General features: G+C 38.5%; 1 protein-coding gene and 3 non-coding genes across 4 annotated transcripts; 3 read left to right on the forward strand and 1 right to left on the reverse strand.

The window, feature by feature from the left end:
• The first annotated feature begins 27,266 nt into the window (after positions 1 to 27,266).
• Positions 27,267 to 27,370, forward strand: LOC148555787 (small nucleolar RNA R71). Its single transcript, XR_015887830.1, has one exon. It is a non-coding gene; the product is annotated as a small nucleolar RNA R71 (small nucleolar RNA).
• A 4,227-nt stretch (positions 27,371 to 31,597) lies between these two features.
• LOC148555788 (small nucleolar RNA R71) lies at positions 31,598 to 31,705 on the reverse strand. Its single transcript, XR_015887887.1, has one exon. It is a non-coding gene; the product is annotated as a small nucleolar RNA R71 (small nucleolar RNA).
• A 15,027-nt stretch (positions 31,706 to 46,732) lies between these two features.
• Positions 46,733 to 48,368, forward strand: LOC107646933 (expansin-A32-like). Its single transcript, XM_016351076.3, has 3 exons — positions 46,733 to 46,793; positions 47,187 to 47,517; positions 48,059 to 48,368. Exons 1-3 carry the CDS (start codon positions 46,748 to 46,750, stop codon positions 48,366 to 48,368), a joined length of 687 nt encoding a protein of 228 aa, XP_016206562.2. The 5' UTR covers positions 46,733 to 46,747.
• An 11,571-nt stretch (positions 48,369 to 59,939) lies between these two features.
• On the forward strand, positions 59,940 to 60,047 carry LOC148555789 (small nucleolar RNA R71). The gene has a single exon (XR_015887648.1). It is a non-coding gene; the product is annotated as a small nucleolar RNA R71 (small nucleolar RNA).
• The last annotated feature ends 12,042 nt before the right edge of the window (positions 60,048 to 72,089 follow it).

A 72,089-nucleotide genomic window follows, 5' to 3' on the forward strand; every position in this document is an offset into this window, starting at 1 on the left:
GTGTAGTGGTGGTGTTGCTGATGCGGCGGTGATGGGTGGTTGGCGCAGCGGTGGGTGGCTGTTCGGTGACGGGGGGTTAGGGGTTGGGGTTAATGATGTAGAGGGGGGTAAGGAGGAAGGGGGCGAGGGTGGTGATGTTGTGGTGGTGGTCGGTGGTGGGAGGTGGTGGTCGGAGGTGGTCCGCGGTGGGGGGAGGGCAATGGCGGAGGGGAGAGAAGAGAAGGGAAGAGAAGGAGGGGAGAAGGAAGAGAGGCGGGGTGGGCGTTGCGGTAGGCCGGGTGGTTGGGGGTGGTGCGGCGGTCGGAGGTGGTTGGCGGTGGTGATGGTTGCAGAGGAGGGACTTGCAGAGAAGGGAAGGAGAAGGGGGGGTATGGGGGGCGCGATGGGGTCTAGGGTTCGTGTGACTTCGGGTTGGTGGATTTAAATCCATGCGAACGCGTGAGGAACGTGATCGCATGACTAGGGTAAAATGGGGTTGACGCGGTCATGTGATTGACGCGACAGCGCGGGTTGGGTAAAAGATGGATGACGCGGAGGCATGAGGCACGTGACCACGTTGTTGGAAATTGTGCTAAACGCACAGTTCCAGCGTCGTTTCAGCGCAACTCTCTGTTTCCATTTAGGGGGGACATGATATCCACGTGACGCGGACGCGTCGCTTACGCTTTCGTGTGGGATGAGTGTTTTGCAAGTGATGCATTTGCGTCAGGGACGCGAACGTGTAGGCCGTTTTGTGCTAAATGCACACTAGCCGCACGATTCCAGCCCAGATTTCTGGGCATTGGATTTTTACGCCGATCGCCAGATCACGCGTTCGCGTGAGTGACGCGGATGCGTGGGAGGTAGTTTTCGCAACTGACGCGAATGCGTTAGCAACGTGATCGCATGGAACAATCTATGCCAAAGGCACGCCTCCAGCCACGCTTTCGCGTGACTTTCTGTTCACTTTCCTTTACTTCTTAATACACTTGTGACGCGGACGCGTCAGCGACGCTTACGCATCGCGTGCATTTTTTTTATGCAATTATGCAGTATGCAATGCTAATGCAAATGCTACGAATAATATCTAGGTTCAATAAAAATAATATAATATAAAAATAGACAACACGAAATAAAAATTGAAAAAGAAACGACCATACCATGGTGGGTTGTCTCCCACCTAGCACTTTTAGTTAAAGTCCTTAAGTTGGACATTGGATGAACTTCCTGTTATGGTGGCTTATGCTTAAATTCATCCAGAAATCTCCACCAATGTTTGGAATGCCAACAGCCTCCGGGTCCCAAACTAGGCATGTAAAGCTTCTGAGCAACTTCAAACAGATTCTCAGACTCCCGGGGTGACGAATGTCAGAATATTTTCCAGGATCCCAAACTTTGTTTTTAAATCCGCCTTTGTCTTGATCTATATTTTTCCATCCGGGCGGTTTAGAAATTAGATTCTCACCAAGATGACCAAACGTTTTCTGAGACCCATTCAATTGAACATGATACCAATCCGTGCACTTCGAATTGAAGCATGGAACCTTATTGAATCTTGTACACCAGCTCTCAGTACGAGCCATTTCCCTCTTACTCTTAAAGCCGCAGAGAGCTCTAAGCTGGCCATCTGTTTCAAGCAAACCATATTCAAGTGGAAAAGTAAAGATAAAGGTTAAGGATTGTACCCACTTGAAGCTTGTATTAGGTGGTAATGGCCTTGGGATAGGTGTTTCCAATGGTTCCGTAAGCTCTACTCCTTTGTATTCTTCTGTAAATTCCTCCACTTCCTTACAAAATTCTTCAACTGCAACTACGTCCTGATCAAAGTCTTTTATATCTTCCTCGTCGCTCAAGTCATACGTTAGAGGTTGAGAGAAATCTACCTCGACGTCATCTTCGTATTCACTTGGATAAGGTCCTTAAGGCTCATGGAGTTCAGTTGCGGATGCAAGTTCGTGACTGGGAGAGCTTGATTTATGATCATCTCTACCCATGGAATCAACTTATTGGTCTGTTATGTCCAATTTCTCACAGGGTATATGCTTCGGAGGTTGTGCATTATCCCCCCTGTCATCAAATTCGAACTCCTCGGCGGAATCCTTTACAGTTCTCGATTCCCATGGAGGTTCAGCATCTTCTAAATCTTCAACCACTTCTTCTTCTACAACTATCATGGCTTCCTCCACTTGTTCCAATATAAAGCCATGCTCCTCATTGTCCACCGAAGTTTCTAGTGTATCCTTTATGCTACACTCTTCTTTTGATTCTCCACATGTAACAATGGGAGTACTTTGAGTACTCAGATGTCGGGAGGCTATTATATTTACTACCTCGGTTAAGGCAGTAGTGAGTTCCAATACGCACCTTTGCATCTTCGCTTGCTCTTGAAGAAGAACACGAAGTCTGTCGTCCATAGGGAAGAGGGTTCAAAACAAGAATGTAGTGGTTCTTGGGAGTAATTGTATTAGGATTGTGGTGGATAAGGGTCATACGGTGGTGAATGGTAAAAAGAAACCTGTGAGTGTAGTGGTTCAAAGCTACGTTGAGAGGGTGGTCTATAAGCACAGGGTGGGGCTTGTTGGTAAATATAAGGGGGTCCACCATATCTATCAGCTTGGTATACATTGTAGAGTGGTCCTTGTCCATGATATCTTGGAGGGTGTTGTTGCATAAAGGGTTGATCAGGGCCTCTTGGCTCCATCCATCTTTGGTTGCTTAGACCTTGATGCATATTCCTGTTATAGTTTCCACTCCTTTCAACAAATTTAGAGCCAAACTCAAAGCGAGAGGGGTGAGAATTCATAGTAGCTAATAGAAATAAAAGAGAAAAATAAAAACAAATAAACAAGTAAAAGAAAAATATTTACAATAACCAATAATAAGGCACACGTTTGCAATTCCCCGACAACGGCGCCATTTTGAAGAGCAGAAGATTGACAGTTTAGAATTCAGAATAAATTTTCGTTGCAAGTATAGTTTCTAAACCAAGCAATCATCCTTTCTTACAAACGTTTTGGTTGTCACAAGTAACAAACCCCTTAAAAATTGATAACCGAAGTATTCAAACCTCGGGTCGTCTTCTCAAGGAACTGCAGGGAGGTATGTTCTTATTGTTGGTTATGAGTTTTGTAAATTGGGGGTTTTGAAATTAAGGAACAAGTAATTTAAATGACAAGTAAAATAAATAAATAACTTATAAAATAAACTCTTGGCAAGGTATGAAAATTCAGAAGTCCTATCCTCGTTATTCTTATGTGAATTGAGTTTAACCCCACTTAGTTAACCTTTACGAAAGCAAGGGAAAGTCAAGTGGACTAATTAGTTAGATTTCCCAAGTCCTAGCCAACTCCTAAGGAAAGACTAGAGTTAGTGGAATTCCAGTCAATTAGAAGAATTAATTAACAATCACGATAAGTTTAATAACTCAAGAGCCTCCAGTTAATCAATTAAAGCCAAGAATACAAAAAAAAGGCTAAATAAGAATCATAAATCTGAAATACCTCAATTGCATTAATAAGAGAAAATCAATCTAAACATAAACAATTCATAAGCCAATTTGGCAACATAAGTAATTAAAGAAAAGCATTGAAGTGTCTGAAAGTAAAAGAGAAATATAAAGTAAAAGGAATATTGAACCTGATAGAGAGTTGAAATAATAAAGTTGAAATAATAAGAAATCTTAATTCCCTTAAGAGGAATCCTAATCCTAAAACCTAAGAGAGAGGAGAGAACCTCTCTCTCTAAAAACTACATCTAAATTATCAAAAGTATTTAATCGAAATCATGTCGATGAATGGATGCATTCCCTCTTTTTATAACCTCTAATCTATGTTTTCTAGACTTGGATCTGGGCCAAAAAAGGGTTTCAGAAATTGCTGGGGGCATTTTCCTTATCACGCGTCATCTGGGAGTTTTCCTTATCACGCGTTCGCTTCGGTCACGCGTACGCGTCATTTGCGCTCTGCTCAAGGCATGCATCCGCGTCAGTCACGCGTTCGCGTCGCTGCCTTTTCGCGCTGGGCACACGACCGCTTCGTCCATGCGTTCGTGTCGCTGCCCTTTTCTTCACAACTCCATTTTTGTGCTTTCCTGCCGTTTTTGTATGTTTCCTTTCCATCCTTTAAGTCGTTCCTGCCATATAAAGCCTGAAAGCACTCAACACACAAATCACGGCATCGAATGGTAATAAAGGATGATTAATTTTAATATTTCTAAAGCATAGGAAACATGTTTTTCACATATATCACTCAATAAGGAAGGGAAAGTAAAACCATGCAAATTACATGAATAAGTGGGTGAAGGATTGAATAAATCACTTAAATTGAGGACAAAATACATCACAAAATATGGGTTTATCAGAAGTTTTAGTTAATTCTTCTTGGATCCAAGTTATAATTCTTGTTTTGATTTAGTTCTTCCTTTTAATTTCTTGTTATTACATCTCTATTCTTCTAGTTTTACTTGTCATTTCCTTTATTTTGCCATTTTTATGTTTATGAACAATTGTTGGATCTTAATTTTCTTTAATGCAATTTTATGTTTCCATGTTCTTTTATGTTGATCTTGCTTACTATTATTGATTTCCTGCTATTGATAGTTATGGGTTTCCTTTAATTCTTGCATTTTGTTATGTTTACTTTTCTTGCATTCTAGGTGTTTGATAAAATGTTTCCTATAGTTTTTGAGTAGTTCTCTTTGCTCTTGGCCTAGGCTAAGGGAATTGAGTGACCTTGAGTCATTGGGTCTCATTGAATTGGTGGTTTGAGAACCCTTGGTGATCAATTTGATACTCATTGATGCCAACCCACTACTAATCTAATTAGTAGGTAGGTTGGGACTTATGGGTTGATGTGATTAAACCTATTTGACGTACTTCAAGCCTAGGAGTAGATATTATGTACTTAAGGCTTTGGAAGTAGACTTAATAGGTTGGCCTCTCATAATTATATATGTATGGTTTGTAGACAAGGATGGTGATCTCAATTACCTAAGTCTAGCCAAGAGTTCTTTCCCATCTATTTTATTAGTTCTTGTTATTTTACTTTCTTGCCATTTATTTTCTTGCCCAATTATCAATCAAACCCCCCTTGCTCTTCATAGCCAATAATTAAACACTTCATTGCAATTTCTTGTGAGACGACCCGGAGTCTAAATACTTCGGTTAATTTTCATTTGGGGTTTGTTAATTGTGACACAACCAAATTTTTGATTGGGAGGATTGTTTGTTGGTGTAGAACTATACTTGCAATGAGATTTCAATTGTGAAATTCTATACCAACACGACAATTTTCCTTAAATCAAATGCCAACCTTACATTTTCCAGGACTGAAATCTAAGCATTTCCCTCGAACCATTGTAAGCCAATTCTTTGGGTCCAGGTTCACACTTTGATCATGGCTCTTGGTGATCCATGCATTGGCATAGAACTCTTGAACCATTAAGATCCCGACTTGTTGGATGGGGTTGGTGAGAATTTCCCAACCGCTTCTTCTAATCTCATGTCAGATCTTTAGATATTCACCCTTTTTGTGCTTGAAAGGGACCTCAGGGATCACCTTCTTCTTGGCCACAACTTCATAGAAGTGGTCTTGATGCACGCTTGAGATGAATCTATCCATCTCCCATGATTCGGAGGTGGAAGCAATTGCCTTCCCTTTTCTCTTTCTAGAGATTTCTCCGGCCTTAGGTGCCATAAATGGTTATGGAAAAACAAAAAGCAACGCTTTTACCACACCAAACTTAGAAGGTTTGCTCGTCCTCGAGAAAAAGAAGAAAGAAGAGAGTAGAAGAAGAAGAATTAGAGGAGATGTAGGGTAGTGGAGTTTTCGGCCAAGGGGGAGAAGTAGTGTTTGTGATATGTGGAAATAAAGGATTAAAGATTGGTTTATATAGGAGTGGAGAGAGGGGTAGGGTTCGGCCATGTATGGGTGAGTTTGGGACGGAAAGTGGTTTGAATTTGAATGGTAAGGTAGGTGGGGTTTTATGATGGATGGATGTGGATTGGTGAAAAGATTATGGAGAAGAGTGTAGCATTTGATAGGTGAGGGGTTCTTGGGGAAAACGTATTGAGGTGATTGGTTTGAAGAAGAGAGAGAGAGATGAGGTAGGTGGGGATCATGTGGGGTCCACAGATCCTGAGGTGTCAAGGATTTCTCATCCCTGCACCATGTTGGCGTGTAAACGCCCCTTGATTGCCAATCCTGGCATTAAATGCCAGGTTGCTGCCCATTTCTGGCATTTAACGCCAGATTATCTTCCCTTTCTGGCGTTTAAACGCCAGCTTTTCTCCCTTTTCTGGCGTTAAACGCCAGCTCTGTGTCTCTTTCTGCGTTAAACACCAGTCTAGTGCATTTTTCTGGCGTTTAAACGCCAGTAAGCTTCTCTTCCAGGGTGTGCTATTTTTAATACTGTTTTTCATTCTATTTTTAATTTTTCAGTTGTTTTTGTGGCTTCACATGATCATCAACCTACAGATAACATAAAATAACAATGGAAAATAAATAGATACAATTAAATAAAATTGGGTTGCCTCCCAACAAGCGCTTCTTTAATGTCAATAGCTTGGCAGTGGGCTCACATGGAGCCTCACAGATACTCAGAGCATGATGATGGCCTTCCAACACCAAACTTAGAGTTTGAATGTGGGGGCTCTATTTGACTCTGCATTGAGAGAAGCTTTTCATGCTTCCTCTCCATGGTTACAAAGGGAGATCCTTGAGCTTTAAACACAAGGGAGTCCTTATTCACGTGAAGGATCAATTCTCCTCTGTCAACATCAATCACAGCTTTTGCTGTTGCTAGGAAGGGTCTGCCAAGGATGATGGATTCATCTATACACTTCCCAGTGTCTAGGATTATGAAATCAGCAGGGATGTAGTGGCCTTCAACCTTTACCAAGACATCCTCTACAAGTCCATAAGCCTGTTTCCTTGAATTGAATGCCATCTCTAGTGAGATTCTTGTAGCTTGTACCTCAAGGATCCCTAGCTTCTCCATCATAGAGAGTGGCATGAGGTTTATACTTGACCCTAGGTCACACAGAGCCTTCTCAAAGGTCATGGTGCCTATGGTACAATGTATTGAGAACTTTCCAGGATCCTGTTTCTTCTGAGGTAATGTCTTCCTAGTCAAGTTATTCAGTTCTTTAGTGAGCAAGGGGGGTGATGAATGTAAATATTCTTATGCTGGTTAGAAACTAGTGATGAATCCGATCGTGAGTATAGTCTAACCAACACACGAATACCGCATCAAACAATTCTAAAATCTATGACCGAGAGTATTGATCCCGGGTCATTCTCCCTAGGAACTGCTTTAGAATGTGCATCATTGATTAGGAAAGCTTTTATGGTTTTGAGAATTGGTGCAAGAATTCAAACTAGTAAGGCAATCAACAATTAATTGGAATAAAAGCCTTGGCCAAGGGTAAGCATTGGAAGTTCCATCATTATAGTTTCCTTCAATTTTGATAAGAGTTGATTGTTGCTTCACTTAGTTAACCCCCTAACAATAGAGGAAAGTCAACTGAGATTAACTAACTTGAGTCACAAGTCCTAGTCTCACCCTAGGGAAGTCTAGCTTTAGTGCACTCCAAGTCAATTAGCAATTCTCAATTCATAATATTCAATTGATATCAACTACTCAAGTGTCTTCAATAACTCAACCCCTAAGCCAAGTAAGAGAAATATACTCCATAGCTAAGGTTGTCATTAGCACAAACAATTGGTAGGCAATTATAGAAAACATGATGTAATTGAGAGAAGAGAATTGAATCAAAGCTATCTAATCCAAACAATCATCAACAATCAAATAATTGAATGAAACCTCAATTCATTAATCCAAATTCAAAGTAACAAAATGAACCAAATCTAGATCTAAGGAATTGAATCAAAAGAACATCAATTAGGAGTAGAAGAAGAGTAGATCTACACTTGTAGCAAAACAAAAACTCAATTATCAATAGATCTCACCAAGAATTCCAAGGAAACTTGCAATGGAGGATGAAAACCTAGAGAGAATGGAAAGAGAGAAGGGATGATCATGAATGGAAAGAGAGATGATGAGGTAGGTGGGGATCCTGTGGGGTCCACAGATCCTGAGATGATCTTGTGGGGTCCACAGATCCTGAGGTGTCAAGGCATTTACATCCCTGTACCAATTTAGGCATGTAAAATGCCCTTGCACACAACTCTGGGCGTTCAGTGCCAGGTTGGTGCCCATTTTGGGCGTTCAACGCCCCTTTGCTGCCATTTCTGGCGTTGAACGCCAGAACCATGCTTGTTCTGGGCGTTCAGCGCCAGGATGCTCCCATTCTGGGCGTTCAGCGCCAGAACTATGCTCTGTTCTGGCGTTTGAACGCCAGACAGATGCTCCTCCAGGGTGTGATTTTTCTTCTGCTGTTTTTGATTCCGTTTTCAATTTTTATATTTATTTTATGACTCCTCATGATCATGAACCTATAAAGACACATAACTAAGAAAAATATAGTTAGATAAATAAACATTGGGTTGCCTCCCAACAAGCGCTTCTTTAATGTCAATAGCTTGACAGTGAGCTCTCATGGAGCCTTACAGATGTGCAGAGCTTTGTTGAGACTCTCCAACACCAAACTTAGAGTTTGGATATGGGAGTTCAACACCAAACTTAGAATTTGGCTGTGGCCTCCCAACACCAAACTTAGAATTTGACTGTGGAGGCTCTGGTTGACTCTGCTTGGAGGGAAGCTTTTTCTGCTTCCTCTCCATGGTTGTAGAGGGAGATCCTTGAGTTTTGAATACAAGGGAGTTCTCATTCCATTGAAGGACTATTTCACCTCTGTCAACATCAATCACAGCCCTTGCTGTGGCCAGGAAAGGTCTTCCTAGGATGATGGATTCATCCTCTTCCTTTCCAGTATCCAGGACTATGAAATCAGTAGGTATGTAAAGGCCCTCAACCTTTACTAATACAGCTTCTACTTGTCCATAAGCCTGTCTTCTTGAGCTGTCTGCCATCTCTAGTGAGATTTTAGCAGCTTGCACCCCATAGATTCCCAGTTTCTCTATTACAGAGAGGGGCATGAGGTTTATTCCTGAACCAAGGTCACACAGAGCCCTAAAGATCATGGTGCCTATGGTACAGGTTATTATGAACTTTCCAGGATCCTGTCTCTTCTGAGGCAATGTCAGTTGATCCAGATCACTTAGTTCATTGATGAACAAAGGAGGTTCAACTTCCCAAGCATCAATGCCAAACAATTTGGCATTCAGCTTCATGATTGCACCAAGAAACTTGGCAGTTTGCTCTTCAGTGACATCCTCATTCTCTTCAGAAGAGGAATACTCATCAGAGCTCATGAAGGGCATAAGGAGGTTCAATGGAATCTCTATGGTCTCTAGATGAGCCTCAGAGTCCTTTGGTTCCTGATGACAAGTCATCTTAGCCTATTTTAACTAGCCTTTTTCTTTTGTTTTCAATTGAATTATGCACTTTCTTGAGCCATAAGCAAGCCAATTGGGTAGATTTTCATGTTTCCTTTGATTTAATCAACCATGTATGAATTCATGCTATTTCATGAGGTTTTGTGCTATATTTGTTGCATATTATGAAAGAATGAATATCTCATGATTTTGAGCATAGCTTTGATGAGTTTGGTTGATTAATGATAGGTGAAGAAAGCTTGGAGAAAGGTTGAAGCAAAGAGGAATGGCTAGGAGTGAAGAGAGAACAATGGAATAAGTGAAATTGAACCAGGAAGCAAGAAGTTAGCCCCAACGTTAGCCCCCTAACTTGGAGGCTAACGTTGGAACTTGAAATTTCCTCCCTGACCATCCCACGTTTGCGCCAACGTTAGCCCCCTAACTTGGAGGCTAACGTTGGCACATGAATTACAAAGGGGGAAGGGCCAACGTTTGCGCCAACGTTAGCCCCCTAACTTGGAGGCTAACGTTGGCGCCACACACCACAAGGCATACAAGGGGTATACTTCCAACAAGAATAACTTGAGCTACAGAGCTCCAAATGAGGTGATTCAAGAAGCATTGGAAAGTAGGAATCAAGAGCTTTCCAAGCATATATGGCACTGCATGGTGGACACTAAAATTTAGGGAGAAAACTGCCCCGCAATGTGCATAAATGAACATGGTGGCAACATGCAGTGAGGCCACTTGACCTCTGCACCTTTGATGGAGTATAACTCGAGTTGTAGAGCTCTAAATAATGTGCTCCCAACGGCATTGGAAAGTAGACATCCAGGGATTTCCAACAATGTATAATAGTATGGGGTGGACAATACATTTGAGCCTCCAGAACTGGGGTTTTCGCCAACGTTTGAGGGCTAACGTTACCTCAAACGCTGCACACCAAAGCCAGCGACCATGCCCTCTTCAAATGATCATAAACTTGAGTTGTAGATGTCCAATTGAAGTGATTCCAAGTGGGTTAGAAAGCTGACATTCAGAGCTTTCCAACCATATATGATAGTCTATATTGGGCATAAAATTGGCAACGTGACAAGAGGACAAAGTTAGCCCCATAAATGTGCATAAGGGAGGCCAACGTTAGGGTCAAAGTTAGACCCCTAACGTTGGCACCAACGTCCAAACCAGAAAAATGTGCCAACTGATATGAAAAGTTGGAGCCAAAGTTAGACCCCTAACTTTGGCTCAAACGTTAGGTCCAACTATGGCTAATTTCAAAATCGGTTCAATTGGTTCAATTCGGTTCCTCTTCAAACCCCAAGAGCAATCAACCAAGGCCTTTATCAACCCAATTCCATCAAGAGCAAGGGCCCAAATGATCATCACTCAAAGGCACAAGAATTAGATAAAATAGGAATTTCATTTAATTGTAATTTGTTTTTAATTTCATTTTCATTTTGTAGAAATGCCTATAAATAAGCATCTGTTTCATATTTGTAAAGGAGGCTGGCTCCACTAGGGAGCATTAGGATTTGAGAGCTCTCTCTTAGTTTTCAATTTCGTTTTGAATCTTGGGTTGAGAATTGAAGAAATTCTGTTTCAATCTCACCTTGAGAATTTTCTTGTTTACTTTCTCTGCACAATTGAATTTCCATTCCTGTTTACTACTTCACCTTCTCTTGGCTTCTGCAATTTACTTTTCTTTAATTTCTCTTGCAATTGTTCTTGTTGGATCTAGGAAGGCATTGAGATCTAGACTTGGTTATCTAGTCTCTTGGGTCCTGAGATCTTAATTCCAATTTTACATTCTCTGTTTATTGCTTTTCATGTTTATTTACATTTCTGTTTTGGTTCCGAATCAATCAAATCCATCTTTTATTTCTCTGCTTGTTGCAATTTAACTTTTCCTTGTTTAATTTCTGCAAATCCAATTCCCAATTCCCTTTACATTTGATGCAATTTATATTTCTTGTCATTTAAGATTCTTGCAATTTACATTTCTTGCTCTTTAAGTTACTTGCCAATTTACATTCTGCAACTTTAAATTCATTGTCATTTACTTTCTGATGGTTACAATTTCACACAATTCACATCAATGTTAACTTGACTAAACTAATCACCCACTAAAGTTGCTTGATCCATCAATCCCTGTGGGATCGACCTCACTCCCGTGAGTTATTATTACTTGATGCGACCCGGTGCACTTGGCGGTTAGATTTGTGTGTTTTGGGAGAAATTTATTTTTCACCAAAATACTCATCAAGTTTTTGGCGCCGTTGCCGGGGATTGATTAGATCAACAATGATTATGTGGGTGAGAAGTCTAGATCAAGCATTTTCTTTATTTTTGTTCTCTGTTCTAAGTTGAAACCAAGGTGTTTGAGTTATTGCCTCACTAAGAAATTCTCATCTCTGATATGAGTAATTTCAATTTTCATTGATGTTTGCAAAATACAAATGGAGTTCAACTCATCATTTGGTCAAACAAAATTTTATGGGATATCACCCACCATCACCAATCTCTAATGATGGCTGGGGATATCACCAAGAAACTTCAAATTCCGGGCACTCCAATTCATGGAGCTATGCTTCAGAACCACAAGATGAGAAAGAAAATCATATGGGATATTTCCCTCCACCACAAAATGATGCAAGTCATGATTCTAATGGTGGCTGGGAAGGGAATTCTAGTGCTCCATATGATATTCATCCAGAGATATCATCACTTGACCATACTTCAACCGAAAGCCCCTTTTCAAAACTCACCACCCACACAAACTCCCATGAACCACTCATGGGTTTCAGAATTTGAGTCTAAGTTCAACAGAATGGCGGAGGAATATCAACAATCCCGGAGGGAACTAGAAATCCTTTCTCAGGAGACAGATAAGCAATTGGAGGACACAGATAAACGCTTAGAACTACTAAGCAAGGAAAATGAAGACCAATTGATGGATGTGAAGGATAAAGTGGAAGAGCAAGATAAGGAGGCCACTGCATCAAGTGAACTTTCAATGAAGAATGAGGTGGTTGAACCTGAAACTGCACTTGAGATGACAAGAGAACATGAAAACTCACAACTCTCACAAACCTCCCTGGACCAAAATGCCTCAACATCTGAATCCATGATTGAAAGGTATGACGAGGAGATGAAGAAATGTTGGGAAGATCGACAAACCTCCCCCATGATAGAGCGAATGAAACAAATGTTGGGTGTAAAAGAGGAAGTGGAGGAGCAAGAAAGTGAAGAAGTCATTCCAAACTCAAGTGAGGCAGAGAAGTACATAAAGGAGGAGTTCATGGAACCACCAATACAAAAGGCTCTGGATGAATACAAAACTCCAACAATCACACAACCACCAAAACATGGATTCAAAGAAGTGAAGGCAATTGACAAAAGCACCGAAAAGAGGATTGTGACCAAACTACCAAGGACAACATTCAAGAGAAGGTCAACCACAAGCAATCCAACCCCTGGACCAATAGCAAGCAAGCTCAATCAAGCCATGTACAAATGAAAGCTTGCTGAGGAGAGACCAAGACAAGGGGTAATAGCTGAATCTTCTCCTCCTTTGAAGTCATTTCTCTTAACAAATTGGAAGAAGAGGAAGAAAGTAAAGAACAGGTAGACAGTAGGTACAATTCTTCTCCTTGCTTTGTTTAAATTTCAATAAATTGGCATATGATTACATTCTAAGTTTGGTGTTGCCCTGCAACAAACTGTTTTCCATCTTCATGGATGATTGCATCAATTTTACATGAAAGTGACACACCAAGATTCTAAGTTTGGTGTGCCACCTATTTTTCTATGCAATTCAATCCAGCAACATCACTTGTCTGCATAATCATATTGCCTTTTACAGTGTTATTTTTCTTCTTAGTTGGATAATTTTTGTTTTCCCTTTGTTTCATTTATTTACTTGTTTTTAATGCTTTCCTTCATTAACTGTTTTTGTTAATACATCACCAAGACATCCTTATTCATAACAGACTCTTCATTTGGTGATTGTATTTAACATATAACAGTTTCTTTTGTTTAGTTTTAGTTTAAATAAATTGACATAGGATTGCATTCTAAGTTTGGTGTTGCTATGCAACACAGTTTGCTTCAAATCTTTACTGGATACTTGCATTAATTCCAAGTGAAAGTGTCACACTAAGTTTGGTGTGCCACTTATCTTTTATGCAAAGTATTATGCTCACCTTCTTAAGCTTGCAATCACAATGTCTCTGTCTCTTGTGCCTTGATTATTATCTTTAATTTTGCTTGCTTGAAACACATGTACTACTAACATTCCTTGTGAAAGACATTCATGATCCATCTTAGCCCCATAGCCACGGTTCTAATAGTTGCTTGAGGATGAGCAAGCATTCTGAGTTTGGTATGGGAAGGAGGAGAATGGGAGGAAAATGACAGCAATAGAGAAGATGAACTACAAGGTTGTAAAGTTCCTTTTCCTCTCATTTGTTTCAAGCACTATGAACTGCATGATTGTCTTTACCTTCTCTGTATGCATGTGTGTATGAAAAGGCATAGTTTGATTTTTAATTTGCAACATGGTGCTGTGTCATTATGAATACCAACTTGAGTTTTGTGAATTCCAAAGCAGTAAAGCATCATGATCATAAACAAACAAGGAACTAAAGAAGAGTTTAGCATGTGCATACAAGTATTGGAAAGCTAGTATGATTAATTGTTGCTCAATTGCATTGGATTTTATTTAATTGAAGTTTTCATCTAGTACATTTTGTGAAATCTTTTAAAATCATGAAAACCTTGAAGAAGCAAATGCAAAATAAAGCAAGAAAAGAAAAAGGGAAAGAATGAGAAAGCTGAAGGCTCTGAGTACCAATGGCAATTTATTTGCTAAGTACTTGTGGTGTTTATGTATCAAGCCAAATGCTTGAAAACAAAACACTTAGAAGTCAAGGCTAGGCTCAAAGTGCAAAAGCACTCCCTCAAAGCTCAAGGCTCTGAGCATCAATGATTAGAGAGTTAAGAAAAGAAAAGAAAAATGAGCTTAATGAAGTCCTCTAATCAAATGCTTGTGGTGCTTATGTATCAAGTGGTAATACTTGAAAACAAAGCATTTAGAAGTCGTAGCTTTGTTATCAACTCATGGGGCAAAGCACCCAAAAGGAGAAGCTAAATAAAAAAATCAAAAGCTTGTTTCAAGGAAGAAATATAAAAGAAAGATTTCATAATATGAGCTAGATGGAAGCATCAATCATTTACATTTCTTTTGTGATTGTAGCATGCTTAGAAAAGTAGCTTACCATGAACATTGAGTTGCTATTCTTCTTACCTTGGATTGTCAATCTTTATTGCATGATTCTTTTCTTGCTTGGGGACAAGCAAGCTTTAAGTTTGGTGTTGTGATGACAAGTCATCTTAGCCTATTTTAACTAGCCTTTTTCTTTTGTTTTCAATTGAATTATGCACTTTCTTGAGCCATAAGCAAGCCAATTGGGTAGATTTTCATGTTTCCTTTGATTTAATCAACCATGTATGAATTCATGCTATTTCATGAGGTTTTGTGCTATATTTGTTGCATATTATGAAAGAATGAATATCTCATGATTTTGAGCATAGCTTTGATGAGTTTGGTTGATTAATGATAGGTGAAGAAAGCTTGGAGAAAGGTTGAAGCAAAGAGGAATGGCTAGGAGTGAAGAGAGAACAATGGAATAAGTGAAATTGAACCAGGAAGCAAGAAGTTAGCCCCAACGTTAGCCCCCTAACTTGGAGGCTAACGTTGGAACTTGAAATTTCCTCCCTGGCCATCCCACGTTTGCGCCAACGTTAGCCCCCTAACTTGGAGGCTAACGTTGGCACATGAATTACAAAGGGGGAAGGGCCAACGTTTGCGCCAACGTTAGCCCCCTAACTTGGAGGCTAACGTTGGCGCCACACACCACAAGGCATACAAGGGGTATACTTCCAACAAGAATAACATGAGCTACAGAGCTCCAAATGAGGTGATTCAAGAAGCATTGGAAAGTAGGAATCAAGAGCTTTCCAAGCATATATGGCACTAACGCCCTGCAATCGCGAGTTAGGAGCTCGTCACAGTCATTCAATCATTGAATCCTACTCGGAATACCACAGACAAGGTTTAGACCTTCCGGATTCTCTTGAATGCCGCCATCATTCTAGCTTACGCCACGAAGATTCCGGTTAGGAGATCTAAGAGATACTCATTCTAGCTTATTTCATGTAGAACAGAAGTGTTTGTCAGGCACGCATTCATAAGGGAGAAGGATGATGAGCGTCACACATAATCATCACCTTCATCACGTTCTTAGGTGCGAATGGATATCTTAGAAGCGAAATAAGAAGAATTGAATAGAAAACAGTAGTACTTTGCATTAATCTTTGAGGAACAGCAGAGCTCCACACCTTAATCTATGGAGTGTAGAAACTCTACCGTTAAAAATACATAAGTGAAGGTCCAGGCATGGCCGAGATGGCCAGCCCCCTAAAACGTGATCAAAGGATCATAAGGTAATCCAAAGATGCCTAATACAATAGTAAGAGGTCCTATTTATAATAAACTAGCTACTAGGGTTTACATGAGTAAGTATTTGATGTATAAATCCACTTCCGGGGCCCACATGGTGTGTGTTTGGGCTGAGCTTAAGTGTTGCACGTGCAGAGGCCATTTGTGGAGTTGAACGCCAGTTTTTGTGCCAGTTTGGGCGTTCAACTCTGGTTTTGGATCCTTTTCTGGCGCTGGACGCCAGATTTGGGTAGAAAGCTGGCGTTGAACGCCAGTTTACGTTATCAATTCATGGCCAAAGTATGGACTATTATATATTGCTGGAAAGCCCTGGATGTCTACTTTCCAACGCAATTGGAAGCGCGCCAGTTTGAGTTCTGTAGCTCCAGAAAATCCACTTTGAGTGCAGGGAGGTCAGAATCCAACAGCATCAGCAGTCCTTTTTCAACCTCTGAATCTGATTTCTGCTCAAGTCCCTCAATTTCAGCCAGAAAATACCTGAAATCACAGAAAAACACACAAACTCATAGTAAAGTCCAGAAATGTGAATTTAACACAAAATCTATTAAAAACATCCCTAAAAGTAACTAGATCCTACTAAAAACATACTAAAAACAATGTCAAAAAGCGTATAAATTATCCGCTCATCAGGCATTCATTCAGAAGACAAAAAGCATTGCCACCACATATAAATAATTAGAATTTTCCTTATTAAAAACTCGAAAAAATATTGCCTCCTTATTCTAAAAATCTGCTATTTTATTCGTGTTTGATGATGATGAGAAAAATAAATTATAGCTTAATTGGAGATAAAATCAAAATAGAGATACTAATTACTACTACTCATATATAACTTCTAAGGTAAATTTCTAATAAGAACAATTATCACAGAGTTAAGGCTAAGATTAGAACTCAACAACCTTGGATTTGGGAGGTGGATGCCTCTTTAGTCTGTGGAGTGCTTGGCCCTTCAAGAGATAGCTTCTGGCGCTTCAGTTCCTTCAGTTCACGCCCTTGCTCTTCTTGTTCTCTAAGCAATTTGCAGAGCATGCTGTTTTGATTTTGCTGCTCTTTGTTTAGTTGATCCACAGCTTCTTGCAACTTGGTGACAGATGTTTCTAGGCGCTCCTAGTATTCAATTTGAGGGATTTCTGGGAGGAACTCCTGTGCTCTCCTCTTGATGGGGTCGTCCTGCACTTGTTGTCCTTCCATAGACTTTTTGGTGATTGGTTGCTCAACTGGGATGTACTCATCTACTCCCATTTTTATCCCAGCATCTTTACATAACAGAGAGACCAAGCTTGGATAAGCCAATCTGGCATCTTTGGAGTTCTTGTTTGCAATTTTGTAAAGCTCACAAGCAATTAGCTGATGAACTTCCACTTCTTTTTCCAGCATAATGCAATGAATCATCACTGCTCTTCTGATGGTGACCTCAGAGCGGTTGCTAGTGGGCAGTATAGAGCGCCCAATGAAGTCCAGCTAGCCTCTGGCGACTGGTTTGAGATCTCCTCTTTTGAGTTGGTTTGGGGCACCCTTTGTGTTGGTTGTCCATTTGTCTCTTGGGAGACATATGTCCTCTAGGATTTTGTCCAAACTCAGGTTTGATCTCATCATTCTCCTATTAAAGGAGTTTGGGTCATCTTGCGGTTGAGGCAGCTTGAAGATCTCCCTTAATTTGTCAGGGTGGGTGTGAACAATCTTCCCTTCTGACCAGAGTTCTATAGTCATAGAATGCGGTTCCCGCTATTCTCTGCCTATCCGTCTACAATAAATTTGCATAGAATTCTTGAACCATGTTTCTTTCCACCTTTGTTTCAGGATTAGCTAGGACTTCCCAGCTCCTGTTTCAAATTTTCTCTTGTATCTTTGAATATTCGTCTTCTTTCAGATCGAATTTAACTTCCGGGATCACTAACCTTAGACCCATTATTTTGTAGTAATGGTCTGAATGTTCTTTGGTTAAGATCTTCCCTTGATTCCAAAGTGGTTTTGGAATATTCTCTTTCTTGCCTCTTGAGTTGGTTTGTTTTCTTTTAGGTGCCATGATCTTAGTGGGTATTGGCTTAGTGATCACGGATAAACACACCAAACTTAGAGGTTTGCTTGTCCTCAAGCAAAAGAAAAAAAAGGAGAGGGATAGAGGGAGAGCCAAGTTCGAATTTTGGAGGAGAGGGGGAGAGACCAAACTAACATTTAAAGGGAGGGGGTGGGTTTCGAAAATTTTGAAGAAGATATGATAAAAGATATGATTTGTAAAAGATAAGTATGATAGGAAAATGATGCACTTTAAAATTTAAAAGATATAAATAATATGAAAGATATTTGAAAAAGATAGCTTTGTTTTGAAAAAGATGTTGTGAAGATTTGAAAAAGATATTGAGGAGTTGAAAAGATTTTAGAAGGAAAAGAGATAGATTTGTTTTGAAAAAGATTTGAAAAGAATTTGAAGAGGATTTAAAAAAAGGTTTATGTTTAGAATTAACATACATTTGATATCTTTTGAAAAAGGATTTGAAAAATTAGGATTTGTAATATGTTTATGCAAGAAATCATGAATTGAAACATGAAAATTGAAAAAAATTTGAAGTGAAAACAAAATTGCCTACGCCCCACAATCCTGGTGTTAAACGCCCAACTACTGCATGTTTTGGGCGTTTAACACCCAACTGGTGCTTGGTATGGGCGTTTAACGCCCAGTTGTTGCTTCTAGCTGGCGTTAAACGCCAGAAACTCCTTTGTCACTGGGCTTTTTTCTGAATGCCCAGGATGCTGTAAATCTGGCGTTAAAGGCCCAGAAGCTGCTTCTTTCTGGCGTTTAACGCCCAGATGGCTCAGTAAATGCTCCTTTTGGGCGTTTAACGCCCAAAACAGCTCTTACTGGCTTTTTCGCACCAGTGAGCTTCATTTTGCTGTTTTGTGCTCTGAATCCTTTTGTACCCATGTGAACTTATGCAATTCATTCTTTACCTTGAAGATTATTAATATTGAAATTAAAAATAAATAAAATGAAGAATAGAATAAAATAAAATAACAGAAAGAGTTTTGCTAATGGCTGGGTTGCCTCCCAGCAAGCGCTTCTTTATTGTCTTTAGCTGGACCTTGCTGAGCTTTTTAATCTAGCCTCAGCCTTGAGCATTCTTGCTCAACATTGCCTTCAACATAATGCTTGATTCTCTGTCCATTAACAATGAACTTCTTATTAGAATCAATGTCTTGAAGCTCCATATAGCCATATAGTGACACACTTGTAATCACATATGGTCCCCTCCACCGGGATTTCAGTTTCCTGGGGAATAGCCTGAGCCTAGAGTTAAACAGCAGAACCTTCTGTCCTGGTTTAAAGACTCTAGATGACAGCTTTCAGTCATGCCATCTTTTCACTTTCTCTTTGTAAAGCTTGGCATTTTCGAAAGCAGTGAGTTTGAATTCCTCTAGCTCATTCAGCTGGAGCAATCTTTTTTCTCCAGCAAATTTGGCATCAAAGTTTTGGAATCTGGTTGCCCAGTAGGCTTTGTACTCCAGTTCCTTGGGCAGATGACAGGCGTTACCATACACAAGCTGGTATGGAGAGGTCCCTATAGGAGTCTTGAATGCTGTTCTGTACGCCCACAGAGCATCATCCAAGCTTCTTGCCTAATCCTTTCTACGGGTACTTACAGTCTGTTCCAGGATTCTTTTTAGTTCTCTGTTAGAGACTTCAGCTTGCCCATTTGTCTGTGGATGATATGGAGTTGCCACCTTGTGGCTAATTCCATACCGGACCATGGCAGAGTAAAGCTGTTTGTTGCAGAAGTGGGTGCCCCCATCACTGATTAGTACTCTAGGGACACTAAACCTGCTGAAGATATGTTTCTGGAGGAACTTCAGCACTGTCTTAGTATCATTAGTGGGTGTGGCAACGGCCTCTACCCATTTGGATACATAGTCGACTGCCACCAGAATATAAGTGTTTGAGTTTGATGGAGGGAAAGGCCCCACGAAGTCAATACCCCATACATCAAACAACTCAATCTCCAAGATTCCTTGTTGAGGCATGGCGTAACCATGAGGCAGATTACTAGCTCTCTGGCAACTGTCACAGTTACGTACAAACTCTCGGAAATCCCTATAGATGGTAGGCCAGTAGAAACCATATTGGAGAACCTTGGTGGCTGTTCGCTCACCTCCGAAATGGCCTCCATATTGTGATCCATGGCAATACCATAAGATCTTCTGTGCTTCTTCTCTAGGTACACACCTACGGATTATTCCATCTGCATATCTCTTAAAGAGATAGGATTCATCCCACAAGTAGTACTTTGCATCAGTAATTAATTTTTTCTTTTGTTGCCTGTTGTATTCCTTGGGTATGAACCTTGTAGCTTTATAGTTTGCAATGTTTGCAAACCATGGTATTTCCTGAATGGCGAACAAATGCTCATCCGGAAAGGACTCAGAGATCTCAATAGAGGGAAAGAACGCCCCTTGTACTGGTTCTATCCGGGACAGATGATCAGCCACTTGGTTTTCTGTCCCTTTTCTGTCTCTTATTTCTATATCAAAATCTTGCAGAAGCAACACCAATCTTATGAGCCAGGGTTTTGAATCCTGTTTTTTAAGTAGATATTTAAGAGCAGCATAGTCAGTGTACACAATCACTTTTGATCCTACTAAGTATGATCTAAATTTGTCAATGGCATAAACCACTGCAAGCAATTCTTTTTTTGTGGTTGTGTAATTTTTCTGGGCGTTATTTAAAACACGGCTAGCATAATAAATGACATGCAGAAGCTTGTCGTGCCTCTGCCCCAATACTACACCAATGGCATGATCACTGGCATCACACATTAATTCAAATGGTAATATCCAGTCTGGTGCAGAAATAACTAGTGCTGTGACCAGCTTAGCTTTCAGAGTTTCAAACACCTGCAGACACTCTGTGTCAAACACAAATGGCGTGTCAGCAGCTAGTAGATTGCTTAGAGCTTTTGCGATTTTTGAAAAATCTTTTATAAACCTCCTATAGAATTCTGCATGCCCCAGAAAGTTTCTGATTGCCTTAACAAATTGTAAATCACACTTTTTATAACACGTACCACTAACCAGCAAGTGCACTGGGTCGTCCAAGTAATACCTTACGTGAGTAAGGGTCGATCCCACGGAGATTGTCGGCTTGAAGCAAGCTATGGTTATTTTGTAATTCTTAGTGAGGAAATATCATAAAATAGGGTCTTGAAAGGAAACTTATTACTTTAACCAAGCAAAACATACATGCAAACAATTATTATCATGCAATCTATCCTATCTAACAAAAGAAAAACTATAAATGTTGGTGTTAAGAGAGAGAAGTTACCTCCGAAAGTCAAGGACTAACCTCCCCATACTTAAGGCTTGGCACGGTCCTCCGTGCCATCAGTAAGGAGCAAGGGAGGGCTGGAAGCGTCGCCTCTAGTGTCTGGTTTGCCTTGGCTGCCTGTGCTACTGGATAAAGGGGAGTCTGGGGTGTCCTTTGGTTCTGGAGGTGGGTGTGTACCAAGTATGAGTTCCTTTAGGTAGTCATATCGGCGCTTGTTACGGTGCTCCATTTGCTCCATTCGTCGGTCTTTCCAGTCGAGCCTCTTAAGGATCTGAAGGAACATCTGATGGGTAGATGGTGCTTGTGGTGTAGAAGGTGGTGGAGTGGAGAAGGGAGGAGGATCCAAAGATGGATCTGCAGGTCGGCTTGCAGAGGGAACTGGCGGCCTGATGTACTTTCTGTTCGGGACATACTGGTCAGCTCTAGGGATCATGACCTTCGTGTCACCTGCCCAAGAGGACACACCTACTACAGAGACTAAATCTGAAACCAAGGCGGGAAAAGGCAGGTTACCCGCTATCTGTACGTGTCCCATGGCAGCCTAGATGTGTCGGTGCAGGTTGAGGGGTTGCTCTGTCAGGATGCACCAGAGGAGGACAACCATGTCTGCTGTGAAGGTCGACTGGTGATTGCTTGGAAAGACATAGTGGGACATGATTTGTGCCGACACACGAGCCTCCATGGTGAGTGACTGGGCAGAGATGCTCTTAGGTCGAGTCCTATGCTGTCCATAGATCCACTTGCTGCCAGGTTGTGCTATGACACCAAGGATGCTATTCCAGTCGAACTGGTATGTCTGGCGCTTGAAAGAGGCCTCTTGATAGGCGTCTGGTACACGAAATCGTGATCGCACACTTTTCACACAACTCCGTCCAGCTGACCAGCAAGTGCACTGGGTCGTCCAAGTAATACCTTACGTGAGTAAGGGTCGATCCCACGGAGATTGTTGGCTTGAAGCAAGCTATGGTCATCTTTGTAAATCTCAGTCAGGCAAATTCAAATGATTTTGAGGTTTTGATAATTAAAATGTAATTAAAACATAAAATAACATAGAAATACTTCTGTAATTCATTGGTAGGTGTTTCAGATAAGCGTATGAAGATGATTTGTTCCTTCTGAACCTCTGCTTTCCTATTCCCTTCATCCAATCATTCATACTCCTTTCCATGGCAAGCTGTATGTTGGGGGATCACCGTTGTCAATGGCTACCGTCCGTCCTCTAGGTGAAAATGGTCCAAATGTGCTGTCACCGCACGGCTAATCATCTGTCGGTTCTCACTCATGTTGGAATAGGATCCATTGATTCTTTTGCGTCTGTCACTACGCCCAACACTCGCGAGTTTGAAGCTCATCACAGTCATCCCATCCCAGATCCTACTCGGAATACCACAAACAAGGTTTAGACTTTCCGAATCTCAAGAATGCTACCAATTGATTCTAGCTTATACCACAAAGACTCTGATTTCACGGAATGGAGGGCTCTGTTGTCAGGAGAGGAAACCAAGCACCGTGAATCAGGAGGCTAAGAGATACACACTCAAGCTATTGCAGATAGAACTGAAGTGGTTGTTAGGCACGTGTTCATGGGTGAGAATGATGATGAGTGTCACGGATCATCACATTCATCAGGTTGAAGTAAGAGTGAATATCTTGGAATAAGAATAAGCTTGAATTGAATAGAAAAATAATAGTACTTTGCATTAAATCATGAGGAACAGCAGAGCTCCACACCTTAATCTATGGGGTGTAGAAACTCCACCGTTGAAAATACATAAGTAATGAAGGTCCAGGCATGGCCGAATGGCTAGCCCCCAAGTCTAAGGAAAAACGTTCCAAAGATGATCAAAAAGATGAAAATACAATAGCAATAGCAAAAGGTCCTATTTATAATGAACTAGTAACCTAGGGTTTACAGAAATGAGTAGTTGATGCAGAAATCCACTTCCAGGCCCACCTGGTGTGTGTTTGGGCTGAGCATTGAAGCTTTCACATGTAGAGACCTTTTTTGGAGTTAAACGCCAGCTCTGGTGCCAGTTTGGGTGTTTAACTCCAGCTTTTATGCCAGTTCTGGCGTTTAACGCCAGAATACGGTAGAAAGTTAGAGTTTAAACGCCAGTTTGCGTTATGAAAACTCGGACAAAGTATAGACTATTATATATTTCTGGAAAGCCCAAGATGTTTACTTTCTAACGCAATTCAGAGAGCACCAATTGGCTTTCTGTATCTCGAGAAAATCTATTTTGAGTTCAGCAGGGTCAGAATCCAACAGTATCTGCAGTCCTTTTTCAGCCTCTGAATCAGATTTTTGCTCAAGTCCCTCAATTTCGGTCAGAAAATACCTGAAATCACAGAAAAACATACGAACTCGTAGTAAAGTCTAGAAATGTGATTTTTATTTAAAGACTAATAAAAATATAATAAAAAGTAACTAAAACACACTAAAAACTACCTAAAAACAATGCCAAAAAGCGTATAAATTATCCGCTCATCACAACACCAAACTTAAATTGTTGCTTGTCCCCAAGAAACTAAAAATAAAGTAGGATAAAAAGAAGATGATATACAATGAATTCCAAAATCATCTATGATGATCAGTCTTAATTAGATGAGCGGGGCTATTAGCTTTTTGCTTCTGAACAGTTTTGGCATCTCACTATATCCTTTGAAGTTCAGAATGATTGGCATCTATAGGAACTCAAAATTCAGATAGTGTTATTGATTCTCCTAGTTCAGTATGTTGATTCTTGAACATAGTTACTTTATGAGTCTTGGCCGTGACCTTAAGCATTTTGTTTTCCAGTATTACCACCGGATACATAAATGCCACAGACACATTACTGGGTGAACCTTTTCAGATTGTGACTCAGCTTTACTAGAGTCCCCAATTAGAGGTGTCTAGAGCTCTTAAGCATACTCTTTTTGCATTGAACCACAACTTTAACCGCTCAGTCTCAAGCTTTTCACTTGACACCTTCACGCCACAAGCACATGGTTAGGGACAGCTTGGTTTAGCCGCTTAGGCTAGGATTTTATTCCTTTGGGCCCTCTTATCCACTGATGCTCAAAGCCTTGGATCCTTTTTACCCTTGCCTTTTGTTTTAAAGGGTTACTGGCTTTTTCTGCTTTCTTTTTCTTTTTCTTTCTTTTTCTTTTATTTTTCACCTTTTTTTTTGCAAGCTTTGTATTCACTACTTTTTTTTCTTCAAGAATCAATTTTATGATTTTTTAGACTATCAATAATATTTCTCTTTTTTCATTATTCTTTCAAGAGCCAACAAATTTAACATTCATAAACTTCACTATCAAAAATATGCACTGTTCCTAGTGATCATGTAATAAGACACAAACATAAAGCATAGGAAACAAAAAATAGAAAATAAAGAACAAGGAAATTAAAGAACGGGTCCACCTTAGTGATGGCGGCTAGTTCTTCCTCTTGAAGATCTTATGGAGTGCTTTAGCTCCTCAATGTCACTTCCTTGCCTTTGTTGCTCCTCCCTCATGCTCTTGTTGAGGTCCATGAGTGGGCTCTCTTGTTTGCTCCATCCTCTTTCTAGTGATGGGCTTTTGAGATGAATCTCTCCATCTCACATGACTCAGAGGTGGAAGCAATTGCCTTCCCTTTCCTCTTTATAGAGGTTTCTCCGGCCTTAGGTGCCATTAATGGTTATGAAAAAACAAAAAAGCAATGCTTTTTTCACACCAAACTTAAAAGGGTTGTTCGCCCTCGAGCAAAAGAAGAAAGAAAGAAGGAGAAGAAGAAGAAATAGAGGAGATGGAGGGTAGTGAATGTGTCGGCCAAGGGGGGAAAGAAGTGTGTATTAGGGGTTGGGTTTGGGAGGAAAGAGAGATGGAGGTGATTGGTGAAGCATATTTAGGGAAGGGTGTTATTGGAAAGTTTGAAGAAGAGAGAGAGTAAGTTGAGGTAGGTGGGGATCCTATGGGGTTCACAGATCCTGAGGTGTCAAGGATTTCTCATCCCTGCTCCATTCTGGCGTGTAAATGCCTTCTGACTGCCATTCCTGGTGTTAAATGCCAGGTTGCTGCCTATTTCCGGCATTTTAACGCCAGCTTTTCTTCCTTTTCTGGCGTTAAATGCCAGCTTTGTGCCCCTTTCTGGCGTTAAATACCGGTCTGGTGCCTTTTTCTGGTGTTAAATGCCAGTCTGGTGCCCATTTCTGGCGTTAAACGCCCAGAATGGTGCCAGACTAGGGGCTTAACGCCCATTCTGCTACCCTTACTGGCGTTTAAATGCTAGTAAGCTCCTCCTCCAGGGTGTGCTGTTTTTACTACTGTTTTCGAATTCGCTTTGATTTTTGCAGTTGTTTTTGTGACTTCACATGATAAATAAAAATTAGGTTGCCTCCCAACAAGCGCTTCATTATTGTCAATAGCTTGACAGTGAGCTCTCATGGATCTTCACAGATATTCAGAGCATGGTTGGTGCCTCCCAACACCAAACATAGTGTTTGAATGTGGGGGTTCTGTTTGACTCTGCATTGAGAGAAGCTTGTCATGCTTCTTCTCCATGTGTAAAGAAGGAGATTCTTTAGCCTTAAACACAAGGTAGTCCTTATTCACTTGAAGGACCAACTCTCCTCTGTCAACATCAATCACAGCTTTTGCTGTCGCTAGGAAGGGTCTGCCAAGGATGATGGTTTCATCCATACTCTTCCCAGTGTCCAGGATTATGAAGTCAGCAGGGATGTAAATGCCTTCAACCTTTACCAAGACATCCTCTACAAGTCCATAAGCCTGTTTCCTTGAATTATCTGCCATCTCTAGTGAGATTTTTGCAGCTTGCACCTCAAGGATCCCTAGTTTCTCCGTTACAGAGAGGGGCATGAGGTTTATACTTGACCCTAGGTCACACAGAGCCTTCTCAAATGTCATGGTGCCTATGGTACAAGGTATTAAGAATTTTCCGAGGTCCGGTTTCTTCTGAGGTAATTTCTACCTAAACAAGGTACTCAGTTCATTGATGAGCAATGGAGGTTCATCCTCCGAAGTCTCATTACCAAATAACTTGGCATTCAGCTTCATGATTGCTCCAAGGTACTTAGCAACTTGCTCTTCAACAATATGTTCATCCTCTTTAGAGGAAGAATACTCATCAGAGCTCATGAATGGCAGAAGTAGGTTCAGTGGAATCTCTATGGTCTCTGTATGAGCCTCAGATTCCCTTGGTTCCTCAAAGGGGAACTTCTTTTTGTTCAGAGGACATCCCATGAGGTTTTTCTCAATAGGGATCACGTCCTCCTTACTCTCTCCAGGTTCGGCCATGTTGCTCATGGTTATGGCCTTGCACTCTCTTTTGGGATTTTCTTCTGTATTGCTTGGGAGAGTGCTAGGAGGAGTTTTAGTAATTCTCTTACTCAGCTGACCCACTTGTGCCTCCAAATTTCTAATGGAGAACCTTGCTTCAGTCATGAAACTGAGAGTGGTCTTAGATAGATTAGAGACTACAGTTGCTATGTCAGAGTGGCTCTTCTTAGAATTCTCTGTATGTTACTGAGAAGATGATGGAAAAGGTTTGTTATTGCCAAACCGTGCTCTCCCACCATTATTATTATTGAAGCCTTCATTAGGCTTCTGTTGATCCTTCGATGAGAGATTAGGATGATTCCTCCATGAAGGATTGTAGGTGTTTCCATAGGGTTCTCCCATGTAATTCACCTCTTTCATTGAATGGTTCTCAAGATCATAAGCTTCTTCTTCAGAAGATGCTTCTTTATTACTACTGGATGCAGCTTGCATTCCAGTCAGACTCTGAGAGATCATATTGACTTGCTGAGTCAATATTTTATTCTGTGCCAATATGGCATTCAGAGTATCAATCTTAAGAACTCCTTTCTTCTGAGTTGTCCCATTATTCATAGGATTCCTTTTAGAAGTGTACATGAATTGGTTATTTGCAACCATTTCAATGAGTTCCTGGGCTTCTTCAGGCGTCTTCTTCAGATGAAGAGATCCACCAGCAGAGTTATCCAATGACATCTTGGACAGTTCAGACAGATCATCATAAAATATGCATATGATGTTCCATTTTGAAAGCATGCCAGAAGGACACCTTCTGATCAATTGCTTGTATCTTTCCCAAGCTTCATAGAGGGATTCTCCTTCCTTCTGTCTGAAGGTCTGGACTTCCACTCTAAGCTTACTCAATTTTTGAGGTGGAAAGAACTTTGCCAAGAAGGCATTGACTAGCTTTTCCCAAGAGTTCAGGCTTTTTTTAGGTTGTGAGTCCAACCATGTCCTAGCTCTGTCTCTTACAGCAAATGGGAAGAGCATAATTCTGAAGACCTTAGGGTCAACCCCATGGGTCTTAATAGTGTCACAGATTTGCAAGACTTCAGCTAAAAACTGATGAGGATCTTCCAATGGAAGTCCATCATACTTGCAATTCGCTGCATTAGAGAAACTAATTGAGGCTTAAGCTCAAAGTTGTTTGCTCCAATTGCAGGAATTGAGATGCTTCTTCCATAGAAGTCAGAAGAAGGTTGATGAGCGGATAATTTATACGCTTTTTGGCATTATTTTTAGGTAGTTTTCAGTATATGTTTTAATTACTTTTTAGTATATTTTTATTAGTTTTTATTCAAAAATAATATTTCTGGACTTTACTATGAGTTTGTGTGTTTTTCTGTGATTTCAGGTATTTTCTGGCTGAAATTGAGGGACCTGAGCAAAAATCTTATTCAGAGGCTGAAAAAGGACTACAGATGCTGTTGGATTTTGACCTCCCTGCACTCGAAGTGAATTTTCCGGAGCTACAGAAGCTCAATTGGCGCACTCTCAATTGTGTTGGGAAGTGGACATCCAGGGCTATTCAGAAATATATAATAGTCCATACTTTTCCTGAGATTTGATGGCCCAAACTGGCGTTCCAAGGCAGCATAAAAATTCTGGCATCAAAACGCCGGAACTGGCATAAAAGCTGGAGTTAAACGCCCAAACTGGCACCAAAACTGGCATTTAACTCCAAGAAAAGTCTCTACATGTGAAAGCTTCAACGCTCTACCCAAGAACACACCAAGTGGGCTCGGAAGTGGATTTCTGCATCATTTACTCATTTTTGTAAACCCTAGGTTACTAGTTCATTATAAATAGGACCTTTTGCTATTGTATTTTCATCTTTAGTTCATCTTTTGATCATGTTTTGATGATTGAACCCTCTTTGGGAGGCTGGCCATTCAGCCATGCCTAGACCTTGTTCTTATGTATTTTCAACGGTGGAGTTTCTACACCCTATCGATTAAGGTGTGGAGCTCTGCTGTTCTTCATGAATTAATGCAATTACTATTGTTTTTCTATTCAATTCATGCCTACTTCTTCTCTAAGATATCCATTCGCACTTCAACATGATGAATGTGATGAACTAGTGACACTCATCACCATTCTTACCTATGAATGCGTGCCTGACAACCACTTCCGTTCTACATGCAAACAAGCTTGAATGCGTATCTCTTGGGTTTCTAACTCGCGATCTGGGATGGGATGACTGTGACGAGCTTCAAACTCGCGAGTGTTGGGCGTAGTGACAGACGCAAAAGGATCAATGGATCCTATGACAACATGATCGAGAACTAACAGCTGATTAGCCCTGCGGTGACAGCGCAGATGGACCATTTTCACTGAGAGGACGGGACGGTATCCATTGACAACAGTGATCCCCCAACATACAGCTTGCCATGGAAAGGAGTATGAATGATTGGATGAAAGCAATACAAAAGCAGAGGTTCAGGAGGAACAAAGCATCTTCATACGCTTATCTGAAGTTCCCACTAATGAATTACATAAGTATCTATATCTTATTTTATTTATATTTTAATTATTAAAATCCTATAACCATTTGAATCTGCCTGACTGAGATTTACAAGATGACCAAAGCTTACTTCAAGCTGACAATCTCCATGGGATCGACCCTTACTCACGTAAGGTTTATTACTTGGACAACCCATTGCACTTGCTGGTTAGTTGTGCGAAGTTGTGAAAAAGAATTGAGATTATGGTTGTGCGTACTAAGTTGTTGGCGCAATTGAGATCACAATTTCGTCCACCAAGTTTTTGGTGCCATTGCCGGGGATTGTTTGAGTTTGGATAACTGACGGTTCATCTTGTTGCTCAGATTAGGTACTTTTATTTTATGTTTAAGCTTTTTAATTTTTATTTATTTTCGAAAAATTTCAAAAAAAAATTTTCAATTCTGTTCTTCATAGTTTTTAAGAATGAATTCTAGAGTTCCGTGATGATCTGTTGAAGTCTGGCTGGCTGTGAAGCCATGTCTAATCTTTTGGACCGAAGTTTCAACTTATCATCACAAGAGCTTGTTGATTTCTATCAATTTTGCTGTTGAATGTAATGATCTGCTAAATCATGGCTGGCCATTGGCCATGTCTAGTGTTTTGGACCGAAGCTTTCACTGAAAGCTTGCCTGACTAGTAAGCCATGTCTAATTCCTGGACCGGAGTTTTAGACTAACATTACATGATTCCTGGAATTCTCATTAAGAATTTTGAATTTCTTATTTTCTTTTTCCAAATAATTTTCGAAAAAATTACAAAAAAAAAAATTTATGATAAAAATTAAAAAATAATTTGTGTTTCTTGTTTAAGTCTAGTGTCAATCTTTAAGTTTGTTGTCTTGCATGTTTTATTTAATTCCCTGCATTTTTCGAATGTATGAATTTTGTTCTTCATTAATCTTCAAGTTGTTCTTGATGATTTCCTTGCTCTGATCTTTAATTTCTCTTGTTTTGTGTGTTTTGTTATTTTTCATATGCATTCTCAATTTGTTAGTGTCTCTAATATGAAAATTTCTAAGTTTGGTGTCTTGCATGCATTGTTTATTTGATCTTAGTCTTCCATGATCAGTTTCATTTTTTTTTGTTTCTCATCATTAAAAATTCAAAAAATTTTTAAAGTTATGTCTTTTCAAGTCAATAATACAGAGAATTGAAGATTCAGAACATACAGCAGAGGAATTATAGAGAAAAAGCTGGGTGTTCAAAATACCTAGTGAGAAAGGAAAACTGGCATTTAAACGCCAGCCAGGGTACCTGGCTGGGCGTTAAACGCCCAAAAAGGTAGTACTTTGGGCATTAAATGCCAGAATGGATAGCATTCTGGGTGTTTAACGCCATGATAGCATCAAGGAGGTAATTTTGTTTTCAATTCAAATCTTTTTCAATTTTGAAAGTTTTAAAACTAATTTTTCAAAATCTTATCTTTTTCATATCCTCTCTTATCAATCATATCTTTTTCAAAATCAAATCTTTTAAATTATTTTTCAATATTTTCGAAAATCCTTGCTACAATTAATGATTTGATTCAAAAATTTCATGTTGTTACTTTCTTATTAAGAAAGATTCAATATTTGAATTTTAGAATCATATCTTTTAAATTTCTTGTTAGCCAAGTCATTAATCTTAAAATCAAATCTTTTTTAAATTATTTTTCAATCATATCCTTTCAATCATATCTTTTTAAAACCCTATCTTTTCAATCATATCTTTTTGATTTCTAATTTCAAAATCTTTTTCAAAATCACTTAATTACTTTCTCAATTTTAATTTTTGAAAATTATTAACCAAATTTTCAAAATTTCTTTTAATTATTTCAAAATCTTTCTAAATTTAATTTCGAAAATTCTTTCCCCCTTCTCACCTTCTTCTATTTAAGGGACTAACACTCCTCCTCAATGTGCAATTCGGACTCCCTCTCTCTATAAGTTTCAATTCTCTCAACTCTACCTCCTCTTTCTATTCTTCCTTTCCTCTGACACCTCAAGGAATCTCTATACTGTGACATAGAAGATTCCATACTTTCTTCTTCTCTCTTTCATATGAGCAGGAGTAAAGACAAAGGCATTCTTGTTGAAGCTGATCCTGAACCTGAAAGGACCTTGAAGAGAAAGCTAAGAGAAGCTAAAGCAGAACTCTCTGGAGAGGACCTAACAGAAATTTTCAAACAAGAAGAAGCCATGGTAGCCGAAAACAACAACAATGCCAACAATGCAAGGAAGGTGCTTGGTGACATTACTGCACCTACTCCTGACTTCTATGGGAGAAGCATCTCTATCCCTGCCATTGGAGCAAACAACTTTGAGCTTAAGCCTCAATTAGTTTCTCTGATGCAACATAATTGCAAGTTTCACGGACTTCTATTGAAAAATCCTCATCAGTTTTTGGCTAAATTTTTGCAAATTTGTGACACTGTCAAGACCAGTGGGGTTGATCCTGAGGTCTACAGGCTATTACTTTTCCCCTTTGCTGTAAGAGACAGAGCTAGAATATGGTTGGACTCACAACCTAAGGAAAGCCTGAACTCTTGGGAAAAGCTAGTCAATGCCTTCTTGGCAAAGTTCTTTCCACCTCAAAAATTGAGTAAGCTTAGAGTGGAAGTCCAAACTTTCAGACAAAAAGAAGGTGAATCCCTCTATGAAGCCTGGGAAAGATACAAGCAATTGATCAGAAGGTGTCCTTCTGACATGCTTTCAGAGTAGAGCATCATAGGTATCTTCTATGATGGTCTGTCTGAACTGTCCAAGATGTCATTGGACAGCTCTGCTGGAAGATCTCTTCATCTGAAGAAGACGCCTGCAGAAGCTTAGGAACTCATTGAAATGGTTGCAAATAACCAATTCATGTACACTTCTGAAAGGAATCCTATGAATAATGGGACAAATCAGAAGAAATGAGTTCTTGAGATTGACACTCTGAATGCCATATTGGCTCAGAACAAAATATTGACTCAGCAAGTCAATATGATTGCTCAGAGTCTGTCTGGAATACAAGCAGCAACAGGCAGTACCAAAGAAGCTTCATCTGAGGAAGAAGCTTATGATCCTGAGAACCCAGCAATGGAAGAGGTGAATTATATGGGAGAACCCTATGGAAACACCTATAATCCTTCATGGAGAAATCATCCAAATCTCTCATGGAAGGACCAACAGAGGCCTCAACAAGGCTTCAACAACAATAATAGTGGAAGAAATAGGTTTAGCAATATCAAGCCTTTTTCATCATCTTCTCAGCAATAGACAGAGAATTCTAAGCAGAGCCAATATGACTTAGCAACCATAATCTCTGATCAAACTAAGACCACTCAAAGTTTCATGACTGAAACAAGGTCCTCTATTAGAAATTTGGAGGCACAAGTGGGTCAGCTGAGTAAGAAAGTTACTGAACTCCCTCCTAGTATTCTCCCAAGCAATACAGAAGAGAACCCAAAGAGAGAATGCAAGGCCATAAACACGTCCCACATGGCCGAATGCATAGAGGAGGGAAAGGCAGTGATTTCCACTGAGGAAGACCTCAATGGACGTCCACTAGCCTCCAAGGAGTTCCCTAATGAGGAACCATGGGAATCTGAGACTCATACAGATCCCATAGAGATTCCATTGAACTTACTTCTGCCATTCATGAGCTCTGATGAGTATTCTTCCTCTGAAGAGGATGAAGACGTTACTGAAGAGCAAGTTACTAAGTACCTTGGAGCAATCATGAAGCTAAATGCCAAGTTATTTGGTAATGAGACTTGGGAGGATGAATCCCTTGATAAACCCCATTTTTAGGGTTTATCATGCATAGAATCTAAGGGTTTTATCCATGATCTTCCACACTTATTCATATAAAACTACATGATTTTGTGTCTTTTTCCCATTTTTTCCTCATATATGAAAATGTGCTTCTTTTGCATCAAAATTGATACATTGTAATCCTCCTCAATTACCATTAGATGCCTTGATCTGTTTGTTGAGTGATTTCAGAAGTTACCGGGCAAAAATGGCTAAGAGGAATGAAGGAAGCATACATAAATGGAAGGAGCATGAAACAAAATCAAAGAATTGAATTTGCACATGCACGCGCACGCGCACCATGCGCGTACGTGTGGATGCGTTCATCCAGAGCTAGCGCAGAGGAGCCGGCGCGCCTATATGGCTGGGCCATATCCCTTATGACGCTCGCACGCACCGTACGCTTGCGCGCATGTCGCAAAAGAGCCAAGGACGCGTACGCGTGCAGTGCGCATACGCGTCAATGTGCGCACATGATTTTTTAAATGAAACACGTGCCCAGGGATTTCAAGGAGTTCCCAGGCCCTGTTTTGGAGCAGATTTTGGAGGGAAAAGCTTAAGAAGACCAAGGATTAGGAGTGTTACGATAGTTAGTAATAATTCTAGATATTTTGGGAAGTTAGTTCCATTTTATTTACAGAGATGATAAAAGCATAGCTTTTTTATTTTTTTCCATAACCATTGATGGCACCTAAGGCCAGAGAAACCTCTAGAAAGAGGAAATGGAAGACAAAAGCTTCCATCAAGGGTCTATAGCTCAGTGGTAGAACATTTGACTGCAAATCAAGAGATCCCTGAGATACCTCAGGGGATACATTTTCTTCCACACAATTATTGGAAGCAACTAAGGGTGGAACATCAAGAGCACTCCATCATCCTTCATGAAATCAGAGAAGATCTAAAAGCAATGAAGGAGGAGCAGCAAAGACAAGGAAGAGACATAGAAGAGCTCAAGGACATCACTAAGGTGGATTCATTCCTTGTTCTTATTTCTTCTGTTTTTCGTTTTCTATGTTATGTGCTTATCTATGTTTGTGTCTTCATTACATGATCATTAGTAGTAATAACTATGTCTTAAAGCTATGAATATCCTATGAATCTATCACCTCTCTTAAATGAAAAATGTTTTAATTCAAAAGAACAAGAAGTACATGAGTTTCGAATCTATCCTTGAACTTAGCTTAATTATATTGATGTGGTGACAATGCTTCTTGTTTTCTGAATGTATGCTTGAACAGTGCATATGTCTTTTGAAGTTGTTGTTTAAGAATGTTAAATATGTTGGCTCTTGAAAGAATGATGACTAGGAGACATGTTATTTGATAATCTGAAAAATCATAAAAATGATTCTTGAAGCAAGAAAAAGCAGCAAAAAAACAAAGCTTGCAAAAAAAAAAAAAAAAAATTAGGCGAAAAAAAAATAGAAAGAAAAAGAAAAAGCAAGCAGAAAAAGCCAAAAGCTCTTAAAACCAAGAGGCAAGAGCAAAAAGCCAATAACCCTTAAAACCAAAAGGCAAGGGCAAATAAAAAGGATCCCAAGGCTTTGAGCATCAGTGGATAGGAGGACCTAAAGGAATAAAATCCTGGTCTAAGCGGCTAAACCAAGCTGTCCCTAACCATGTGCTTGTGGCGTGTAGGTGTCAAGTGAAAACTTGAGACTGAGCGGTTAAAGTCAAGGTCCAAAGCAAAAAAAGAGTGTGCTTAAGAACCCTGGACACCTCTAATTGGGGACTTTAGCAAAGCTGAGTCACAATCTGAAAAGGTTCACCCAATTATGTGTCTGTGGCATTTATGTATCCGGTGGTAATACTGGAAAACAAAGTGCTTAGGGCCACGGCCAAGACTCATAAAGAAGCTGTGTTCAAAAATCATCATACTGAACTAGGAGAGTCAATAACACTATTCGAAATCTGAAGTTCCTATAGATGCCAATCATTCTAAACTTCAATGGATAAAGTGAGATGCCAAAACTATTTAAGAGGCAAAAAGCTATAAGTCCCGCTCATATGATTGAAGCTCTGTTTCATTGATAGTTTGGAATTTATAGTATATTCTATTATTTTTATCCTATTTTGATTTTTAGTTGCTTGGGGACAAGCAACAATTTAAGTTTGGTGTTGTGATGAGCGGATAATTTATACGCTTTTTGACATTGTTTTTAGTATGTTTTTAGTAGGATCTAGTTACTTTTAGGGATGTTTTTAATAGATTTTGTGTTAAATTCACAATTCTGGACTTTACTATGAGTTTGTGTGTTTTTCTGTGATTTCAGGTATTTTCTGGCTGAAATTGAGGGACTTGAGCAGAAATCAGATTTAGAGGTTGAAAAAGGACTGCTGATGCTGTTGGATTCTGACCTCCCTGCACTCAAAGTGGATTTTCTGGAGCTACAGAACTCAAAATGGCGCGCTTCCAATTGCGTTGGAAAGTAGACATCCAGGGCTTTCCAGCAATATATAATAGTCCATACTTTGGCCAAGAATTGACGACGTAAACTGGCGTTCAACGCCAGCTTTCTACCCAAATCTGGCGTCCAGCGCCAGAAAAGGATCCAAAACCAGAGTTGAACGCCCAAACTGGCACAAAAACTGGCGTTCAACTCCACAAATGGCCTCTGCACATGCAACACTTAAGCTCAGCCCAAACACACACCAAGTGGGCCCCGGAAGTGGATTTATACATCAAATACTTACTCATGTAAACCCTAGTAGCTAGTTTATTATAAATAGGACCTCTTACTATTGTATTAGGCATATTTGGATTACCTTATGATCCTTTGATCACGTTTTAGGGGGCTGGCCATCTCGGCCATGCCTGGACCTTCACTTATGTATTTTTAACGGTAGAGTTTCTACACTCCATAGATTAAGGTGTGGAGCTCTGCTGTTCCTCAAAGATTAATGCAAAGTACTACTGTTTTCTATTCAATTCTTCTTATTTCGCTTCTAAGATATCCATTCGCACCCAAGAACGTGATGAAGGTGATGATTATGTGTGACGCTCATCATCCTTCTCCCTTATGAACGCGTGCCTGACAAACACTTCTGTTCTACATGAAATAAGCTAGAATGAGTATCTCTTAGATCTCCTAACCGGAATCTTCGTGGCGTAAGCTAGAATGATGGCGGCATTCAAGAGAATCCGGAAGGTCTAAACCTTGTCTGTGGTATTCCGAGTAGGATTCAATGATTGAATGACTGTGACGAGCTCCTAACTCGCGATTGCAGGGCGTTAGTGACAGACGCAAAAGGATAGTAAATCCTATTCCAGCATGATCGAGAACCGACAGATGAATAGCCGTGCCGTGACAGGGTGCGTGAGCATATTATTCACTAAGAGGATAAGATGAAGCCATTGACAAGGGTGATGCCTCCAGACGATTAGCCGTGCCGTGATAGGGCATTGGATCATGTTCCCGTGAGATGACCGAAAGTAGCCATTGACAGTGGTGATGTATCACATAAAGCCAGCCATGGAAAGGAGTAAGACTGATTGGATGAAGATAGCAGGAAAGCAGAGGTTCAGAGGAACGAAAAGCATCTCCATTCGCTTATCTGAAATTCCTACCAATGATTTACATAAGTACCTCTATCCCTATTCTTTTATTTATTATTCGAAAACTCCATAATTATTTTATATCCGCTTGACTGAGATTTACAAGGTGACCATAGCTTGCTTCATACCAACAATCTCCGTGGGATTCGACCCTTACTCACGTAAGGTATTACTTGGACAACCCAGTGCACTTGCTGGTTAGTTGTATCGAAGTTGTGACAATTATGAATTAAGATCAGAGCACCAAGCTTTGGAGCCATTACCAGGATTTGTTCGAGCCTGGAGATCACAATTTCGTGCACCAATGCCTGAACAGTGCATGTTTTTGATATTGAATTTTATGAATGTTAAAATTGTTGGCTACTGAAAGAATGATGAGCAAGAGAAATGTTATTGATGATCTGAAAAATCATGAAATTGATTCTTGAAGAAAGAAAAAGTAGTGAAAAAAAGAGAAGGAGCAGTAGAAAAAGCCAATAGCCCTTAAAACCAAAAGGCAAGGATAAAAAGGATCCAAGGCTTTGAGCATTAATGGATAGGAGGGCCTAAAAAGAATAAAATCCTAGCCTAAGCGGCTAAACTAAGCTGTCCCTAACCATGTGCTTGTGGCGTGAAGGTGTCAAGTGAAAACTTGAGACTGAGCGGTTAAAGTCGAGGTCCAAAGCAAAAATAGAGTGTGCTTAAGAACTCTGGACACCTCTAATTGGGGACTTCAACAAAGCTAAGTCAAAATCTAAAAAGGTTCACCCAGTTATGTGTCTGTGGCATTTATGTATCCGGTGGTAATATTGGAAAACAAAGTGCTTAGGGCCACGGCCAACACTCATAAAATAGCTGTGTTCAAGAATCAACATACTAAACTAGGAGAATCAATAATACTATCTGAATTCTGAGTTCCTATGCATGCCAATCATTCTGAGTTTCAAAGGATAAAGTGAGATGCCAAAACTGTTCGGAAGCAAAAGCTACTAGTCCCGCTCATCTAATTAGAATCCGAGCTTCACTTAAAACTCTGAGATATTATCGCTTCTTGATTTCTTTTCATCCGATTTTATTTGTCTAGTTGCTTGGGGACAAGCAACAGTTTAAGTTTGGTGTTGTGATGAGCGGATATTTTATACGCTTTTTGGGGGTAATTTCATGTAGTTTTTAGTATGTTTTAGTTAGTTTTTTGTATATTTTTATTAATTTCTAGGCAAAATTCATATTTCTGGACTTTACTATTAGTTTGTGTGTTTTTCTATGATTTCAGGTATTTTCTGGCGAAAATTGAGGGAGCTGAGCAAAAGTCTGATTCAGGCTAAAAAAGGACTGCAGATGCTGTTGGATTCTGACCTCCCTGCACTCGAAATAGATTTTATGGAGCTACAGGAGTCCAAATAGCGCGCTCTTAATTGCGTTGGAAAGTAGACATCCAGGGCTTTCCAGCAACATATGATAGTCCATACTTTGCTCAAGGATAAATGACGTAAACTGGCGTTCAACGCCAGTTCCATGCTGCATTCTGGCGTTAAATGCCACAAACAGGTTACAAGTTGGAGTTAAACGCCCAAAACAGGTTACAACCTAGCGTTTAACTCCAGAAACAGCCTATGCACGTGTAAAGCTCAAGTCTCAGCCCCAGCACACACCAAGTGGGCCCCCGAAGTGGATTTCTGCACTATCTATCATAGTTTATTCATTTTCTGTAAACCTAGGTTACGAGTTTAGTATTTAAAGAACTTTTAGATATTTATTTTGCACCTCATGACATTTTAGATCTGAACTTTTTACTTTTTGACGGCATGAGTCTCTAAACTCCATTGTTAGGTGTGAGGAGCTCTGCTGTGTCTCGATGAATTAATGCAATTACTTCTGTTTTCCATTCAAACATGCTTGTTTCTATCTAAGATATTTATTTTCACTTCAATATGATGAATGTGATGATCCGTGACACTCATCACCATTCTCAGCCTATGAACGCGTGCCTGACAACCACCTCCGTTCTACATTAGATTGAATGAGTATCTCTTGGATTCCTTAATCAGAGTCTTCGTGGTATAAGCTTGAATCCATTGGCAGCATTCTTGAGAATCCAGAAAGTCTAAACCTTGTCTATGGTATTCCGAGTAGGATTCAGGGATTGGATGACTGTGACGAGCTTTAAACTCACAAGGGTTGAGCGTAGTGACAGACGCAAAAGGATCAATGGATCCTATTCCAGCATGAGTGAGAACCGACAGATGATTAGCCGTGCGGTGACAGCGCACCTGGACCATTTTAACTGAGAGGACGGATGGTAGCCATTGACAACGGTGATCCACCAATACACAGCTTCCCATAGTAGGAACCTTGCGTGCGTGAAGAAGAAGACAGGGGAAAAGCAGAGATTCAGAAGACAAAGCATCTCCAAAACTCCAACATATTCTCGATTACTGCATAACAGGTACTATTTAATTTATGCTTTTTACTCTTCATAAATATAATCTCTCTTATTATTGATTTCCTGACTAAGAATTCAAAATAACAATAGCTTGCTTCAAGCCGACAATCTCTGTGGGATCGACCCTTACTCACGTAAGGTATTACTTGGACGACCCAGTGCACTTGCTGGTTACTGGTATGAGTTGTAAAAAGTGTGATTTACAATTCGTGCACCACCTGCCATTTAAGTTTCTGTGCTTTACTTTCTAGCATTTAAATTTCTAGTACTCTACATTCTGTGCCATTTAAGTTTTTGTCCTTTAACTTCCAGTATTTTAAGTTTTTGCAATTTATATTCTGTTCATCAATTTTCACCAAAACCTTTCAATATTAGCTTGACTAGACCAATCACCTTACTAAAGTTCCTCAATTCCTCAATCCCTATGGGATCGACCTCACTCTTGTGAGTTATTACTTGATGATTCGGTACACTTGCCGAAGGGGATTTGTGCTGTGCAAATTCCTGGTCATCAAAGAGCACCTAATTCTTCTTTCCAAGCCAAGAATGCTCAAAAGCTACTCTAACATCCAACCAAACATTTTATCAAACACTTGGAAGGCATAAAAGGAAAGCATCATAAAATTGCAAGAATAATAAAATCTACAACTACCCAATTCCAAGGAAATAATAACACTTAATTGGACAATAAAGGAACGTAAAACATAAATTGCATTAAATGAAAATCCAAATCCAACAAGAGTTCATCAACATAAAAGAAACAAAATAAAGGAAATGACAAGTAAAACTAGAGGAGCTAGGATGAAAGGACAATAAATTGCAAGAAAAAGTAGATGAAAGCAAGAATTAAACCTAGATCTAAGAGAGATTAACCTAATTCTAGAGAGAAGAGGGAGCTTCGCTCTCTAGAAAACTACCTAAAACATCATCCTAACCTAAACTAATTACTCCCCTCTTGTCCAATCTTTAATTCTGCATAAAATAGCCTAAAAAACGAGTTGGATTTGGGCCTGGGAAGCTCAAAAATCTCCCCCAGCTTTTTCACTTTAATGAGGTCACGTGCTGGATGTGACGCGTACGCATTGTCTGGCTTTTTCTTGTCACACGTACGCATCGCCTGGACGATGCACCTCTTCACGCATGCGCATCTGTCACACGTGCGCGTCGCTCTAAGCACTCCAAATCCTTTTTTTTCATGAATTCTCCACTTTGCATCCTTATGAATTTGAAATAAGTCAACAAACATATCAAGGCATCAAATGGAATTAAAGTGAATTAAATTTAGCTATTTTAAGGCCTATCACTCTAAAGCACAAATTAGGAGAGATTCACAAATCCATGCTATTTCATTGAATAAATGTGAGAAAAGTTGATAAAATTCCCTAAATTAAGCACAAGATAAACCACAAAATTGGGGTTTATCAGTATCTTTTGCGGAAAGTTTTTTTAAAAATGCGTACTGACACTTAAGACCGGCAATACCGGCTCTAATTTGTCCAGTACCACATGTTGAGAAAAATAAGATTTTGAAAATTGAATTTATTGTTTTGAAAGGACAAACGTAATTTAGAATCGAAAATCGGACACTAATTTTAATGGTTTTGGCCCAAAGTGGGCCAAACAGACCTAAAACACTAACGGGTTGGATCGAGCTTGGTGGCTTCATTTTGGTGTTTGGTGTATTTTAATAATTGGCGAAGGTATGGTTTTGGTTTCCTTTATGTAATATATAATGTTTCTGGATACTTAGGCTAGTTAACCTTAAGATAGGATTGAATGGTTGTTGATGATTGTAGATATGATGATTGAGATGATTTTGATGATTGATATTGATTGATGATGTTATTGACGATCTTTGAGTTTGATGATTATTGACAAGGATATATGTATATGTTGGTAAAAAATGCTTGTGAGGGATTGAAATTATGGAAATTGTTGGAGTTGTATGTTTGAGTTTCAGATTTTACTGGATATATGGATTTATTGAATGGATAGGAGGTAATTTTAATAAAAATGATAAGAAAGTAATTGAGAGGTCTTGGGTATGGATTTATTATGTTTTGATATGGAATTGGTTGAGTTTAGAATGTTTGGGTATGTTTTGGTTTCGTTTGGTTGTGAATTATTGATATTTTAAGAACCTAGCAAATTTTTGGTAAAAACCAATTTTTAGTGAACTTTGATGGATCATAACTTGAGCCTCAGTTTTCAAAATTGATTGAAATTTATCTTAGATTAAAGTTCATCTAAATATCTTTAAATTGATATAAAGTTTGATGAAAATAGGTTTCTGTAGAGGAAGTTATGTACGTTTAAAGTATGGTGTTTAAAATTGATTTCTGCAACTTTATAAAATTCTGCAAGTCTTAAGGGGTATGCGTACGCAAACCACCCATACACGAGCTTGCCATTCTGTTTGACACCTATGCATACACGAACTCTTCTATGCGTACCCGAGATGGGCAAAATTATAAGTATGCGTGCGCATACACCCTATTTTGTTGAAAAATGAATTTTCTTCATTTTTCAAGGGTTCTCTAGCTTTCCAAACTTCTTTATCTACTATTTAAGATTGCTAACTAGTAATTAGACCTTAAGACTAATAGAGATGGGTTAGTGAGCTAAATTGGTAAATTTTTGTATGAGTTTAGAAGACGGAGACCTAGGTTTCTGAAGTTGTGGGTAAACTAGTGAAGTGTTTTATTTGCAACGGCTTGAGAACTTGTAAGTGGATGGTAACTTATGGAATTAAGAACTGATGATGGTTCTGATGAGTTTGATGCATATTGCAAGATAGTGTGTCAGGCACTATATTCTTGGAACAATAGTGTGTCGGATACTATATCCCTAAAATATTGAGATTTGAGAGTTGAGAATAGATTGAGAGGGGAAAATGGTGGTGAGTGATGATGATTTGAGGTTAATGGACTTGTTAGATGTTGAAAGTGTACCAGGCACTATATCCCTGGAATGATTTATGATGAAACAGATGTTGTTGTTGTTTTCCTTCTCTGCCACAAAAGTATGCCAGGCACTATATCCTTGGAGCATGCAAGTGTGCCAAGTACTATATCCTCGGAACGATACAAAAGCATGCCAGGCACTATATCCTCGGACATGGAAAAAAGGTGACATCCGAAAGGATGTGTCAGGTTGGCATTCATGGACCGACAAGTGATATCACGAGCCAATAGGACAAGCATTCATCATATGCATCTGCTATATGCTTGCTTGTTTTATTACTTGAGTTATGCCTATTTGAAAAACATGCCTAAATGCTAGTTGATTACCTGTTGTATATGTATATTATTTGTGTTTTACTTGGTTTCATTAAATGTGTTTTACTGGCATTGAGAAGGATCGGGAGGCGGTGTGATGGGATCACACGGAGGTTAGGTTGGTGAAGGCTGTGGGATACAGCGGTATGACTAGTTTTAGTTAGAAATCCCCTAAGTTTAGATAACCCTGTTTATGGTTTATGGTTTAATTTATTTATTTTCGTTAAGCTTGAATATCCGTATTAGTGTGAAGTTCTAGGATTGCCTATGGCGTCTGAGAACCTTTGTCCATGGCTACGCGTATAGTTATCGTGTGTGAATGCTTCGCATTTTATAATTCTGCTTTACGTAACTTTGAGCATTATTCCTTCATTGGGCTTCTAGTTATATAAATTTTTGGACTTATAATATTATATATTATAAGCTTTAGAACTATCCTGGCACTTTGTTGTTCTTTGCTTTACGGCTAGAGGTAAGGCTGAGGGTAACGGGGTGTTACATAGTGGACCATAGGATAGGTTTGAATTTTTGATATTGGATTATGATTATTGATGTTTGTGATGATTTGATGAGTTTTGATAATTATGATAAATTATGCGATTGTTGTTGGTAAATGATGTTGAATATTGAGATTGATGTTGAATGATCCTAATTATGATGATTGGTAATGATAGAATGATATTTGATGAGTGCGTTAGTTGAGAAATGGTTTTACTATGAGTAATTTGATGGTTAGGGTTGAGGATTATGAGGATAGTGTATTGTAAGTGGAAATTTGGTAAGAATGGTGAATTGAGAAAAAAATGGTAAGTTCAGATGTGAATTATTGAGTGTTGTGGTTTGGAGTTTATTTGGTTCAAAGTTTTGAAAAGTAGAGAACCTTATTGGATTTTGTAAAATTTGATTTTTACCGAACTTTGGCGGGTCCTAACTTGAGCCTCAATTTTCAAAATTGGATGAAAATTATTTTAAATTAAAGTATATTTAAATATCTTTACATTGATATAAAGTTTGATGAAAATGGATTTTTTTGTAGAGGAAGTTATGAATGTTTAAAGTTTGGTGTTTAAAACTGATTTTTTGCAACTTCACAAAATTTTGCAAATCTAGAGGGGTATGCGTACGTGGCACCTTGCATGCGTACTCCAGAATGTGCAAAACTTGAGTATGCGTACGCGACCACATGATCTGGTACGCGAACGATGCTTTCTGTTTAGCACCCATGCGTACGCGACTTCTTGTATGCGTACGTGGGATGGGCAAAATTTTAAGTATGTGCATGCATACATGGGCATGCATACGCATAGACCCTGTTTTGCTGATAAATGATTTTTCTTCATTTTTAAGGGTTCTCTAACTTTCTAAACTTCTTTCAAATGCTGTTTAAGAGTAATATCTCGTATTTAGGCCTAAGGACTAATAGAGAAGAATTAGTGACTTAGGTCTCTGGAGTACTAAGATGAAATAGATTAGGTGGATTGGAAGAGTACTGTATGGATACTAAGTATGATGAGCTGTGGAAATGTGAATTTATAATATTGTGGCAAGTCTGGGACTCGAAGAATAATGATGAATTTATGAATATTAAAAGTGATCACTGAGAAAATATGGATATAATGTTTATTTCTGATTTGTTTGAGACGTTATGCACCTCACAGGGATGGTAGGTTAATCCCGCCTGTTGAGGTCACGGCAGCGGCATAAAGACAGATGGTTTATTCCGCTTACGTGGAGATGTGAGGTCTGTGGCAGAGTATCCTGCTCACATCCTTTCGGATCACAAGAGTGTGTATGGCACTAGCTATATCCCTGGGTAGTGTGCCCAACACTATATCCGTGAACCTCCGGTTCTCATTCCATACTTTGTTGTTATTTTTCAGATGCAGGTCATAACCCACCTTGGAGAGTTGCGTGGTAGTGACAGAGCGGAGGATCTTCTATCAACTTTTTGTCTTTTTACTCATTTTGTTTAGTACTCTTACTTTTGTATTTATATTTCGTCTTAGAGGATAACTTTGAGAGAGATGTTATATATGCTATTTTAGCTTTCAAACTTTGTTATGTCTGTATATTGACTAGTCAGCCTAAACTCCACGGGCTGCGGCTAGCAACTTATGACTATTATATTCTCAAATCTACTTATATTTTGTTATCTGGTATCTATATCTCGTGCTTTATGCCTTTAGCTTCATGTGAATGTTTGGGCTTTGTAATCATGCAGACTTTCACTCGTCTAAGTTTACCAAAGATTCAAATTTTCCTATACTTAAATCATGCACACTTTTACTCGTCTAAGTTAACCAAAGATTCAAATTAAGGACATTTATTGTTTTTGACTTAGAGTTAGTGATGTGCTATTATAAAGAACAAAAGGGTTTAAATAGGCTCAACATTGGGTTTACAAGGTTTGATAAAAGGGTAAGCCCAATTTAGGTATGTGAGCTTTAACAAAACAAAGGCCTCAATCACATAAATGAATTCATACATTAAACAATGGAATAGAATCAAACAAGCCAAATATTACAATCTTAGAGAGAACAACACACACCAAACAAAACATTGGTTGAAAAGATGTCTATGAAATCTTCATCCAAATGCTACCTGAAATCAACAAAAGGCCACAAAACTCAAAGTAGCATCTACTAGGGTATAATTTACTAAAAATCTCTAAAAAATCAATAGAATACCATATAAATTATATAGAAAAGACACTAATGATGCTCACGCATCACTTAGCGACCAATAATTTTTTAAACTAATTTTTATTTTGGTTGCTAAATCGGCCGTTGACGATAAATTTAGTGACTAATTTTTGCAACTTTTTGGTTTTTTAAAACCAAAAAATAATGGTGACTAAGTTCGGTCACTAATTTCTAATTTAGCAACTGATTTAGTAACCAACTAGAATGGCTTTGGTAGTGGTCGCTAAATCGGTTGCAAATTTCTAATTTAGCGATCAATTTAGCGACCAACCATTTTTTGGTCATAAAAGAACTGACCGATCACTAAATCAATCGTTATTCCAATAACTTCTTGTAGCTAGACATTTCGGTATTATTCTTTAGAAGTTTATGTATTATTTTTTATATCGGATACGTCGTCCTCTTCTTATATGCAAATGTCACTGTTCATTTCCTTTCAAAATTTTGTTCTACTTGATTTCTTTACGTTATATATAGATTTTTTCACTTATTTTCTTTTCTATTAAAATTTGTGAATCTGCAACTCAAGTCGTCAGAAAATAAGTTCTTAATTCTATCACATCATATAGTTGGAAATTTTAGTATTAAAGTAAAGATATTTCGCTGTTAAACTAAAGACATTTCGGTGTTATTCTTTAGAAATTTATGTATTATTTTATATATTAGATGCGTTGCCTTTTTCTTATATATAAATGACACTGTTCATTCTCTCTCGAATTTTTGCACTTGTTCTGCTTAATTTTCCTACGTTATATAATAAATTTCAGTGCTATTTTTGTTTTTGGCAAGATATCATCCCATAAGTGTGAACCTATATTTATTCAACTAATTAAGATTTTAATATAGTATAGACATTTTTATTCAAGTCTAATATAAAAAGCAATACTCCTAAAAGAAGAACTAAGATCAACAGAAAAAAAAGAAAAATTGTATGAAGCAAAATAATGTAGCATTAAAGAAGATATTTCTATGTTATTTTAGCAAACTTTTGGTGTCAAAATTAAGCAATTTCTATGTTGTTAAGAAATTTTGGTACTATTTTCTAATAACTTCTGCACAATTCAAAAATTTCCTTCCTCCTCCTCATCTTTATTGCTTTTTCTTCTTATTTTTCATTTTTTTCTTCCTCATCTCCTTATTTCGTTTTCTCATAATTCTTTTTGTTTCACTCTCTTAAAATGAATAAAAGTAAGAAAAAGAGAAGAAAAAAAGCTAACCAAGAAAAAAAAATAAATGCAATTACACATAAGGAAGAGGATTAGAAGAAATAAAAATAAAAGGCAACAACAGTAGTACAAATAGAATAAGGAGGAAGAGGCAAAAATGACGCGCAAAAGAAGAAAAAAATGATTTCTCGTGTTGTAGGAGTGGATTTTGTTGAGTTTGACTAAATTTGGTTGAACTTGGTTGTCAAAATAAATTAAATGTGTAACGAGACTGTTAAAATATTAACTGATAGTGAGAATATTTGCTGGAATCAACGCTTTATAACATAACATAATGATATTTTAAACTAAAAGAAAATAATTTAAAGACATGTATGGAGAGAAATTAAAGAATAACCAAAAGAGGTTGATATAATAGGGAGTAAGGGACAATATCAAAATCAAATGGATGGTTCCTATATTATGAATAAATGGTGGCTAAGAGTAAAAAACTCATGTGTTGTTGCACTCGCACCCGTTCTACAAAGTTGCAATCTTAAAAACAAACCCCATATTTATAATCATATTAATTTGTTCAACATTTCCTAACACCAACCTCGGAGAAAATATAGAAAACCAAATCAAAGATCATCATCAAGATCATCCTACATCACTATTCCCATATCTCTATGGCCTCATCATCAATAATATTGCTCGTTCTTGTTACATTTGCTATTCGTGATGCACATGCAAGCGTAAATTCATGGAGTTATGCAGCTCATAATAACATAGTTGGACGTAGTACATTGGCTATTTTCAATCATCAACAACGCCCTAAGTTTGTATCTGGCCAATGGATGCAAGCTCATGCTACCTTTTATGAAGGAGGTTCCGGCACATATGGTATGTTTAATATATAACCCATAAATCATTGCCACTAATCAATATACAATTTTATCAAAGAAATCCATAGTTAATTACAACATTTACACATCATGATCATTAGTAGTATTATATATAAGCCTAATTATTGTAGCATTATCAAATTTATCTAGCAAAAATAATTATTATGTCATGAAATTATTTATCTTAAAACTTAAACTATTAAGTAGTATAAATAATACACAAATTATTATGTATCTAACACATGTGACATTTATTTGCTACGAAATAATTTGTTATTTTTATATGTGCATTTGTTTAACAAAGAAGTATTTCTCTTTTGATCTTAACAATATACGTATAACTCAATTGTTGTTGTTGTTGTTGTTGTTGTTGTTGTTGTTGTTGTTGCAGGAGGAGCTTGTGGGTATGAGGATGTGGTTAAAGACGGTTATGGGATGGAGATAGCAGCATTGAGCACAGTTATGTTTAAAGGTGGTGAAGCATGCGGTGGATGCTACGAGATCAAATGTGCATCAGATTCAACTCAAGGATGCAATAATGCAGGAAGAGGACAATCCTCCATCTTTGTAACCGCAACAAACCTTTGCCCCCCAAACTACAATCAAGCAAGTAATAATGGAGGATGGTGCAACTCTCCACGAGAGCACTTTGATTTGGCCAAACCTACATTCCTCAAAATTGCTCAGTACAAGACCGGCATTGTCCCAGTTCAATACCGCAGGTCAATAATTTCTATATCAACCATGTTAGGTATATGATTTAGGGTTTACATATACATTAAAAATTACCCCTCAAATTAATTACTTGTATATAATAATATTGAAATATAAAGTAAATTAAAAGTGTATGAATCAACAACATATATTTATACACAAATATATAATATCTAATTTGGTATCTGATTTTTTGTGTGCATAATATTTCCATAAAATAAATGACATCACATATAGTTTCCATAAAAATATTAATAGGTATAAGCCTAAAGCACATTTCACATTAGTCAAATGCTAGGAAACTATCAATACATGCACATTAGTCAATCATATTGATAATAGTCTTGGGTTTGAGGTGTGTTGAGTAATCATAACGAAAAGAGTCATGGTTTCTATGAAATTTTTAATACTCGAATAAGATTGCCTCTAATAAAATAATACCTTGCTTTCATATTAAAAAAGTTTGAGATGTGTGTTAAGAGAGATTTAAAAGTTAACTATTCTCACATGATGTATGTCTAATTATGATGCTTATTGAAACACATGCAGAGTACCATGCAAGAAATGGGGAGGAATCAGGTACACCATAACTGGGAATCCTTACTTTAATCTAGTCAAAGTGTGGAATGTTGGAGGTGCTGGGGATGTGGTGGGAGTTCAAGTGAAGGGTGATACGAAGCTCAAATGGATAGAATTAAAGCGAAATTGGGGCCAAAAATGGGAGACAAAAGCTATGTTAGTCGGAGAATCATTAACATTTAGGGTCAAAGCAAGTGATGGAAGGTACTCCACCTCATGGCATGTCGCCCCCAAGAATTGGCAGTTTGGTCAGACTTTTGAAGGCAAAAACTTCAAATAAAATAGCAACATTAGTTTTTCGTATTTTAAGTAAAGCATTAAACAGTGAATTCAAGTTCCTCCTCCTTCTACATATCTTCTTAGCTTACTATTGTTTTTCCCATGTTATCATCATACTAATCATAGGAAGATAATTTCAATAGAACAAAGAAAGGTACTAAGAAACTATTTTTATCCAAAAAAATTTCAAAACTAAACTTTTGGTTGATAGAACTTGTTAGTTTTATGATATAGTTTGACATTGGTTTAGTGTATTATGGACTTGAACCTTGTAGCAAGGATAGTTTTGATGAATAAGTAGTTTAGATAAATGGTTTGAAAATTTGATAGTTATATTATTGATAGGTTAATGAGAGAGTACAAAGACTAATAGAATTTGATATGTTTGTTAGTTAGTTACAACAAACTCCATGATGGCCTATATATAGGCTCCATAAGTTAATTCTAAATAATTCCAAATTTTAGATATTTTTAGATATTAACCTAGATATTTCTAGATACCAATCTTAGATATTTCTAATACATGATTTATTTACTTAACTTCTAGACTTCTCCATTATAATATCTAGATTTGTATTTTTTTTAACAAGATCATGAAAATTCTAGAAAGTTCTACAAATGTGTAGCATTATTAATACTCCTCCTTGATGCACATTTGTGTAAATCCAAGCATCTCTCGAAATAGTTCGAACTTTGATCTTGGTAGTGCCTTAGTGAAGATGTCTGCTAGTTGCTCATCTGTGTTGCAATACTCGATCTTTATCTTTTTCTCCAATATAGCTTCTCGTATAAAATAAAACTTGATAGCTATATGCCTGGTCCTACTATGATGGACTAGATTGTTTGCCATTGCTAATGGTGACTTAGTCGCACAACATAGTTGTTGGTTCTTCTTGTTGCTCTTTTAAGTCTTCAAATATTTTCCTTAGCCATATTCCTTGACTAGTAGTATTTACGGCTGCAACATACTCAGCTTTAGCAGATGATTGAGCCACAGTTTCTTGTTTCTTTGATGCCCAAGAGAATACTCCATATCCTAGTATAAATGCATATCCAGAAGTGCTTTCGGTAGATTTATAGTGAATGGCATAATCTTTTACGTCTTGTAGATATCTTAATATTCTTCTTGCGGCCCCATGGTGCTTTTGACTTGGCTTTTGCATGAATCTTGATAGTAGACTTATTGCATACATGATGTCTGGTCTTGTGGTAGTTAGATAAAGGAGGCTTCCAATAAGACTTCTATATTGCGAAGCATCTGCCTCTACAAATCCATCTTCTTTTTGTAATTTCTCATTATGGACTAGAGGAGTAGATACTGCCTTACAATTATTCATCTTGAATTTTTGTAGCAAATTTTGAGCATATTTCTTTTGCCAGATGAAAATTTTGTCTTCATTTTGGTTTACCTCAATTCCAACCAAATAGTGCATAAATCCTAAGTCAGTCATCTCAAATGTCTGTTTCAATTTTTATTAGAATTCTCTAATCATAGTCGCATTGTTTCCTATGTATATAAGAACATCCACACACAAGGAAACTATGAGAGTGTTTGAATTACCTTGCATCTTGATGTAGAGTGTAGGCTCACTTTTACCCTTCCTGAATTGATGATCCGTGAAATATTTGTCAATTTGACTGTACCATGCTTGCGAAAATTGCTTGAGCTCATAGAGTGCTTTCTTTATCCTTAGCACCTTGTCTTCATGTCCTTCTACAATGAACTCTTGTGGTTGATCAACAAAAACTTCTCTCACCAGTTCTCCATTTAGAAAGGCAGATTTCACATCCAATTGATAGATCTTTCATTGCTTTTGTGCGGCTACTGCAATGAGCGCCCTTATTGTATCTAGACAAGCTATAGGTGCAAATGTCTCTATGTAATCTATCCCAGGAATTTGTGCATATCCTTTAGCTACAAGCCTTGCTTTAGGCTTTTGAATAGATCCATCGGGATTGAACTTAGTCTTTTATACCCATTTGACTCGAATAATATCTTTATTTAAAGGGCGATTTACCAGTTCCCATGTGTTATTCTTCTCGATCATTTTGATTTCTTCTTTCATGGAATTTCTCCCTTTTTGTTGCTTTTCTGCTCCTTCAAAGCTTGTAGGCACGATATTAACAAAATTGCATGTTTCATATACATCTTGTAGTGGTCTAGTTTTTCTTGGAGGAGAATCAGTTATTGCTTCTACTGTTGGAGTAGGTGTGCTTTTTTCTTCACATTCTTGTTCTTCTAGTCTAGGTGGTTATTGTGACACTTCAATGCTTTTCTTTCTCAAAATTTTCATCTTCCGAGTTCCATGAAGTATTTTTGTCAAACTCCATGTCCCGACTATTTATGAGTTTTTTCATTTGCAAGTTATATAGTGCGTGTATGCAAACCCTACACTTCCATACAACAGTACCAGCAAGTGCAGTGGGTCGTGCAAGTAATACCTGAGCGAGTCAAGGTCGATCCCACGAGCATTGTGGCTTGAAGCAAGCAATGGTTATCTTGCAGGTCTTAGTCAGGTAGAATAAAAAAGTTGTTGGATTATGTTATGTGAACCTTAAATAAGGATAGGAATTATATGCTGGGAATAGAGTTGAGAGTCGGAGTTGCTTTATCTTTTTGAATGAACTTTGGTATTGTTATCTTCCTTGCTTGTGAATGATCTTCCTCTCTGGCAGGCTGTAAGTGATCAAAACCATTGCCTGTGGCCATTGATCTCCTCTACTACAGAATGAATGCCAGGGCCCTTGGTCATTTTATCTAACGGAGGGTGAAGCTCTAGCAAATCATTCTCCTTGCGATCCTACTGATAAACCCATATTTTATGATGTATTTTGTGCATAAATTGAGTGTCTCTATCAATTATTCACCCACTTATTCATGTAAATTGCATGGTTTTACTATTCCTTCCTTGTTTTATGATATATGCGAAAAACATGTTTTCTATGCTTTAAAAATATTAATTTTAATTACCCTTTATTACCATTCGATGCCCTGATTTGTGTGTTAAGTATTTTCAGGTTTCATAGGACAAGAATGGCTTAGGGGACGAAAAGGAAACATACCAGAGATGGAAGGAAAGCGCAAGAATGGAGTTTTTGAAGAAAAGGGCAGCGACGCGAACGCATGGACGATGCGAACGCGTGCCTAGCGTGAAATGGTAGCGACGCGTACGCGTGGACGACACGGACGCGTGCCTTGAACAAAACACAAATGACGCATACGCGTGATCGACGCATACGCATGACAAGGAAAACTCCCAGATGACGCGAACACGTGACCCATGCGAACGCGTGACAGACGCCACGTACAGGAATCTGCAGAAAACGCCCCCAGTGATTTTTGGATCCTTTTTCGGCCCAAATCCAAACCAGAAACACAGAATATAAGCCAGAGAATGGAGGAATCAAACAACAACTTAACAACTTAGTGATAGATATAATATTCACAATTTTAGGTTTTAGACATAGTTTTAGAGAGAGAGGTTCTCTTTTCTCTCTTAGGATTTAGGATTAGGATTTCTCTCATTTTAGGATTGCTTCTACAATAACAGGTTTAATGTTCCTTTAATTTATTTTCTACTTTTATTTATTCCAATGCTTTTACTTGTTAATGTTCCTAATTTGGCTTATGAATTTTTCATGTTAAGATTTGAATATTCTGTTTAATGCAATTTGAGGTATTTCAGTTTATGATTGTTTTAATCTATTTATGAATGCTTTTAATTTAATTTAAGATATTTTCCCCTTTTGGCTTTGGTTAAGTAATTTATAACACTTGAGTTGTCAAACTCAGCTGTTGATTGAAATTGGAATTCTTTGCTGGTTAATTTGTACTCCAATAACTCTAGTCTTTCCATAGGAGTTGACTAGGACCTGGGGATCAAATAAATTTGTCCACTTGACTTTCCTTTGTTTAGCAAGGGTTAATTAAAAGTGGGAGCAGAATCCAATTCTCTCCACACCTGATAAGGATAACTAGGATAAGACTTCAATTTCTCATACCTTGCCAAGAGATTTTTATTATTATCAATTTATTTTCCTTTTCATTTAAATTACTTGCCCCTTATTTTCAAAAACCCAAAAATATATCTTTTTACATAACCAATAATAAATCATACCTCCCTGCAATTCCTTGAGAAGACGACTTGAGGTTTGAATACTTCGGTTATTTATTTTTATTGGGTTTGCTTAAGTGACAAACAAGTTTTTGTATGAAAGGATTATTGCTTGGTTTAGAAACTATACTTGCAACGCGATTAATTTTTTATAAAATTTCTTTACCGATAGAAAAACCGATCGTCAAAATGGCACCGTTGCCGGGGAATTGCAAACGTTTGCCTTAATATTGGTTATTGTAAATATTTTCTTTTGCTTGTTTATTTGTTTTTATTTTTGTTTTTAATTTTTATTAGTTACTATGAGTTTTCACCCCCGTCACTTTGAGTTTGGTTCAAATGCTGTTGAAAGGAATGGAAGCTATAACAGGAACATGCATCAAGGTCAGAACAACCAGAGATAGAAGGAGCCACGAGGATCTGATCAACCCTTTAGGCAACAACACCCTCCAAGATACCATGGACCATAACCATTCCACAATGCATGTCAAGACAATAGTTATGATGGACCCTTTCGTGCCAACCAACACCCACCAAATTACTATAGTCAAGAGCCATTCCAAGGTGCATACCGAGATAATAGATATGGTGGACCCCATCATATGCCTATGAACCACCTCTTCAACACAACTTTAAACCACCACACTCATAAGCCCTCTACCACCATTCACCTTCGTACGACCCTAATCCATATCCACCCCAATTCTAACCCATTTACTCCCAAGAACCACCACTTTCCTATACACCATGTCCATATCCATCACCCCAAGAATCAAGGGAGCAACTCAAGGAGACATTTGAAAGATTTCATGACACACTTCACCAATTGAATCAAGCGATAAATAGACTACCTTCCCGACGTTTGGACACTCAAGGAATCCCCATGGCTTCATGTGGGCAATCTAATGAAGAACGCAGCATGAAGGAGGTACTAGAAACCCCACTGGATAGTAAGGAGCATGACTTTGTACTGGAACAAGTGGAGGAAGCTGTAATTATCAAAGAAAAATAATTGGTTGAAGACTTAGGACATGCTGAACCTCCATGGGAATCCAGAATTGAAGAGAATTCCGTCAAGAATTTTGCAACTGATGCTAAGGAGGTATCTTATGAAGAACTAGAAGGAACAACTCAACAAGCAGGTTTCCTTGATGATGATAATCACAAGTCAAGTTCTCCTAGTAATGAACTTACATCCGCAAGTGAACTCTTTGAGATGGAAGAATCTTCCCCAAGTGAATACGAAGATGATGCGGAGGTAGACTTTTCTCAACCTCCAAATTATGACTCGAGTGATGAGGAAGATATCGAAGACTTTGATCAAGATGTGTGGTATGAAAAATTGTGATCGTTCATTCCTTGGTAACGGCGCTAAAAACTTAATACGCGCATTCATAATCTTAGTTCTTTGTCACAACTTCGAACAACTAACCAGCAAGTGCACTGGGTCGTCCAAGTAATAAATCTTACGTGAGTAAGGGTCGATCCCACAGAGATTGTCGGCTTGAAACAAGCTATGGTCATCTTGCAAATCTCAGTCAGGAGGATTCAACTGGTTATAGAGTTTTAATAATTAAAATATAATTAAAATATAAATAGGATAGAGATACTTATGTAATTCATTGGTGAGAATTTCAGATAAGCGTATGGAGATGCTTAGTTCCTTCTGAATCTCTGCTTTCCTACTGCTTTCATCCAATCCTTCATACTCCTTTCTATGGCAAGCTTTATGTAGGGCAGCACCATTGTCAATGGCTACATCCCATCCTCTCAGTGAAAATGGTCCAAGATGCGTTGTCACCGCATGGCTAATCATCTGTCGGTTCTCGATCATACTGGAATAGGATTCAGTAATCCTTTTGCGTCTGTCACTACGCCCAGCACTCGCGAGTTTGAAGCTCGTCACAGCCATCCCTTCCCAGATCCTACTCGGAATACTACAGACAAGGTTTAGACTTTTCAGATCTCAAGAATGGCTGCCAATAATTCTATCCTATACCACGAAGACTCTGATCTCACGATCAGGAGGCTAAGAGATACACATTCAAGCTTGTAGGCATATAGAATGGAAGTGGTTGTCAGGCACACGTTCATAAGTGTAAATGGTGATGAGCGTCACATTCATCATGTTCTTGTGTGCGAATGAATATCTTAGAGAAGAAATTGGCGTGAATTGAATAGAAAAATAATAGTACTTTGCATTAATTCATGAGGAACAGCAGAGCTCCACACCTTAATCTATGGTGTGTAGAAACTCTACCGTTGAAAATACATAAGAACAAGGTCCAGGCATGGCCGAATGGCCAGCTCCCATAAAGGTCTAAGATAGCATAAGACTAATCAAAGATCGGATTTCTAACATGATAGTAAAAAGTTCTATTTATACTAAACTAGTTACTAGGGTTACAAAAATAAGTAAATGATGCAGAAATCTACTTCTGGGCCAACTTGGTGTGTGCTTGGGCTGAGCATTGAAGCTTTCACGTGTAGAGGTCTTTCATGGAGTTAAACGCCAGTTTGTAACCTGTTTTCTGGAATAGGGCAGAAGGTTGGTGTTGAATGCCAGTTTGTGTCATCTAAACTCGAGCAAAGTATGGACTATTATATATTTCTCGAAAACCCTGGATGTGTACTTTCCAACACAGTTGAGAGCGCACCATTTGGACTTCTGTAGCTCCAGAAAAGCCACTTTGAGTGCAGGGAGGTCAGAATCCAACAGCATCTGCTGTCCTTCTTCAGCCACTGAATATGATTTTTGCTCAAGTCCCTCAATTTCAGCCAGAAATTACCTGAAATCACAGAAAAAACATACAAACTCATAGTAAAGTCCAGAAATGTGATTTTTATTTAAAAACTAATAAAAATATATTAAAATCTAACTAAATCATACTGAAAACTATGTAAAATCAATGCCAAAAAGCGTATAAATTATCCGCTCATCAGAACACCAAACTTAAATTGTTGCTTGTCCCCAAACAACTGAAAATCAAATAGGATAAAAAGAAGAGAATATACTATAAATTCCAAAATATCAATGAAACTTAGCTCCAATTAGATGAGCGGGACTAGTAGCATTTTGCCTCTTGAATAGTTTTGGCATCTCACTTTATCCATTGAAGTTCAGAATGATTGGCATCTATAGGAACTTAGATTTTAGATAGTGTTATTGATTTTCCTAGTTCAGTATGTTGATTCTTGAACACAGCTACTTTATGAGTCTTGGCCGTGGCCCTAAGCACTTTGTTTTCCAGTATTACCACCGGATACATAAATGCCACAGACACATAATTGGGTGAACCTTTTCAGTTGTGACTCAGCTTTGCTAGAGTCCCCAATTAGAGGTGTCCAGGGTTCTTAAGCACACTCTTCTTTTTACTTTGGACCTCGACTTTAACCGCTCAGTCTCAAGTTTTCACTTGACACCTTCACGCCACAAGCACATGGTTAGGGACAGCCTGGTTTAGTCGCTTAGGCCAGGATTTTATTCCTTTAGGCCCTCCTATCCATTAATGCTCAAAGCCTTGGATCCTTTTTACCCTTGCCTTTTGGTTTTAAGGGCTATTGGCTTTTTGCTCTTGCCTTTTGGTTTAAAGAGCTTTTGGCTTTTTCTGCTTGCTTTTTCTTTTTCTTTCTCTCTTTTTTTTCTTTTTTTTCGTCATCTTTCTTTTCTTTTTTTTTTTGCAAGCTTTTGTATTCATTGCTTTTTCTTGCTTCAAGAATCATTTTTATGATTTTTCAGATTATCAGATAACATGTCTCCTTTTTCATTATTCTTTCAAGAGCCAACATATTTAACATTTATAAACAACAAATTCAAAAGACATATGCACTGTTCAAGCATTCATTCAGAGAACAGAAAGTATTGTCACCACATCAAAATAGTTTTGTGGAGGAAAGTGCATCCCCTGAGGCATCTCAGGGATTTCATGGTGAAGAATTTCCTCATGCTCTTGTTGAGGCCCATGATCTCTTGTTTGCTCCATCCTTTTCTTAGTGATGGGCTTGTCCTCTTCAATGAGGATGTCTCCCTCTATGTCAATTCCAGCTGAATTGCAGAGGTGACAAATGAGGTGAGGAAAGGCTAACCTTGCCAAAGTGGAAGACTTGTCAGCCACCTTATAGAGTTCTTGAGGTATAACCTCATGAACTTCCACTTCCTCCCCAATCATGATACTATGGATCATGATTGCCCGGTCTATAGTAACTTCAGACCAGTTGCTATTAGGAATGATTGAGTGTTGAATAAACTCCAACCATCCTCTAGCTACAGGCTTAAGGTCCAGTCTTCTCAATTGAACTGGCATGCCTCTTGAGTCAACTTTCCATTGAGCTCCTTCCATACATATGTCCAAGAGGACTTGGTCCAACCTTTGATCAAAGTTGACCCTTCTAGTGTAGGGGCGTGTGTTTTCTTGCATCATTGGCAAGTTGAACGCCAACCTTACATTTTCCAGACTGAAATCTAAGCAATTTCCCCGAACCTTTGTAAGCCAATTCTTTGGATTCGGGTTCACACTTTGATCATGGTTCCTAGTGATCCATGCGTTTGCATAGAACTCTTGAACCATTAAGATCCCGACTTGTTGAATAGGATTAGAGAGAACTTCCCATCCTCTTCTTCTAATCTCTCTCGGATCTCCGGATATTCGCTCTTTTTGAGCTTGAAAGGAACCTCAGGGATCACTTTCTTCTTTGCCACAACTTTATAGAAGTGGTCTTGATGGACCTTTGAGATGAATCTCTCCATCTCCCATGACTCAGAGGTGGAAGCAATTGCCTTCCCTTTCCTCTTTCTTTAGGTTTCTCTGGCCTTAGGTTCCATTAAAGGTTATGGAAAAACAAAAAGCAATGCTTTTACCACACCAAACTTAAAATGTTTGCTCGTCCCCGAGCAAAAGAAGAAAGAAAGAAGGAGAAGAGGATGAAAAATGGAGGAGAAGGGAGATGTGTATATTCGGCCAAGGGGAAGAAGAAAGGGTTGTGTTGGGTGAAAAAGAAGAAGGAATAAAGGGTTTATATAGGAGTGGGGGGAGGTTTAGGGTTCGGCCATTAGGGTCGGGTTTGGGAGGGAAAAGAGTTTGAATTTTGGAAGTAGGTGGGATTTATGGGGAAGAATGGAGGGATGTGAGTGGCTAAGAGGTGATGGGGAAGAGTGATTGAGGTGATTGGTGAAGGGTATTTGGGGAAGAGGGTTATGAAAAGGTGTGAAGAGAGAAAGTTAGGGTAGGTGGGGATCCTGTGGGGTCCACAGATCCTGTGGGGATCCTTTGGGGTCCACAGATCCAGTGGGGTCAAGGACTTAGCATCCCTGCTCCAATTAGGCATGCAAAACGCCCTTTGTATGCAATACTGGCGTTTAACGCCAGACTGCTGCCTATTTTTGGCGTTAAATGCCCAAATGTAGCCTGTTTCTGACGTTTAATGCCACTTCCATGCTCTGTTCTTGCGTTAAACGCCAGTCTGGTGCTTGTTTCTGGCGTTTAACGCCAGTTTGATGCTTCTTTCTGGCGTTAAACACCAGTTTGATGCTTCTTACTGGCGTTTAAATGCCAGTAAGTTCTTCCTCTAGGGTGAGCTATTTTTACTGTTGTTTTTTATTCTGTTTTTGATTTTTCAGTAGTTTTTGTGACTCCACATGATCATCAACCTAAAAAAATCATAAAATAACAATAGAAAATAAATATATATAATTAAATAACATTTGGTTGCCTCCCAACAAGCACTTCTTTAATGTCAATAGCTTGACAGTGAGCTCTCATGGAGCCTCACAGATGTTCAGAGCATTGTTGGGACCTCTCAACACCAAACTTAGAGTTTGAATGTGGGGTTCAACACCAAACTTAGAGTTTGGTTGTGGCCTTCCAACACCAAACTTAGAGTTTGACTGTGGGGGCTTTGGTTGACTCTACAGTGAGAGAAGCTCTTCATGCTTACTCTCCATGGTTACAGAAGGAGATCTTTGAGTTTTAAACAGAAGGTTGTCCTCATTCAGTTGAAGGACCAACTCTCCTCTGTCCACATCAATCACAACTTTTGCTGTGGCTAGGAAGGGTCTTCCAAGGATGATGGATTCATCCTCATCCTTCCCAGTGTCTAGGATTATGAAATCAGTAGGGATGTAAAGGCCTTCAACCTTTACTAGCACATCCTCTACTAGTCCATAAGCTTGTTTTCATGGATTTGTCTGCCATCTCTAATGAGAAATTGGCAGCCTGTACCTCAAAGATTCCTAGTTTCTCCATTACAGAAAGTGGCATTAAGTTTATTCCTAACCCCAGGTCACACAGAGCCTTCTCAAAGGTCATGGTGCCTGTGCTACAGGGAATTAGGAATTTACCAGGATCCTGTTTCTTTTGAGATAATTTATGCCTATCCAATTTATTCAATTCATTAGTGAGCAAGGGAGGTTTATCTTCCCAAGTCTCATAACCAAATAATTTGGCATTCAGCTTCATGATTGCACCAAGGTATTTAGCAACTTACTCTTCAATAATGTTTTCATCCTCTTCAGAGGATGAATACTCATTAGAGCTCATGAAGGGCAAAAGGAGGTTTAATAAAATCTCTATGGTCTCTAGATGAGGCTCAGATTCCTTTGGTTCCTCAAAGGGAAACTCCTTATTGGTCACTGAGCGTTCCAGGAGGTCTTCTTCACTAGGATTCACGTCCTCCTCCTCCTCTCTGGGTTCGGCCACACCAAGTAAGGTAATGGCCTTGCACTCTCTTTTTGGATTCTCTTTTGTATTGCTTGGGAGAGTACTAGGAGGGGTTTCAGTGACTCTTTTACTCAGCTGGCCCACCTGTGCCTCCAAATTTCTAATGGAGGACCTTGTTTTATTCATGAAACTTAAAGTGGCCTTAGATAGATCAGAGACTATATTTGCTAAGCTAGATGGATTTTGCTCAGAATTCTCTGTCTGTTGCTGAGTGGATAATGGAAAAGGCTTGCTATTGCTAAACCTGTTTCTTCCACCATTATTAAAGCCTTGTTGAGGCTTTTGTTGATCCTTCCATGAGAAATTTGGATGATTTCTCTATGAGGGATTATAGGTATTTCCATAGGGTTTCCACATGTAATTCACCTCTGCTATTGCAGGGTTCTCAGGATCATAAGCCTCTTCTTCAGAAGATGCCTCTTGAGTACTGTTGGATGCAGCTTGTAATCCATTCAGACTCTGAGAAATCATATTAACTTGCTGAGTCAATATTTTATTCTGAGCCAATATGGCATTCAGAGTATCAATTTCAAGAACCCCCTTCCTCTGAGGCGTCCCATTACTCACAGGATTCCTTTCAGAAGTGTACATGAATTGGTTATTTGCAACCATGTCAATGAGTTCCTGAGCTTCTGCAGGCGTTTTCTTTAGGTGAATGGATCCACCTGCAGAATGGTCCAATGACATCTTTGATAATTCAGATAGACCATCATAGAATATATCCAGGATGGTCCATTCTGAAAGCATGTCAGAAGGACACTTTTTGGTCAGTTGCTTGTATCTCTCCCAAGCTTCATAGAGGGATTCACCTTCTTTTTGTCTGAAGGTTTGAACATCCACTCTAAGCTTGCTAAGCTTTTGAGGAGGAAAGAACTTGGCTAAAAAAGCCGTGACCAGCTTATCCCAAGAGTTCATGCTATCTTTAGGTTGAGAGTACAACCATATTCTAGTTCTGTCTCTTACAGCAAACGGGAAAAGCATAAGCCTGTAGACCTCGGGGTCAACCCCATTGGTCTTAACAGTATCACAGATATGCAAGAATTCAGTTAAGAACTGAAAAGGATCTTCTGATGGAAGTCCATGAAACTTGCAGTTCTGTTGCATCAGAGAAACTAATTGAGGCTTTAGCTCAAAATTGTTTGCTCCAATGGCAGGGATTGAGATGCTTCTTCCATGTAAATTGGACTTTGGTGCAGTAAAGTCACCAAGCATCTTCCATGTCTCCTTCTTTTTCGAAAATTTCTGTCAGATTTTCTCTAGAGAGTTGTGCTTTAGCTTCCCTTAGCTTCCTCTTCAGAGTCCTTTTAGGTTCCGGATCAGCTTCAACAAGAATGTTCTTATCCTTGTTCCTGCTCATATGAAAAAGAAGAAAACAGAAAAGAAGAGGAATCCTCTATGTCACAGTATAGAGATTCCTTTATGTTAGTAGAAGAAGAAAAGAAATTCGAACACAGAAAGAGGGAGAGGGTTCGAATTTTTAAGAAGAAGAGAAGTGTTAATAGATAAATAAATAATTAGAAGGAGGTGAGAGAGTAGAATTTTCGAAAATAATTGAAAAGAAAAGAAAAATATTTTTGTTTTTATTTTGAATTTTGGTTAGAATTCAAAAATTAAGAGAAAAAAATTAAAATCAAAATTTAAAACAATTAGTTAATTAAAAAGAATTTTGAAAAAGGGGTTAGTAGTTTTTGAAAATTGAAGAGATGAAATTAGTTAGGTAGTTTTGAAAAAGATAAGAATTAAACAAAAAGATAAGATTAATTGAAAAAGATTTGAAAATCAATTTTGAAAAGATAAGAGGTTAGAAAAGATTTTGAAATTGATTTTGAAAAAGATGTTATTGACATTGAAAAAGATATGATTGAAAATCATTTTGAAAAAGATTTGAATTGGAAATTAAAAAGATTTGATTTTTTGAAATTAAAGTTCATTACTTGACTAACAAGAAACAAAAAGATATGATTTTAAAATTTAAAGATTGAACCTTTCTTATTAGGCAAGTAACAAACTAAAATTTTTGAATCAATCACATTAATTGTTAGTAAAGATTTTGAAATTATGAAATGAAATTAAGAAAAAGATTTTGAAAGTCATTTTAAAATTTTCGATAATCATAAAAAAATGAAAAAGATTTGATTTTTGAAAAATATTTGAAAAAGATAGAATTTTTAAATTGAAAATTTGATTTGACTCATAAGAAACAACTAAATTTTGAAATTTTTTTGAAAAAGTCAACTCAAATATTCGAAATTTATGAGAAGAATAAGGAAAAGATATATTTTTAATTTTTGAATTTTTAATGATGAAAGAGAAAAACAATAAAAAGACTCAAAACATAAAAATTATGAATCAAAACACATAATGCATGCAAGAACACTTTGAGTGTCAAGATGAACATCAAGAACACTTTGAATGTCAAGATGAACACCAAGAACTTATTTTTGAAAATTCTTAAGAAAAGAAAAACATGCAAGACACCAAACTTAGAAATTTTCAAACTTTATACACTAACAAATTGAAAATGCATATGAAAAACAAGAAAAGACACAAAGCATAAAGATGCAAAGATCAAACAAGGAAGATCATCAAGAACAACTTGAAGATCATGAAGAACAGTTTCATGCATGAGTTTTCGAAAATTTTAATGAAAAATTAAAAAGATGCAATTGACACCAAACTTAAGAATTGACACTATATTCAAACAAGAAACACAAAATTATTTTTGGTTTTTTTATGATTTTATTAAAATTTTTGGTATTTTTCAAAAATTAATTGGAAAAGAAAAATAAGGATTTCAAAATTTTTTTAATGAGAATTCCAGGAATCATACAATGTTAGTCTAAAGCTCCGGTCTAGGAATTAGACATGGCTTACTAGCCAGCCAAGCTTTCAGTGAAAGCTCTGGTCCAAAACACTAGACATGGCCAATGGCCAGCCAAGCTTCAACAGATACAAATCAAGCATATAACAGCTGATTAGATGAGAGTCCAAGGGCTCTTTCCATGATAGGTGGAAGCCTTAGTCCAAAAATTTAGACATGGCTTGACAACCAGCCAGGCTTCAACAAATCATGAAGAAACTCTAGAATTCATTCTTAAAAAGTCTAAAGCCATAGAATAATTTATTTTTTGAAATTTTTTTTTTGGAAAATTTTTTCGAAAATAAAAATAAAAATAATAAAAACAAAAAGCTTAAAATTAAAATAAAATTTACCTAATCTGAGCAACAAGATGAACCGTCAGTTGTCCAAACTCGAACTATCCCCAGCAACGGCGCCAAAAACATGGTGCACGAAATCGTGATCGTTCATTCCTTGGTAACGGAGCTAAAAACTTAATACGCGCATTCATAATCTTAGTTCTTTGTCACAACTTCGCACACCTAACCAGCAAGTGCATTGGGTCGTCCAAGTAATAAACCTTACGTGAGTAAGGGTCGATCCCACGGAGATTTTCGGCTCGAAACAAGCTATGGTCATCTTGCAAATCTCAGTCAGGCGGATTCAACTGGTTATAGAGTTTTAATAATTAAAATATAAATATGATAAAGATACTTATGTAATTCATTGGTGAGAATTTCAGATAAACGTATGGACATGCTTAGTTCCTTTTGAATCTCTACTTTCCTACTGCTTTCATCCAATCCTTCATACTCCTTTCTATGGCAAGCTTTATGTAGGGCATCACCGTTGTCAATGGCTACATCCCGTCCTCTCAGTGAAAATGGTCCAAGATGCGCTGTCACCGCACGGCTAATCATCTGTCGGTTCTCGATCATACTGGAATAGGATTCAGTAATCCTTTTGCGTTTGTCACTATGCCCAGCACTCACGAGTTTGAAGCTTGTCACAGCCATCCCTTCCCAGATCCTACTCGGAATACCACAGACAAAGTTTAGACATTCTGGATCTCAAAAATGGTAGCCAATAATTCTAGCCTATACCATGAAGACTCTGATCTCACGATCAGGAGGCTAAGAGAGACATATTCAAGCTTGTTTGCATGTAGAACGGAAGTGGTTGTAAGGCACGCGTTCATAAGTGAGAATGGTGATGAGCGTCACATAATCATCACATTCATCATGTTCTTATGCACGAATGAATATCTTAGAGAAGAAATAGGCGTGAATTGAATAGAAAAATAATAGTACTTTGCATTAATTCATGAGGAACAACAGAGCTGCAGACCTTAATCTATGGTGTGTAGAAACTCTGCCGTTGAAAATACATAAGAACAAGGTCCAGGCATGGCCAAATGGCCAGCCCCCATAAAGGTCTAAGATAGCATAAGACTAATCAAAGATCGGATTTCTAACATGATAGTAAAAAGTTCTACTATTTATACTAAACTAGTTTCTAGGGTTACAGAAATGAGTAAATGATGCAGAAATCTACTCCCGGGCCCACTTGGTGTGTGCTTGGGCTGAGCATTGAAGCTTTCACATGTAGAGGTCTTTCTTGGAGTTAAACACCAGTTTGTAACCTGTTTCTGGCGTTTAACTCTACTTTGCAACCTATTTCTGGCGTTTAACTCCAGAATAGGGCAGAAGGTTGGCATTGAACGCCAGTTTGCGTCGTTTAAACTCAGGCAAAGTATGGACTATTATATATTTCTAGAACTCCCTGGATGTCTACTTTCCAACGCAATTGAGAGCGCACCATTTGGACTGCTGTAGCTCCAGAAAATCCACTTTGAGTGCAGGGAGGTCAGAATCCAACAGCATCTGCAGTCCTTCTTTAGCCTCTGAATCTGATTTTTGCTCAAGTCCCTCAATTTCAGCCAGAAATTACCTGAAATCATAGAAAAACACACAAACTCATAGTAAAGTCCATAAATGTGATTTTTATTTAAAAACTAATCAAAATATATTAAAAACTAACTAAACCATCCTGAAAACTATGTAAAAACAATGCCAAAAAGTGTATAAATTATCCGCTCATCAATGTGGTTGCAGCTGAAGAAAATTGCAAAGAAGTGGAAGAATCCACAGAAGAATACAAGGGAGTAGAGCCTGCAAAACCACTGGAAACACCTATCCCAAGGCCATTACCGCCCAATACAAACTTTAAGTGGGTAAAATCCTTAGCTTTTATCTTTACTTTTCAACTTGAATATGGTTTGTTTGAAACAGATGGCCAGCTTAGAGCTCTTTGTGGCTTTAAGAGTAAAAAGAAAATGGTTTGTGCTCAAGGCCGGTATGCAAGATTCAATAAGGGTCCACGCTTCAATTTGAAGTGTAAGGATTGGTTTCGAGTTCGATTGAATGGGTCTCGGAAAATGTTTGGTCATCTTGGTGAGAATGCAACTTCCAAACCACCCCGCTGGAAAAATATAGATCGAGACAAAGGCGGATATAAAAGTAAAGTTTGGGATCCTGGAATCTATTCTGACATTCAACACCCCGGGAGCCTGAGAATCTATTTGAAGCTGCTCAAGGGCTTTACATGCCTAGTTTGGGACCCCGGAGGCTATTGGCATTCCAAACACTGGTGGAGATTTTTGGATGAATTCAAGCACAAGCCACCATAGCAGGAAGCTCACCAAATGTCCAACTTAAGGACTTTAACTAAAAGTGCTAGGTGGGAGGCAACCCACCACGGTATGATCGTTCCTTTTTCAATTTTATTTCATGTTGTTTGTTTTTATTTTATTTTATTTTCATTGAACCTGGAATTATTCATGGCATGTACATTAGCACTGCATATTGCATTCTGCATAATTGCATAAAAAAAAATCACCCCACGCGACCGCGCAGGCCACGCGTGGGCGTCGAATGGAAATCGGCGTAAAAAAAATCAACGCCTAGAAAGTTGGGCTAGAATTGTGCGGCTGATGTGCCTTTAGCATAAATTGGCCCTCGCGTTTGCGTCCCTGATGCGAACGCGTCACCTGCACGACATACATCCTACATGAAAGCGTGAGCAACGCGTACGCGTCGCGCGGATTTTATGGACCCTTTTGGAAATAGAGAGTTCCGCCAAAACGACGCTGGAACTGTGCGTTTAGCACAATTCTCAGCGACGCATTCGCATGCTTCACGCGTACGCGTCCGTTACCTTTTACCTAAGTCACGCGATCGTGTCAACGACGCGGCCGTGTCACTTCTCTTTTCACCCAATTCACGCGATCGTGTGCTCCACACATTCGCGTGGATTCAAATTCACTTACCCCAACCCATGCGAAACCCTACCCTATTCGTGTCCCCAACCCCCTCCCCTCTGCAACCCCCCCCACTCCGATCCCCCAACCACTACCACTCCTCGCCAGCCAGCTCCGACCGCCGTGCCGTACCCAGACCGCCGACCCACCCTTGCCGGAGCCACCCCCTTCTCTCCTTTTCCCTTCTTCCCCCCTTCCCTCCTCCCTCCACGACCCCACCCCCACTGCCACCGCCCCATCCCAAGCCGTCCACCGCTGTCGCCAACTCCCAGACCTCCAGCCAACACCCACCAACCACCACAACACAACCCTCACCCCCTCACCACTTCTCCCCCTTCCCTTAAACCCAAACCAACCACACCGCCTCTGCTGCCACCACGGACCACCGCCGCGCCGCCACCCATCGCCGCCGCATCACCAATACCACCACCACATTCCCACCATCTCTCTGATCCATACATTTATTCCTCTGCGCACCAGGTTCCACCATACTGCAATTGCTCTTTTCGATTAGTTAGTTAGTTTTTCAATTTTTATTCAAAATAGGATAGTTAGAGATGCATGTTGTAGTGGATTTTAGGTGGTTAGGTAGCTAGGATGTTGTTAGTGGATTTAGCCCTGATAATTGCACCGTTTCTGCTACCTATTTTTATCTATTTCGCAATTCTGAATTTGCTGTGATGATTCTGTTCATATGTTGTTCATATTTGATGTTGCTGTTAAACTGTTCTTTAATGTTCTTGCTATTTGTTACTCTTTTCAGCACTATTTAATTTCATATGAACTTATTTTTCCTGTTGTTTACTACATGGGAACATCTAATTTTAGCCGGAATGCTGCCCAATTTTCTGTAAATTTATGGTTTAATCTACCCCCATTCATATATTGGTTTGGAAATTCAATATTTTGCATTACTTGGCTACAACCCAACCAATTCATGAATGCACGGGCCAACATTCTTATTCCTTTTGGTTCCCTGATTAATAAATTGCTTATTGATGATTTCATTCTTATTGATGATTAAACTACAATCCTTGCTTGAATATGAATTGCTTGTTCTTCAAATTCGTGAATTTCTTGGTAACTAGGAAAACCATTCTCATGCCACTCACTTTAACTTCCTTTTTAACTCCTAACCAGTTTAGCTTTCTAACTTCTCGTTTTGGTTTTTACCTAACTACTTTAACTTTCTAACTCAAGGAATGATTACTATTTTTTTCTAATTAACTTGAATTCCACTTCTATTATATTTTGGATTGTGATTTTTACTCTCAGACTTTTAACTTGAATTCAATCCAAAATGTACATATATTTAACTCATTTCATGCTTCTATTTCTCTTTTGCCTTTCTGCTTACATTAACAAAACCCTACTTGCCTACTTGTTTTCCTGCTTTCGTTCTTCAATTATATCCTGCTACTTCTGCTTTTCAGGATGTCTGATCCCAAAAGTAAGGGAAAGGCAAGGCAATTACAGGCAAACAGAAAAGAGGAGAATCTTCTACCTCTATCCTGGATATCCTTCACGACGATTCCTGGCGGGAAAGGAACTTTACCCCGCAGGAAAAGGCCGACCAGCTCCTCACTGTCAAAGATCAAGTCAAGTTTGCAAACAGATACTGTAAGCTAAAGTATCCAGTGTTTGCCACTTCCAGGAAGCTCTACCTGGAAAGAACTCTAAAAATTCCTGAAGAACTCACCCAGTACACTTCCGAACAGATAAAGCAAAGAGGCTAGTTCTTCATGGAAAGGAACTTGACAAAGGTCAATGCATCATGGGTTAGAGAATTTTACTGTAACTATTTCAAGACATCCCTAGATGCAGTGCACCTCAGAGGGAAACAAATTTTAGTCTCTGAGGAAGCTATTGAGGATATCCTCCAGCTTTAGCCCAAGTCAGATCAGCTTGACAATTACCAAAAGGCTGAAGAGGATATGAAATTCATGAGATTTGACTGGGATGCAGTCAAGCAGAGAATAGCCCTTGATCCTACTACCCCATGGGTCATGGGAAAGAATACAGTGATGCCTAAGGGAATCAAGCTGATATATTTGAATGATGAGGCTCGGCTTTGGTAGCAAATCCAGAGTAACTACGTGATGCCGAGCACTCATGAGACGGAGGTGCCCGCTGCTATGATCACCCTCCTCTGGTGTGTCATGGAGGGTAAGGACCTGTATCTTCCATGTTTCATCAGGTATTATATGGCCAGGGTCCATGTCAGAGGCACTCTTCCTTTCTCTTATCTGATCACCCAACTAGGCCGTCGAGCTGACGTGCCTTGGGAACTTACTGATGAGAAGCCAACTGCTGCAGACTGCAAGAAGATCATCCCTCATAGAAGGAAGTTCCAAGCCTTGGGTTATAGGCTGCCTTTCCTTATTGACTCTGCTGAGGCAGTCACATCCTCTGCTGTCCCTTCTACATCCACTGCTGCACCAACTCCATCCATTGCTCCTCCACCTGCTCCTAAGCCCATTTATCATCTGGTGCACCGCCTCTTCGCACACCTGGATCGTATGGAGCATCGCAACAAGCGACGCTATGAGCACCTAATGTTGATGATCCGATCCGACAGTGACATCCCCTCCGAGCCTGACACCGCTTCTGAGCCATCTGATGCGGAGGCAGACGATCATGAGGAGGCTACACAGAAAGAGGTTGAGCAGAGAAGACCTGAGCAGGCTGCACCACACCATGAGGAGCCCCACCAGATTTAGGCCGCAGACCTGGAGATTCCTCTGCAGACAGAGCCTTCGCTTCAGTAGGCAGCTCCTCCGATACTTATCCAGACTACAGAACCTCAGATCACCACTGAGCCACCTGCTGCACATCCTTCTGGAGATGACACTTCTCATACCCAGCTTGAGTGAGCATCGAGGACGATGCTATTATTTAAGTGTGGGGAGGTCGCCATCTCTAGCGTACTTTATTTTGGTGAACCACTTTTCAGACTTACTTTTTATCCTATTTTGCTTATTTTTCTGTATTTTTATTTTTTATCTTTCAGTACTTGCACATTTTTCTTTTGCTGTATTTTTATTGTATTTCTGCATTTTGCACTTTGATTTATATATTTAGTTTAGTCTAGTTGCAATTTTAGTTATTAAGTTGTGATATAGAATATATGGATTAATTAGTTTAGTTTACCCTTTTAACATACTGTAACTTGGATTACTTGGAAATAAAAAAAGAGTAAACTAAAAACTTTAGTATAACAGAATCACAACAATCCACACACTGTATATGTATAGCAATAAATGATTGGTTAATTTACACAACATTTTTCAAGGAAGAACACTAAGATTTTAAGAGCCACCCTAAGATTCACATTGAGAATAATGGGAACCCTTGATTTCTACTTGCATGACATACATAACTGATATATGGTTTTTGAGCCAACGAACTCACAGCCTGTGAGTTTTTGAGCTTAATTATATGGTTACATTATTTAACCATAAATTTTATTTCTGTGTGTTTTGCACTTCTTTTCTATGCCTGTAATCTTTACTTTGTTTTAATCTATATGTCCAATATAGAATATAGATACATACCAAGAGATGACTGAGGCTATCATTTAAAATTTTACCTCACTTATCCCAAATAAGCTTACCCTTTACATCACCTTTGTTAGCCCCCTTGAGCTTTTAATCCCCTCTTGTTCTATAACCACATTACTAGCCTTAAGCAGAAAATCAAATTAAAAATCCTAACTTGAATCCTTGGTTAGCTTAAGATAGAAATTGTGTATCCACTAAGTATGGGAAAACATGGGAACATGAGTTGATAGGAAAGGATTAATTCAATAAAATAATAAGAATTTTTGGGAGCATGCTCATGTGACACAAGTTAAAATTAAATTACCTTGTGCATTGATATATGTTCTATTTATATTTCAAAAAAAAAATACTTTTAGTTAAATAAGTAAATAAGGGGACATATTACCCCAATAATAAGCTTAGTGAAGAAATTAATGCACATAAGGTGAAAATCAAAGTAAAATTAATATACGAGCATGTAATACAAAAGTGAAAAAAATTTGGGTAGCTAGGTAAAGCATTTTAAATTATATAAAGTAGATGTTAGGTGAGATCTTAAACTAATCAAGGATTCACTTTGTTAGCTTACTTAGCCTTATATATACCCTTACCCTTACCTTGGCCCCATTACAACCTTGAGAAAGACCTCATGATTTTTGTATGTTTGTATTCAATATTTGTTGATTGGTTAGATGAAGAACAAAGTTTTAGAAAGTAGGAATAGAAAAGAATAGAGTGATTAACCCCAAACACTGAGTGACTAGAGAGTAAACACAAAAATCTAGTGAGGGTTCAATAGCTCATCACCATATATCTCTGCTTAATTGTTTAAATTGTCTTGCAAGTTTGTGAAATATTTTAACCCAACTCAATTGTAACAGTGCTTTAACATGATTTAGGTTTGGCTATTGATGAGCAGATATTTTATACGCTTTTTGGGGTTAATTTCATATAGTTTTTAGTGTGTTTTAGTTAGTTTTTAGTTTATTTTCAGTAGTTTCTAGGCAAAATTCATATTTCTGGACTTTACTATGAGTTTGTATGTTTTTCTGTAATTTTAAGTATTTTCTGGCTGCAATTGAGGGAGCTGAGCAGAAATCTGATTCAGGCTGAGAAAGGACTGCTGATGCTGTTGGATTCTGACCTTCCTGCACTCAGAATGGATTTTCTGGAGCTACATGACTTCAAATTGCGCGCTTCCAATTGCGTTGGAAAGTAGACATCCAGGGCTTTCCAGCAATATATAATAATCTATACATTGCTAAAGGATAAATGACGTAAACTGGCGTTCAACGCCAGTTCCATGTTGCAGTCTGGCGTCCAGCGCTAGAAACAAGTTACAAGTTGGAGTTCAACGCCAGAAAAGGATCCAAAGCTGGCGTTGAACGCCCAAAAAAGCCCTATGCACGTGATTAGCTTAAGTCTCAGCCCCAGCACACACCAAGTGGGCTCCAGAAGTGGATTTCTGCACTATCCATCTTAGTTTACTCATTTTCTGTAAACCTAGTTTACTAGTCTAGTATTTAAACAACTTTTAGAGACTTATCTTGTATCTCATGACATTTTAGATCTGAACTTTGTACCTTTTGATGGCATGAGTCTCTAAACTCCATTGTTGGGGGTGAGGAGCTCTGCTGTGTCTCGATGAATTAACGCAAGTATTTCTGTTTTCTATTCAAACATGCGTGTTCCTATCTAAGATATCCATTTGCACTTCAATATGAATGTGATGAACATGGCAATCATCATCATTCATCCACGAACGCGTGCCTGACAACCACTTACGTTCCACCATAGAATGAATGAATATCTCTTAGATCTCTTAATTAGAATCTTTGTGGTATAAGCTAGATTGATGGAAGCATTCAAGAGAATCCGGAAAGTCTAAACCTTGTCTATGGTATTCCGAGTAGGATTTAGGGATTGAATGACTGTGACGAGCTTCAAACTCGCGAGTGCTGGGCATAGTGACAGACGCAAAAGGATAGTAAATCTTATTCCGGTACGATTGAGAACCTGCAGATGATTAGCCGTGCGGTGACAGCGCATCTGGACCCTTTTCACTGGAAGGATGGATGGTAGCCATTGACAACAATGATCCACCAACACACAGCTTGCCATAGGAGGACGTCCGTGCGTGAATCAAGAAACAGAGGAAAGCAGAATTTCAGAAGACAAAGCATCTCCAAAACTCCAACATATTCTCCATCATTGCATACAAGTATAATTTGTGTTTTGCCCTTTTATTCCTTGCAATCAAACTTGATAAGTGAATTATTTTATTGTTTTCCTGACTAAGAGTTACAAGATAACCATAGATTACTTCAAGCCAACAATCTCCGTGGGATCGACCCTTACTCACGTAAGGTATTACTTGGATGACCCAGTGCACTTGCTGGTTAGTGGTACGAGTTGTAAAAAGTGTGATTTACAATTTCGTGCACCAATTTTTGGCGCCGTTGCCGGGGATTGTTTGAGTTTGGACAACTGACGGTTTATTTTGTTGCTTAGATTAGGAAAAATTTTTCTTTTTAGTTTAGAGTCTTTTATTATTTATACCTTGTTAAAACACTTTAAACTTATAGCTCAATTAGCTAGAGCGTGGTGCTTATGTTCTTAGTAATTGGCTAGCCTGTTTTTAAAATCTTTTTCAAAAATAATTTTTCTTTGAATAAATCTTGTGCCAAACTTTAAGTTTGGTGTTTTCTTGTTGATTTTTCTTTGTTTTTCGAAAATTTTAGTTTGGTTTTCTAAAAATTTTAAGTTTGGTGTTCTTTCTTCATGTTCTTGTGTTCTTGTGAGTCTTCAAAGTGTTCTTGAGTTTCCTATTGTCTTGATCTTAAAATTTTTAAGTTTGGTGTTCCTTGGTGTTTTCCCTCCAAAATTTTCGAAAACAAAGAGCATTAGATCTAAAAATTTTAAATCTTGTACTATCTTATTGTTTTTCTATCTCCTCTTTAAATCCAAAAATATCTTTTCTCTCTATTTTAAAGCAAATTTTTGAAATTTACCTTTAAAATTCAGATTTTTATTTCAAAATTTAAAACCTTTTTCAAAAATCATCATATCCTTTTCAAAACTTCCTAACCACTTTCACTCTCCTCATTTTTTTCGAAAATCTTCACCTATTTTTATTTATTTTATTTTAATTTATTTTGTTTTTGAAATAAATAAATAATTAAATAAATAAAAAA

The sequence above is a fragment of the Arachis ipaensis genome, chromosome B6, assembly GCF_059453495.1.
Source record: "Arachis ipaensis isolate K30076 ecotype BB chromosome B6, ASM5945349v1, whole genome shotgun sequence".
In the NCBI taxonomy this organism is placed as follows: Eukaryota; Viridiplantae; Streptophyta; class Magnoliopsida; order Fabales; family Fabaceae; genus Arachis; species Arachis ipaensis.

What these genes read in the sequence shown, in the direction of transcription:
- LOC107646933 (XM_016351076.3), top strand. Translation starts at nt 46,748, where the DNA reads ATGCAAGCTCATGCTACCTTTTATGAAGGAGGTTCCGGCACATATG. An exon ending in AGGAGGTTCCGGCACATATG is followed by an intron (nt 46,794 to 47,186) that starts GTATGTTTAATA and finishes TTGTTGTTGCAG; the next exon opens with GAGGAGCTTGTGGGTATGAG. An exon ending in GTCCCAGTTCAATACCGCAG is followed by an intron (nt 47,518 to 48,058) that starts GTCAATAATTTC and finishes AAACACATGCAG; the next exon opens with AGTACCATGCAAGAAATGGG.